Source organism: Carica papaya, chromosome 8 (genome assembly GCF_054855325.1).
Source record: "Carica papaya isolate Zhongbai chromosome 8, ASM5485532v1, whole genome shotgun sequence".
Classification (NCBI taxonomy): domain Eukaryota; kingdom Viridiplantae; phylum Streptophyta; class Magnoliopsida; order Brassicales; family Caricaceae; genus Carica; species Carica papaya.
Window position 1 is genome coordinate 24433763 of NC_142316.1, and position 72089 is coordinate 24505851.

General features: G+C 34.1%; 2 protein-coding genes and 2 long non-coding RNA genes across 7 annotated transcripts in view; 2 read left to right on the top strand and 2 right to left on the bottom strand.

Annotated features, from left to right (window-relative positions):
• Nucleotides 1–5414: 5414 nt before the first annotated feature.
• On the bottom strand, nt 5415–7901 carry LOC148252742 (uncharacterized). The gene is made up of 2 exons (XR_015814073.1): nt 7762–7901; nt 5415–6995 (listed from the first exon to the last, which is right to left on the bottom strand). It is a non-coding gene; the product is annotated as an uncharacterized LOC148252742 (long non-coding RNA).
• TBL3 (trichome birefringence-like protein (DUF828)) lies at nt 5759–8042 on the top strand. The gene is made up of 6 exons (XM_022050628.2): nt 5759–5957; nt 6078–6303; nt 6501–6672; nt 7147–7346; nt 7443–7601; nt 7709–8042. The coding sequence occupies exons 1-6, from the start codon at nt 5759–5761 to the stop codon at nt 8040–8042; spliced, it is 1290 nt and encodes a 429-aa protein (XP_021906320.1).
• Nucleotides 8043–9131: 1089 nt separating this feature from the next.
• On the bottom strand, nt 9132–22241 carry LOC148252743 (uncharacterized). Its single transcript, XR_015814096.1, has 3 exons — nt 21843–22241; nt 15997–16085; nt 9132–15713 (listed from the first exon to the last, which is right to left on the bottom strand). It is a non-coding gene; the product is annotated as an uncharacterized LOC148252743 (long non-coding RNA).
• A 46525-nt stretch (nt 22242–68766) lies between these two features.
• LOC148252744 (uncharacterized) overlaps nt 68767–72089 on the top strand; it is a 10698-nt gene continuing 7375 nt past the window's right edge. The window contains exons 1-3 of one of the 4 annotated variants that reach the window (XM_088209286.1): nt 68767–69032; nt 69868–69964; nt 70114–70209. In XM_088209286.1, the coding sequence (XP_088065412.1) occupies nt 69888–69964; nt 70114–70209 (173 nt within the window). In that variant the 5' untranslated portion in view covers nt 68767–69032; nt 69868–69887. Of the gene's footprint in view, nt 69033–69489; nt 69561–69867; nt 69965–70113; nt 70210–72089 lie in introns of those variants that run through there. The other 3 variants (XM_088209287.1, XM_088209288.1, XM_088209289.1) reach the window with 3 other exon arrangements.

The following is a 72089-nucleotide window of genomic DNA, read 5'->3' on the forward strand; positions in this document are numbered from 1 at the left end:
TTCCGCTTATATTTCTCATTGATTCATAATGACATTGCATGTTTATATTTACAGATCTATTGATTTTAAAAAAATATATTTTTTTTAATCTAACATTAAGGAACCAATGAGATAAATGACTGATTTTTCCTAGTAAATAAGTAGCATAAAGGCAAAGGAAAAAGCATCTAATAGAGTTGTTTGTAAGGTAGTTTGAATCATATGTTATATAGTTTCTTGAGTGATGTTCAAATTGCTACTAGAGGAACCACCAATCTTATCATGTTCTTCACCCAAACCATTAGGGAAAAATGCAGATTGATTTTGTTTGTTTTTTTGCAAGAGTCGATGATCAAGAATCATGTCCCTTTTTTTTATAATAGTTACATTTATTCCTCTTCTTGCAATGGGATTATATGCGCCCAATGCTGTTATAAAATCAAATTTGAACTTTACTATAATCTCCACCTGATTGCTTCATTTGAGGCCTATCACGAGAAATTAAAAAGAAGTATAAAGAGAATTAGTTTTAGTATCCAAAACAGGTTGAGTGCATAGTCTGATTTTCTCACGAAGAAGATCACCTAAAACTGAATCAATATCTGTTATTCATTGAACTATTATATTCGCTCTAGCATTCTCACACTTAGCCTTGAGTTTCATGAGAAATTGTAGTACTCTACTCTTATCTCTTTCTTTTTTTAGCTTTTAAAAGGTTGACTTTTCAACAAAGTTCAAAACATCATATCTAACTCAGTCCATAATCCTAACACTTCAGCATAAAAAGTTCTTATATCCCGATCATCTTGATTGAGTTTAGCAATAGCACATTCAATTTCAAATTATCTAGTTTGGTTTGTTTAGGAATACACTTTCTAGGTAGTCATATATTGAATTAGCAGTACAAAAGGATCTCAAACTCAAAGTAATATCTTTTTCAAAAGAATTCAAAATCCAAGTAATAATTTTAGCATTATTTACTTTCCAATTTGTCTTTTCTTTATTGTCAACAAGTTTTGTCAATGATCCATCTAAAATTCCAGATAATTCTTTCCCTTCTATGAACATTTGAAAATAAAACTCTCAATGATGATAGTTTTTTTCCATTAAACTTAATAAAGATAATATCATATTTTTTAAAAATTCATGAGGTGGCAAAAAACAAAGGATAGATTGCACCTAAAAAATGGTTAAAGTCGAAGACAAACATTGAAGAACACTGTATGATTGCCTGTAATAGCCGAGAAACCAAACAAAAAAATATTTCTGACAAAATAAAGAAATTTCATAGTATCATAGCTCTTATACATAATAGTAAAAGACATAAATTAATGGTACAACAAAAGTGATCTACCTTTATTGATACAATCTCTTTATATATACAAAGAATGAAACTATACAAAGAGACTAACTAGTAAATAAGACTAACTAAAAAATATACAAATTAAGTACATGATTACAAGAGCTTATTAAGTAATATAATCTGCCAAAATTATAGAATTAACATCACCACAATTATAGCTAATTATGTTGACATTTACAAGGTCATATCTCTAAAGATATTTTCATAATACAACCACCAGGTTTTCTTGATCACGATGATCCTACACATGTCTGTAACAAGGCTATATATGGCCTTAAACAAGCACCACATGCTTGGTACAATGAGCTAAGATAATTTTTTATAGCTTTGAGGTTTACAAACTCTCATGCAGACACATCACTCTTTATCCTCAACACCAATCATGCTCTACTCTATTTTCTTGTGTATGTTGACGACATAATCATTACTGGAAGCAATACCATTGTAGTTCAACAATTTATTGATCTTTTTGGCAAAAGATTTTCCATCAAACTTGTATTTAGTGACACTTAATTATCATCATAATTTTCTAACACGATATACATAATAACCAGTTACAAATAGATTTTTTTTAAAAATACTAAATTTACATAGAATATTTTCAATATGAAGGGAAAAATCATGAAATCGAAATTTAGATTATAAATCTATTATATCAAATTAATGAGTACTAAAGGTTGTCTTTAGTAAAAGTTAGAGTCAAGTTCAACAAATTACACCAACTAAACTATATTCTTTCAACAACCACATAAGTACTCAATTGTCCAATAGAAAAGAGTTTTGAATAATTTGATGATGAGAACTGAATTTGTTTTGAACAAACTGTTTTTAACAATTCGATGATGAAAATAAAAAATTCAATGGTCAAAGTTAAGAGTTAAATGTCTACTACAATTCTATAAAAATCAACTCAATCCAACAATAGGTGACTTCAGAATCATTTCTACAAAATTAAAACTTCAAATTATCTTTCATTTTTTTTCCTCTTTTCTCAATAAAATGGTTGTTGTAGACTCAGTTTTTAAAATTACATAGAGGTGTCTTTTAAACTCTAAAGTCAAATCTTGATAATTACCAAAATTTCATTAATGAAATTGTATTTAGCTTCTAACTTTAAACTATAATAAAAAAAAAACTAAAAAAAAAAATCACATACTAAAACACATAAATCATCATCCATACAGGAGTGATATCCCCCAACAAAGTGTACCTAATACTTTTGATCTTTTTATTTTATAATTTTTTAATAAAAATTAAATTAAGCCAAACAAATTTTTTAAAAAAAATTAACTCATTTTTACTCCAAAACATCTAAGAATTACTATGCCTACATGGAGCTTAGCTCAAATATTTACTATGAACAAGTTATCTGGTAGAAATCTTTAATAATGTCCTTCTTTGAGACACCAAAAGGAAATGATTTTGTATTAAATATGTTATCTACTATTTTAAAATAAGAGAATAAATAAATGTTATCAATTCAAAATGATCACAGTAGCAAGTTGTCTGCTAACATGTTCCTATCCACTACGTTCGAAGGAGATAATTGGATAAGATTAAAATGTTGTACGCAAGTATGAGTCAAAAAACTACATATGCAACATGTATAAATTAGTTATAGGTAAATACTATGTTTGTCAAATATTCGTTTTGTAGCTACATTTATTCTATTTCGTTTAGATACATTTTTTAATATTTAGTAGCAGGTTGTCTGCTAACATGTTCCTATCCATTACGTTTGGATAAGATTAAAATGTTGTACCGCAAGTATGAGTCAAAAAACTACATATGCAACATGTATAAATTAGGTATAGGTAAATACTATGTTTGTCAAATATTCATTTTGTAGCTACATTTATTCTGTTTTGTTTAGATACATTTTTTAATATATATATATATATATATATTAGAGTGCTAGGATTAAATGATGACTTAAATATTTTTTTATTAAATTTTCTTTGACTTTTAAATTTATGCCATTATTTTACTTTATGTTAATTTAGTTTATTTATTAAATATTAAATGAATAGTCCTTAATTTTTTCTGAATAAACTTGTAAATGAGGTAAGTAATAGGGATAAATAGAGACGGATATAAATTGGGTGTCTTTGCTCTGTTTGAAAATGTATGTACCCTTTTCCACCTCGTATTAGGAGGGGTTAACAAATTCTGTAACCATTACCTACCTTATGGGTACTTATTTTTATTTGCTATCTGCCCCAATTACACGCAGTCACTTATTTATCATTTCTTCAACCCACCTGCTATTAACATATTTTTTTATTTCAAATGATATTATAAAAATATCAAATAAATAATTAAAGCTAAATAAAAATATTAAACATTAATAAAAATAAAATATAATTTACAATAATATTCCGACATAGTGAAAATTAAAAGAACAAACGTAAAACAACATTGTAAAAATAAAATATTTATATATTTAAACTAATTATTATTTATATAAAATAAAAGTTAATAATATAAATTTAACATTACTATGTAACTACATGTAGATAAGGATGGAAACAGAGAGTATACCATTTAAACTTGTATTCGTTTTGTATTTATTTTAGATTTTTGACTTTTTTTTTTATTTTTTTATTTTATGTTACCTATTAAATGTAAATTTTTATTCACTGTATCCAAAATTAGCAGGTAACTCAATCTCGTGCCAAATTTACCCGCATATGGAGTGGAGTACTCACTATAGAAGGGATACAAATATCAATTTTATTAGACTATAAAAGTGAGGTGGATATAAACATAAATTTTTATTGAAGGAGACAAATATGAGGTAGGCTTGACCGCGGGTTGGCTGTAACTAACATACACCATTATTAAATTCTAAATTAATTTTTTCAAGTGTAAGCATCCCTCAACCTGCACTTCCATTTCTCAAGCTACGTCTCACTCTAATCTCTTCTTTCTCATTCGTTAGTTGTTGATAGGAGATTATTAATCAATCATTCGTTATGAAACCACCTCATAGAATCATTCTCATCAAGTCGGTTGGTTATTTTCAATTATTTTTATAATAAAATTAGTTCAATTTAAACTATACTCTAAATAATATACGAAAAAAATAAATAAATAAATAAAATTTATCTCTTAAAATAAATATCATAAATTCAAATCTCTTTTTGTGCATGAATATATATTATATATTATATTTATATCAATTCTATTAATATATTAATAAATTAAATTTTTATTTATATTAAATGAAATATTATATTTCAGTATTGTCAATTTATAAAATAAATTTTACATATTTAGTGAGATTTAAATTCTTGATCTTGACCTTAAAGTAGAATACGAGAATCTTAACAATTAAGAAAAGAAAAAAATTATTCCTTTGTTTGTTTTTTCACAAATTATATTAACTTCTGCCCTACTTTGTAATCTTTACAACATTCCCATAATGGATGAATTTCTGCATGTGGATAAGCGTAGTGTACCGAAATTGTGTAGTCTCTTTCCCCCTTTTTTAACCTAAACAACAATATTTAACTATATGATCCAATGACCATTAATCCCTGCTAATTTAGTGCCCTAGTATGTTAATTAAGCTGTGACCCTTCGCCATTACAAGTCAATATCCATCATCTATAAATGCAAAAAAAATAAACTACCTCGTTTAAGAGATTTTTCTTTTATTATAATTAATTCCAGCTAAAAATTACTCCTACATATGTATACACTTGGTGGATCAATTAATAGCAAGTACAAGTCCATAGAATCATATCCATACAAATTGAAAATTTACCTTGTCAACACATTTTGGTTGGTTGATTTATACAATATATGCTTAAGACTACTAGATTTACCTGTTAGAGAATTAAAAGAAAGATTTTGTACATACTCAGGAATTAAAGCAACAAGAAGAGGGACCTTAATTCTCATACATATTTATCTACTCCAAGAACTGCAAGTTTGCTTAAGCAAGATTAGGTTATTATGGCTAAACATATATTCGTTATGACCCAGAATGAATGTCTTGATCTATTTCCTGATTTAGCTCATGATTACATTGTCGGTTTGATGGCTAAACATGGTTACATTTACACAATGATGTAGAGAAAGTATTTTATATAATAGATACATAAATGCTAATGTTCAAAATTGTTAGCAATATGATTGCAACAGCAGAAAGATAATTAATTGATCATAGGGATTTAGGCAGAGACACGAGGAGCCCAAGATGTTAGCCTTCCAACTTACCCATCCTAACTTCAATTTATATACTTATTAAAAATATATATATGTAAAAGAAACACAAGCATACATGGCTTTAACTTTACTCCTACTCAATCATCCATAAAAAAATCACTCAACATCTCACATACTTCTCTCATAATTCTTAGTCTTTAATCCTAAGGTCATCAAGCTGATCATCCTCTTCTACCTCCAACCATGAGCTTAGCACCATCTGCTTTACCCTCCATGAAACCTTACAGAGCAAAGCTACCCCTCTCTATCATGACTCTTCTCATCTGCAGCTTTGCATTCGTTGCTCTCTTTTATACAGAGAGAATTAGCCCGCTTTCTTCCAACTCCATTTTCAAGATCAAATCCTGTTCTAAAAAAGATGCTTTCGCAAAATCTACCAAACGTATGTATACATTCTTTTCCTATTTCAATCTAATTAGCAATATATATGTATATATATGATTTTAATGATGAATATTGGTTAGTTGTCATTCTCTCACAAAAGATTATTAAAAACTTGCAGAGGATAACATGGAAAACTCCAAAGTAGTAGACGATAGGTTCGATTTTGACCCTGAAGAGTGCAATGTTGCTAATGGGAAGTGGGTCTTTAATAGGTCCATTAAGCCTCTGTACTCAGACAGAAGTTGTCCTTATCTAGATAGGCAAGTTGCTTGTGTCAAAAATGGAAGGCAAGATTCTGATTACCGTCACTGGGAATGGCAGCCAGAGGACTGCACCTTACCAAGGTTTTGATACAAATGCATGTTCTAAAATAGTATAGGTGTATATATATGTATAAATATTTATCAAACAGTTCCATGCAATATACGTTTCATATGCAGATTTAATCTAGAAATTGCTTTTTAGAGGGAAATTACTACAGTACAAGCGTATGTGTAAAGTATTTATCAAAAAGTTGCATGTAATGTATGTTTCTATGCAGATTTAATCCAGAAGTTGCTTTGAAGAAACTTAGGGGGAAGAGACTAATGTTTGTGGGTGATTCGCTACAAAGAGGTCAATGGCAATCTTTTGTTTGTTTAGTTGAATTCATTATACCTAAAGAAGGGAAATCTATGAAAAGAGGACGCTTCCATTCAGTCTTCAAAGCCAAGGTATAAAGACTGAACTTCCGAATAACTTATTTAGGCAAAAGAGAGCTAGTTATACCTTACAACTTTACCTTGAAAAGACTTGTTGAATTACCAAGAGAGCTAATTGTTTAATATTTTAGAGTAGTAATTACCAAAACATTGTGTTATCGAATTGCTAAAATATATCCTATGGTCCCTAACATTATCCTGTTATTTATTTAGTACTGATTACTATACAAGTTACTAATAAATTACTGCAAAGTGTATGCAATATTAGTAAATTACCATGTCTCTAAAACTAGCATACCGGTGATTTTTGTGCTCATCATTCTTTGCTGTGCCTCCTGTAGAAAACAATATAACACACAGTAAGATTTACTACAAAGAAAGTTAATTCACAAAATGGAATGCAAAAATATAACAGCATAAATAAGAGAAATAAATAAACTAGAATTAGTGATCAATCATCATCATCATCATCTTCTTCTTCCTCAGGAATACAATACGAGTATTGAATTTTACTGGGCTCCATTTCTAGTGGAATCAAATTCTGATCAACCCATAATAGCAGATCCAAAGAAGAGAATATTGAAAGTGGATTCAGTAGCCAGGCATGCCAAAAACTGGATAGGAGTGGATATTCTTATCTTCAATACTTATGTCTGGTGGATGAGTGGCCTTAGAATCAACTCACTGTAAGTTCCCTATTCTAATACTTCAAACAAAACACATCTTCACTTGTATATATAATTAAGGATTAATCGGTAACAATTATTTAAAATTAAGAGCAGATGGGGTTCTTTTGCAAATGGGAACGAAGGGTTCGAGGAACTAGATACACCTGTAGCTTATAGAATAGGATTGAAGACGTGGGCCAACTGGGTCGACTCAACTATAAATCCCAACAAAACCAGAGTCTTGTTCACTACCATGTCCCCTACACACACAAGGTTCATCTCTCTCTCTCTCTCTCTCATTATTCTCATTTTCTCAGAGGAAAAAACACAAACAGTTGGTGGGCAACCATTAGTAACTCAACTTTGGTACCAAATTGCAGAAGCCAGGATTGGGGGAACAAGGAAGGAATCAAATGTTTCAATGAAACAATACCAGTGATGAAGAAGAAGCACTGGGGAAGCGGTTCAAATAAGCAAATGATGAGCGTAGTGGCAAGTGTAGTTGGGAAGATGAAAGTTCCCGTTACGTTTATCAACATAACACAGATTTCAGAGTACCGAATTGATGCTCACACATCGGTTTATACAGAGACTGGGGGAGAACTGTTGACGGAAGAGCAAAAGAATGATCCATTGAGGCATGCAGATTGTATTCATTGGTGTTTGCCGGGAGTACCAGACACCTGGAACCAGATATTCTTTGCTCATTTGTAGCCATCAAGAAAAACAATCCAACTCCGTCATCAATTTTTTTGGAGAAAACTCTGTCATCAACTATACATAGTTTTGTTTTTGTTTTCGTTTCTGTTTTTTGTTTTTTTTTTATTGCAAGGTAATTTTTTTTTTTGGTTCATTTTATATATGTAAACTTGACTTGAAATCATAAAGCAAAAAAAGAAATTCATTTGTTAACAATTTTTTCAAATATTTATTGCTTTATTTTATAAAATAAGAGTTAAAATGTCAATTAAATAGGGTGTATATATATAAAGCAAAGACAAGGACAAAATTGAATTGGGTTCAAATAAGTAAATTTGGATTTTTAGATCAAACTATTGGAATAATCAGAAGATAATACTGAGTTCTTGTTGAATTAGTTATAGATAAATTGATATGTAGGAATTCAAATTAATATAATTGTAGTTAATTACAATGTAATTAAATGATTGATATGCTCATTTTTTTATAAAAGATTATAAATTTAAATTAGATTGTATCCTTATGTATCTTTTTGTTTGAAATTATTTTAATTGTATTAAGATTAATATTTATATATGTGAAGGCCCAAAACTTTAAGAAAATAAATATATATTGTAATGGCAGAAGTGATTAAGAGTTTAAAGTTTATATTTCTTACACAGTAAATCACGATATCCAATAGGGTTTAGGGAGTTCAAATAACTTAAATAAAAAAATATAACTAAAAATCTTATGGTTTAACTTTCGCTAGACAACTCTGATGGAATGCGGGAGCCAACTTTTACTCACAACCTTCTTGCAGTTCACGATCTAAATTTTAGTTTTCTTAATTTGAAATTGTTAAATATGGGTGATGAGCTACATTAGTTCAATAAGAATATCAATGTTTAACACTGATATGAAAAATCAAAAGTTAGTAAAAAATCTTAAAACAACCAATGAAGTTATTATCTTTTTTTAATAAATTTATTTAACATAAACTTTATTTTTATACTCATCTTTATGAATTTTCAAAGTCGATATATGAAAATAATAATCAGGATAACACTTTATTACACATTTAAACGAACAACAATAATAAACTTACTTTCTTACTAACTTCCTAATACCTTTGGGGGTCTATAAGAGTTCTCCTTACACATGGACCTAATATCTAATTTTTCAATTAATTGGTCGTCCCATACCCTATCCGATAATGGACACCAAATATACCACCGCCTTAATATCATGTCCGGTATGAGGTGACCTAATACTTCTCAACCCCTTCTGGTATGGGACTTCTCAGCTCCGTCCGATTGATGTAATATCCACAGTAGGGTTTGCCCTATGTACCGGGTCCGTACACACCTTTTCATGATACCTGGTAAGTCCTTTTCTTATACGCATATTTATACCATCAACCAACCACCAATTACACACAAATATTTAATATTTGTAGATCTATGGAACGTCATCTAAACAGATAATAGGAATTGACACTATAACAATTAAGGAAAACGTAAGTAGGGCCTTTATTTCAATCAATCAACAAATGAGAAAAATAGTTAAGCAATCAATAACGGGAGGATAATAAATCTCAAAATAAAAGTACACGCGGCAAGCAAACAAATATATCATAGCAATAGATAAATAGTAAAAGTAAAATAAATAATTTGTACTGACCGATTACCGGCTCCATTGGTGATTTGTATTTAATCAATTAGGGATTTCTAATATTTATAAATTATACCATTATTAATTATTAAAATTTAATTTACCATAATGAAAAAAAGGTAGAGAATTCTTACCCTAAGTCAGTGTTCAAGACATTGTTTTTTTCACTGCGTTTTTTGGCTGTTCTCAAGTTTTTTGAATTTTTTCTGAAATAAAAAACACTCGTTATGTAATCCAAAATTCTCCCAAAACACAAAAATTAGCATTTTTAGATTTTTTTTCAGCCGATTTAGGGTTCTGGCACGCCGCCGCCACTACTATGCTTCAACGCCGGCTCCATCGCCCACGGTGGCGTCTCTTCTCGACCTAGTCATTTTCGGTAAGTTTTGGCCGATTTAAATTGATTTTGCATGAAAACCTACAAAAAACGGGGTTAGGCAGCCCCTATCAGCTAGAAAAGGGAAAAACTGAGGCCTTACAAGTGGAGGAGTTTCCAATGCAGCGGCTCCATCATTCCTCTCTCGCGGTTGGGGCTTCTCTTCGGCGAACCTACACCAGAAGGAGATGAGCAACACAAAGGTCAAAGAACCGAAGGAAACGAGAAACGAGAAAGGGCTTATCAGAGGGGTTTTGGGCCACAACCGCGGTGGCTTGGACGAGCTCTGCTCACGATTTTCGGCTTACCCTTTGGTCTTTTGGCTTCGATATAAGTGTGGGATGTTTGAAATTCAATTTCAATTAGAAGGGGGGAAAAATTTTACCTTTTCGGCGTCGGCAGTGCCTGCAATACAGCGGCGCCAGCAATCGGTTTTCTTTTTGACTGCTCCTCTTTTTCTTATTAAGTGAGCTCAGGTGCGGCTAAGGTTAAGATTTTAGGGATACGATGCTTTTATACCTTCTCTGCATTGATCTGGGGTATCTGTGCAGGGACACGTGGCCTACTCTCCACCGTTGGATCGCTCTCATTTGGAGAATTAATTTGGACCGCATGATCTGATCAAATCTAGTCATTTGATTGCATCTGAAGTGAAAATGGATCTAGGTCGTCCGTGCGTAGGGGAGGCAATCTAGACCGTTGGATCCGCTGACACGCAGATCACCCGTATGGCTTCCTGCGTGGATGCGTATCCACGTGTCTGTCAAACGGCGCACGAAGACTGGTCACGTTGCTGATGTGAAGGTCCACGTGGCTAAAGTTTTATAAATTTTATTTTTACCCTAGTTTTTCAGATTTCTTTTTAAATAGGTCATCCATTATTTCTATTTTGACTCTGATTTTTGAAAAGATTTTCAAATGCATTCAGAATACAATTTTCTTCAAAAAATTCAACAAAAATTAAAATTAAATATTTTTAATTTATTTTTTTATTATTATTAAATTATCTTAGACTAAATTTTTAGGCTCGGGCATTACAACTCTCTCCCCCTTAAGAAAAAATTTGGTCCCTCAAATTTGTCGCTCTCTCACTAGTCAAACAGTTGGGGGGTACTAGGCCCTGAAATCTGATTCTAGCTCCCAAGTGGTCTCGTCGTTCGAGTGATTCTGCCATAAGACATTGACGAATGAAATTTCTCTATTGCGAAACACTCTATTCTTCCGGTCTAAAATACCTACTGGTACCTCATCGTATAATAGATCCTCCTGGAGTGGAAGTGACTCATAAGATAAGATATGTGAGGGGTCCGGGTTGTACTTGTGTAATATAGACACATGGAATACATTATGGACTCTAGATAGCTCTAGAGATAGTTTTAGTCTATAGGCGGATGTACCAACCCTGTCCAATATCTCAAACGGTTCGAAGAATTGGGGGGTTTAACTCTCCCTTCTTTTTAAACATGTTGATACCCTTAAAAATGGTGACCTTAAGGAACACTCGATCTCCCTTCTTAAATTCTAAATCTCTCATTCGAGTGTCCGCATAGCTCTTCTGCCTACTCTGAGCTATCTAGATGTTCTTCTTTATTTTAACTATCTTCGCTGTAGTCTCATCTATAAAGTTTGGACCAATCAATTTTCTATCACCCATCTCTTCTCAATAGATCGACGATCTACAAGGTTAGCTGTACAATACCTCATACGGAGTTATATCGATACTTACTTGATAACTGTTATTGTATGCGAACTCTGGTAGATGATCGTTCCCATGTTCTCTGAAGTCTAGAACACAAGCCCTGAGCATATCCTCCAGTATACGAATGGTTAGTTCTTATTGTCAATCTATTTAAGGGTGGAATGCTGTGCTAAGGGATAGTTTCGTTTCCATTGCTTGTTGAAAACTTGACCAAAATCGAGAGGTAAACTTGGGGTCCCTGTCTAATACCATTATCACCGTAACTCTATGTAGTTTGACTATCTCTCGGATATAAATTCTTGCTAGATTGTCTAAGGGATCGGCCATTCTAATGGCTAAGAAGTGAGAGAACTTAATAAGTTGGTCAATAATTACCTAAATTGCATCATGCCCTGAGCATGTCTTAGGCAACCTTGTTATAAAATCCATAGTGATATGTTCCCATTTCCACTGTAGAATTGGTAATAGCTGAAGTAGTCTACCTGAGCATTGATGTTCTACCTTAACCTGCTGACATACAAAGCACTTGGAGATGAAATCGATAATGTTTCTTTTCATCCTGCTCCACCAGAATCGAGGTCGCATGCTTTGATACATCTTAATAATTTCGGGATGCATGGTGAATTTTAAACTATGAGCCTCTGTCATGATAATCCTTTTTGGTTCTCTGTCATTTGGAACACACTCTATCCTAGGACCTAAGCAACCCATTGACAGAGACTTAGAATTCTAGATTTACGTCTTGTTTTGTATCTTTTCTAAGAGTTGCTAGAGTGGAATCAGTTATTTGAGCTTCTTTTATTCTCTGAACCAATTCGGGTTGAACAACTGAATAGGCTAGAGATGTGACCTTTTTTAAATCCTAAAGTTGTCTTTATTGCGCAGCCTTCATTACCTTACATTCAGAAACTATTATGTGAGCCAATATGCCTGCACTTTTCCTGCTGAGTGTGTCAGCTACCACATTTCCCTTGCCTAAGTGGTATAAGATCTTATAGTCGTAGTTCTTGAGGAGCTTCATCCAATGCCTCTTATACATGTTGAGATCCTTCTGAGTAAATATATGCTTTAAGCTCTTATGATGTATATAAATCTCAAAAATGTCCCCATACAAGTAGTGGTGCCAAATCTTCAAGGCATGGATACTAGCGGCAAGTTCCAAATCGTAGCTGGGGTAATTCCTTTCATGACTTTTCAACTGTCTGCACCTATTGGCTATGACATTTTCGTGCTGTATCAGAATACAGCGCAACCCTAGGTAGAAAGCATCACTGTACATTGTATATCCACCTATCCCACTCGGCAGAACTGAAACTGGCACGGTAATCAATCACTCCTTGAGTTCTGTAAAGCTTCTTTCACAGTCATCATTCCACTCAAACTTGACATTTTTCTTTATAAGCTGATCAAGGAGTGAATAGGCTTGAAAACTCTTCTATAAACCTTTGGTAATAATCTGTCATACCCAAAAAGCTACAAATTTTCTTAACAGAAGTCAATTTCTCCCAACCCATTCCTACCTCGACCTTCTTGGGATTCACTGACATTCCATCCTCTGATATTATGTGTCTTATAAATGTAGTCAGCTCAAGCCAAAACTCATATTTGCTCAATTTTGCATATGGCTTCTTTTTCCTAAGAACCTATAAAACCTAAGTTAGGTGTTGAACGTATTCCTCTATGCTCTTAGAATAGGCTATGATGTCATCAATAAACACTAGTATGAACTTATCTAAGAACTGCCTGAAGAGCATGTTCATCAAATCCATAAAGATAGCAGATGCATTGGTTAACCCAAATGGCATAATCAGGAACTCATAGTGCCCGTACCGGGTTCTGAAGGTCGTCTTGGGGATGTCCTTTACCATAATCTTTACTTGATGTTAACCCGAACGTAAGTCAATCTTGGAGAAAACTTTAGCACCCTGTAATGATCGAAAAGATCATCAATCCTGGGGAAGGAGTATTTGTTCATAATTGTGACCCTGTTAAATCCTCTGTAGTCAATATACAACCTCAGGGACCCATCTCTTTTTCTTACAAACGTGACTCTAGCACCCCAAGGAGATATACTGTGTTGGATGAACCCACTATCCTGTAATTCTTTTATCTATCTTGTCAGTTATTCTATCTCAATATGACTCATATAGTAAGGGGCAAGAAAAATGAGTGGGGTGTCAGGCTAAAAATCTATGGTAAATTCAACTTTCTTATCCACCGACAGTTCTGGTAGTTCATCAGGAAATATATTCAAAAATTCTCGAACTATGAGAATCTCTTGAATGCAAATTTCTTTCTTAGACTTGCCTAATGTAGAAAAGAACAACTGAGCTAAAACATCATATAAACAATGCAGGTACTATAAGGGAATAATATCTAGAACTTTTATTAATTCATGAAGGACTCTTCATTAGGAAGATTGACTACAAGTTTCTTATGAAAACAATCCATAATGACGTGATACGCCGCTAACTAGTTCATTCCCATAATTACATCAAAATCCCTCGTGTCTACCGCTATCAAGTCTACATTTAATTTTTTATCTGTTATTTCTACAATACAAGCTTTTTATATGACACTCCCTAATAGTGTCCCATTCCCAAGTGTAGATACAAACAGCACAGATTTAAGACTTTCAAGTAACACATTCAAATTTTTTGTGAAAGTATATGAAATGAAAGAATGTGAAGCACTAGTATCAATTAAAACATGTGCAAGGTGATTATGGATAGTTTACATACCCTGTATCACTTCTGAGTTAGCTTCAGCATCCTGTTGGGTGAGGGTATAGGTTCTATCCTATATTGGAGGTCTGGCTTGATTCTGATTCCACAGGCATTCTTTCACATAGTGATGGGCACTTCCACATATGTGGCAGGTATTATTGAGGTGCTAACAAAGTCAGTCCCCATGATCCCTGCCACAGTGCTAGTAAGCCCTGTTGCATCCTATTGTCGGGGCTTGAGGAGGAGTTTGAGTTTTGAGTTGCAAGCCTAAGCCTCTTGTTCTTCTGAATTGGTGCAGTGGGTGCTAGCCTCAATGTGAAACTGGGGCCTTGGGATTTTCCACTGTTGGAAGAAAGATGCGGAGGTTCCTCCCTATCAACTGTGCATTGGTCAGAATTATTGAGTAAGTGCTGAGCTCGAATCCATACAGTTGCTGTCTAATCTCCAGACGGAGGCTCCACTCAAACTTCCTTGCCTTTCTACCTTCATCCATCATGCTATCAGAAGAGTATCATCCCAACTCCATGAATTTTTGAGCGTACTCAGGCACTAACATATCACCTTAAACCAGATGTGCAAACTCCATCTCCTTCAGATGCCGAGGGTGCTCTCTGAGGTACTCTGCATTAAAAGCTACCATGAACTATTTTCAGGTGACTGAAATTGGCAAGGTGGCCTGCTTCAGTTTCCACTAACGACCTGTCTCACCTATGAGTATGTAGGTAGCAAGTATGACCTTCTGTTCAAAAATCACCCCAAGAGTCGCGAAGGTCTTCTCCGTCTCTGTCAACCAGTACTCTACTTCTTTGAAAGTGGATGCCCCTGCAAAAGTAAATGGGTTAGGTCTCTTGTACCTTTCAATGTAGCCTGGGTCCATCACGGGTGAAATTGGGTCCTGTGGAAGAAGGACTGAATTACACTAGGGAGGGACGGGGTGACCCTATGGCGGCACCTGGTTGTATAGTGGGGGCACCAGATTGTACTGTGGCAGTGTTGGATGATACTATAGGGGAGCATGGTTATACCAAGGTGGCACTAGATCTTCCCATTGTAGGGGTAAGTCATACTGTGGCAGTGGTGGAGGGTCAGACAACTCCATCTTTTCTTCTCTGGCCTGCTGGTTAGAGATGAGTTTCTCCAACATCTCGAAGAGTCAGTCGACATCCTCTCTAAGTGACCCATCCCGGGCTGCTCTATTCAGTGGGGGCCTTCCTCTTCTCATGTCTTTGTACCTACATTTCACAAGGAAGGATTGAGTGTCGGGTTGGATTAAATGATTTTAATCTTTTATGCAATAAATAGTTACTAGGAACGTAGCTCTGATACCAACTGTGAAGATCCAAAATTTTAAGAAAATGAAGATATATTGTAATGGCAAAAGTGATTAAGAGTTTAGAGTTTACATTCCGTACATAGTAAATAAAGATGCCCAATAGAGATACATGAATATTCCTTTAGGGAGTTCAAATAATGAAAATAAAAAAAAAACATAACTAAAAGTCTTATAGGTTTAACCTCCACTGAATAACTCTGATGGGATGTGAGAGACAGCCTCTACTAACAACTTTCTTACTGTTCAGAATCTAGATCTTGATCTTCCTTATCTGAAATGATTAAATAAGGGGATGAGCTACATTAACCCAGTAAAAATATCAATGCTTGACACTGATACAGAAAACTAAATGTTAATAAAAAATTATAAAACAACCAATGAAGCCATTATCTTTTATTTAATAAATTCATTTAACATAAAAATACTCACTTTTATAAGTTTCCAAAACCGACCTATGAAGACAATAATCAGGATAACACTTTATTACATATTTAAACGAAAAATAACAGTAAACTTACCTTCTTACCCACTTACTAGTACATTTGGGGATCTATAGGGGTTCTCCCTATGCGTGGATCCAATATCCAATTTCTCAATGAACCGACCGTCCCTATAACCCGTCCAGTAATGGGCACCAAATATACCACCACCTCAATACCATATCCGGTATGAGGGTGAATCAATACTTTCCAACCCCTTATGGTATAGGACTTCTTAGTCCCGCCCGACTACGATAATGTCCACAGTAGGGTTTGCCCTATGTACCAGGTCCATACACAATTTCCCATGATACCCGATAGGCCCTTTTCTTATACACACATTTACACCATCAACTAACCACCATTACACACAAATATTTAATATTTACATATCTATGGAACATCATCTGAACAGATAATACGAATTGGCACTATAACAATTAAGCAAAACGTGATTAGGGCCTTTATTTCAATAAATCAACAAATGAGAAAAATGATTAAGCAATCAATAACAGGAGGGCCACGCAGCAAGCAAACAAATAAATCCTAGCAATAGATAAACAGTAAAGGTAAAATAAACAATTTGTACTGACTAATTATCAACTCCATTGGTGACTTGTATTTAATCAATTAGGGATTTCTAATATTTATAAATTACACCGTTATTAATTATTAAACTTTAATTTACCGTAACGGAAAAAATGGTGAGGGATTCTTATCCCAGGTCGGTGTTTGAGACACTGTCATTTTCACTATGTTTTCTAGTAATTTTCAGATTTCTTGAATTTTTTCTACAGAAATTAAAAATACACGTTACATATTTTAAAATACTCCAAAAAGGCCAAAAGGAGCATTTTTAGATTTTTTCAGCCAGTTAAGGGTTCCGGCATTGCAATATCGTCGTGCTCCAATGCTGGCTCCGCCTCCCACAGTGACATGTCCTCTCAGCCTTGCTATTTTCAGCTAGTTTTGGTCGGTTCAGTTTTGGCCGGTTTTGGCCGGTTTTGCATGAAAACCTTAAACAAATAGGGTTAGGCAACCTATGTCGACTGAAAAAGGGAAAAACTGAGGCCTTACCGGTGGAGGAATTTTTCAGTGTGGCTTCTTCGCTGTTCCTCTCTCGCGGTCGGGGCTTCTCTTTGGCTAACCCGCACCATAAGGAGATGAAGAACACAAAGGTCAATGAATCGAAGGAAACAGGAAACAGAAAAGGGCTCATCGGAGGGATTTTGGATTGTGGCCGCGGTGGCTCAGCCGAGCTCCACTCATGGTTTTTGGCTTACCCTCTGGCCTTTTGGCTCCAATATGAGTGTGGGGAGGTTTGAAATTCAATTTCGAATAGAATGAGGGAAAAATTTTTCCTTTCCAGCATCGGCGGTGGCTGCAGTGCGGCGGCGACGGCTGTCGGTTTTCTTTCCGACCATCTCTCTTCTTCTTCTCTAGCAAGCTCAGGCGCGGCTAGGGGTAAGCTTTTGGGGATGTGATGCTTTTATACGTTCTCCGCATCAATCTGGGTTGTCCGTGCAGGGATACGTGGTCCAGTCTCCACCATTGGATCGCTCTTATTTGAAAAATTAATTTAGGTCGTACGATATGATCAAATCTAGCTGTTCGATGCAGCTCAATTAGGTTATATATATATATATATAACACCTAATTGTTCAGCTGCCTTTTATTATTATTATTATTATTATTTTATTTTTTTAATTAATAAAATATTTTATAAATTAATCCAATTCCAGATTAAATTTTATAATTATCTTCATTATTATAATATCCACACATATTATATTACTATACTAATAATATAATAACAAAAAAATATAAATATTAATTTTTTATTTATAAAATAAAAAATTCAATTTATCTCTAATATTAATTATATTATATGTACTAGTAAGGATTAAAATAATATTTTATTTAGATAAAAAAAAAATTATTTATTTAATTAAATTAAATTTTTTAATTTAATTATTAAATAATTAAAACAATTAATCTATTTAGCAAAAGACATAACACTTGTTATTATGCGACTCCATAGGTTTAATACTAAACTGCTAGCAAATTGATAAAATCAATTTACTAATCAAGATTAGTGTTTAGTAACACTTCTTAATGAGCGGATATCATGATGTGTATAATTATTTTAAAAACTTGCTAATTAATAATATAATATTTTTTTATGTCATTATTTCATCATATTAACCCTAAGATATGATTTAACTATTAAATTTCAATAGGTAACCAAATATGTTTCATGTCAATTATAACTAACTAATGAATAACATACGAAACTCTTTTTTTCTTTCATTTAATTACTCTGACCAAGTTTTTAATGTAGTTGTTATAATAAATGACAACATAAAGATTAAATTTATTATTAAAGTTGACAGATTCTATCTTGATCAATCACTAAGTCTATAAGTATTTAATTACACCCAATATCTTTTCAACTATAGTTCTATAATTATAAATATTCAAAATTAAAATATGATAAATAACTTATTAATTATTATGATGATCTCATATCAAAGAAAATTTTTACATATCATTCTTTTAAGAGAATATCCTATTGACAGTTTAAGGTAATATTAACTATTAAAAATTCTCAATTGGGATGGTTCAATGATCATATCTCCATATGCATCATTTATATATGTAATTTAGTTAATGAGATCAACTAGTCTTTATCTTATAGAGATCATCACATATATATTGGTCTTACTGAATCATTAATATCATATTTTGATGATCCAACGACCAATAACATTTTAGATTAAATTATAAAAGATTTTACCCTCATTATCAAGATCATCATCTTAATGTAACGTTTTTAAATTTAATCAAGAATATTATCATATAAATTAAACAATAAGATAATAAATATGATAATAAAAATATTATTGACATATATTAAAATAAATTATCAAACAAAAAAGTATTCAGTATATTACATGAATAATTGGATCTTTGGCATAACAATTATATCCATAACATATTAAGTATCAAAACTCACTTCTCAAGCATTTTTCTTGATATTTAATCAATAAGAAGAATATTTACTCATCTTTTGACAATACCTACAAGAAAATAAGATGAAATTTGTATATTTTTTTCTCTTAAAAGTGATTTGACAATTCAATTAGGGCTTAATTAAGGCTTAAGAGAGAATGATAAAGATTTTGGTTAACAACTCATACTCTAGATAGAGTCACGAGTGTATATGCAAACCAACCCTACTAGATATTATGTCAAATTTTTATAAAAGTGCAGATAATTAAGTTTGATTAAAATCTCAACCTTGTAACATTAGTGGAATTTAAAAATGAAACAAATAGTTACCCAACAATGGGAAACTTAAAAAATCCTGAAAATTTAGAAAGAAGTTCAACGTTCGAAAAACTAAATCAATTCTAACTGAAGCTAATTCAAGTCATGTACATTTCATTGGTCTTCTCACTATTATGGCTAGTCTTGGGCTTGTTCTTTGTTTTAATGGAGAGGAATGAGCCACACATGTTCAGTAACAATAATTTAGTAACCTAACTTCCAAGAAATGGAAATAGTACACCAACATCCCTTTTAGTTCTATTATCCATTTTAGTCACTAATTATTTTATCATTATTATCATTATTACTATTATTATTATTATTATTATTATTATTATTTTATACTTACACTTATTTGCACGTTCACTTACACTATTACGATTTACATTCATACTTATGTAATTTCACTTATAATTTAACGATTACATTTATATATTTACAATTACACTTGTACTTTATCAATTACACTTATACTTCAATGATTATACTTACACTTTATCGATTACACTTACACTTTATCGATCATACTTATACTTAACACTTAGACTCTGCTATTTCATTGTAGGATATTGTTTTCATCAATATCAAAGAGAGTAATAGAGTTTCTCATTATTAACATGGACACAGTCACAATAATAGTGAATGCATCTATACTAGATACACAATAGGTACAATGCACACTAATAATAATCGTAACTATACTAAATCACACAATAAGTACAATATGTAGTAATAGTAATCGTAACTCCAAACCACACAACAGGTACATTATATAATAACAGTAATTGCCTTTGTATCGGATTACACAATAGATACAATGGTCAGTAGACAATAATCACATTTGCACTATATAACATAATAGGTATAGTGTGTAATATTATATTTTCTGTCCACGTGATACCCATACATGCACCTCCTAGATATATGACCAAACATGTTTAATGGTTTTAACACATCACATAGACTCTTGACATTTACATCTCCCTTGTTACATTACTTCATTTACTCGTTAATTTATTTTTATGATTTTCTCTAAATTTATTGTCATATATTGCCTTTGTGAATGTGACTTACTTACTCTTCAAATTTATTTCTAATGATTTACATTCGTTGTGTCTTTTCATATTACTTAACCATTTACTAACAAATTTATTTAATTCAATTTATATTAATATTTTACATTTTCATATTTTAGCGTGTAAATTTTTGCTCTTACTAAGACCTTTATGCTCGTACTCTTATTCCATTATATTTTGCTCTTATAATTTTCTTAACATTTTTGCTTATCATTATTTCGATTATTAATAACTCGAGTAGTTTGTGCTTTCTATATAATGTACTTTAACTTAATAAGTTTATAAATACTTTTAAATAAACTTATTAGATTTATAAAGTACTATTTAATTTAATCATGCATGATCGTAACATCTTTCTCCTCTTTACTTCTTTGAATCTCTTAATAATCTTATGAATCCCATTCCTAATTTTATACCTAATTTGTGGTTTAAATTTAATTATTATTAAGCTCATCTTTTATTTGGAGCAGTGGCCCAACATTCTTCATAAGCCCATTTCCTAATTTGTTTTTATTCTATTTAGACCCATTTAGTAATTTCTCTTAAAAATAATTAATTCATACCATTTTTCTCCTTTTAATCATTTTAAGTTGGGTTCCTAAAAATTTAAATAAAGTGGTTTCAGCCAATAAGTGATTCTGGTTTGACCCATAAAGGATTTTGGGTTTAGCCCACTAACCATTCTATTTTTTTTTGCCTCATTTAAGGATATGGGATTTTTGCCCCGTTTCTAATAAGATCTCGGCCGATTATCGAAATTGGGCTTTCCTCATTAACACATATTATACGTGTGTGCGTGTGAGTAAGTTTCAATCAGGACTCAGCCCATCTAGTAGTGGTGGGGTCGACCCACTCCAAGGTTTGAGTTCAACCCATTACAAGCATAAACCACCAACATCCTAAGTAATCTTTCTAACCCAATTTTTTTCAAGTTATTTTTTTCTTTTGAGTATTCATCAACTTCATCACTACATAAACCTTAATTAAAAACTACACATATATTAACTCTTATATGAAATTTTTGTGTTAATAAATGAATTAATATGTTTAATATTTTTAAATCTAAATAGTAAATGTAGTGAAATGGAAAAGATCTAAATGTATTACTGCAGATTTGGGATTAACAAATTAAATCTTTCTTACCCCCGACGATTTCATGGCAGCTTCGAAGACTCTTTCACCTAACATGCAAAACCCACCACCATACACGTCTACTCTTACGAAAACTGTAGAAGAAAAGGAATAGTGATGGGAGTGTGGTTTGGTTTACCTTCGAAGGGCAAAAACTCACAGCAAGCTTATCTTAGTCGCTAGAGTGCGTGCGATGTTCAGAACATGTTCTCCTTCTTCCTCTTTTGCAAGCTCGGGCCACCCTCCCATTTCTCTTGCTCTTCTGACTGCTATGACTGTAGGGTTTTTACTTACTTTTTTTGAACCGAATGGTCGTCGAATGAGATGGTGCAATCCAAGCCATTCAAATCTGGGTATTCCCTCTCAACCATTCGATTTGCCACGTGATGTTCATATGGTACGATCAGGTTCATCCAATGAGATTTTTACGTGGTTCACCGCATGTCTTCCTTTGGTTGGCTCCTCAGGACACCTTAACTACTGAGGTATCGAAAGTTTTAAAATTTATGATTTTACCCCAAATTGCAAGTTCCTTTCATTTTGGTCCTTTTTAATTTACAATATTTTCCTATTTTTCTCAAAATGTTCTTAGGTTAACCCTTATGAGATGCTTTTCTTAATTTTTATAATTTTTATTTATTTATTTATTCATATTATATTTATTATAGATATGCCTTATTTTTAATTATATGTATTATTCTTACAAAATAAAATTTGTGTATATATAAAAAATTACAATTTACTACTTTTTTAATCTTGGTTGTTATAACTTTTCTCCCTTAAAAAAAATTTGGTCCTCAAATTTATTAGACCTTCTCAAATAATTGAGGATACTTGAGCCTCATCATTTTCTCTAGCTCCCATTTGCCTCCTCTTGAGAGTGATGTTGCTACAAGACTTTAACTAAGGGTATTACTTTATTTCTTAGTGTTTTCTCCCTTCGATGCGGTATATATATAGGTCTTTCTTCATATGTTAGTTTCTTTTCAAGTGGAAGTGATTCATATTGTAGAATATGGGTGGGATCAGGATGGTACTTACATAGTATTGATACATGAAATATATTATGAACTCCTAATAATTCTGATGGAAGCATTATCTTGTGAGCAATTGCACCAATTTGTTTGAGCACTTCGAAAGACCTAATAAAATTGGGGCCTATTTTTTGTTTTTTTTTTCAAATCTCAGGAGGCCCTTTATTAGTGATACCTTTAAAAACACATGGTCACTTATCTCGAAAGTGAGGTCCTTCCTCCAATTGTCTGTGTAACTCTTATGTTTATTCTATATAGTATAGAGGTTTTTCCTAATCACGAATACTTTTGAAGTGATCACTTCTATTAAGTTATGCCCAATTATTTTCTTTTCTCCAACCTTATCCCAACAAGTCATCAAGCTGTATGGTCTGCTGTAAAGTGCCTCATAGAGGATTATTCCAATGCTAGCTTGATAACTATTGTTATAAAAAAATTCCATTAATGGTAAGTGGTCATCTTAGTTTCCCCTAATCTCTAATGTGCATGCCCGTAGCATGTCTTCTGATATCTAAATGGTCATTTATGATTGTCCATTTGTCTATGGTTGGAAGGTTATACTGAAAAATAGTTTCGTGTCTAATGTCTGTTGGAAACTTTCCCAAAATCTGAATATAAATTGATGGTCTATGTGAGACACAATTGAGACTAGAATTCCATGGAGTCTGACTATTTTTTTCATATAAAGTCCTACAAGTTTATCTAAAGGGTTCGAAATCTTAATTATAAGGAAGTGGGAGGACTTTGTCAGTCTGTCTACTATCACCCAAATGGTATCATGATTCGACTGGGTCCTTGGTAGACCTACTATAAAATTCGTAAAAATATGCGCTCTTATTTAAAGGTTGAAGTAGTCCACTTGATCGTTGGTGTTTCGCCTTAACTTATTGGCACATAAGACATCCGACTACAAACTCTATAATATTTCACTTCATTTCATCCCACCAATAATAGGGTCGCATATTTTAGTAGATCTTAGTATTACTCAGATGCATGGTGAACGAAGTTGTGTGCTTCCTCTAGGATTTCTCTTTTTAAGTCACTGTCAATGAGGACACATAATATGTTCCTGAGTAGGCCATCGCTATGTACTTTAAAATATGGCTTCAGATTTTGTTCAGTATCCTTTCTGATAGACTATAGTGTAGGGTTGGATATGTAGGCTTCTTTAATTTTTGAATCAAAATCAACTCAGCCTTTACACTAGCTAGATACATTCCCTTTTTTTTTATCCCTGATTTCCAACTTCTGGGTAGATTCTAACAGTTGCCATTCAAAGACCATTATGTGTGTCAGTAATTCTATGTTTTTTCCTATTGAGAGGATCCACCACCATTTTTCCCTTACCTAGATGGTATCAAATTTTATAATTATAATTCTTTAGTAAATCCATCCACCTCCTCTAGTGCATATTAAATTATTTATGAGAGAATAGATATTATAAACTCTTATGGTCTATGTAAATTTTGAAGGTTTCACTATATAAATAGTGACACTAAATCTTGAGAGTGAACACCACCACCACTATTTCCAGATCATAGGTTAGGTAGTTTTTCTCAGGAGTTTTCAACTGTTGGGATCCATAAGCTATCACTTTTCTATGTTACATTAATAAACAACTCAACCTTGGTGAGAAACATCAGTATATATTGCATAACCACCAATGCCACAGGGAATTGTTAACACTAGGGCAGTGGTGAGCCAATGTTTAAACTTGATAAAGCTCTTCTTACAGTCATTGCCCACTCAAATTTCATGTTCTTAGTTAGTCGGGTGAGTGGGGTCGCGATGCTTGAAAACTTTCCACAATTTGGTGATAATATCCTACTAGTATTAGGAATTTCAGTGACAATTGTTGGTTTCTTCCAACTCATTACAGCTTTGATCTTTGAGGGATCTATGAATACACCATCTTTGGATATAATATGATCTACAAAAAAAAATTTAAGCCAAAACTCGCTCTAAGTCAATTTGTTATACAACTATGATTTTATGAGAATTTCTAACACATGAGTCAAATGTTCACATGTTCTTCATGACCAGAAATTCATAGTGACCATATCAAGTTCGAAATACTATTTTAACGATATCTGCTCTGATCTTCAACTAATGATACCTAGAACGCATATATATTTTCAAGAACACTCATTCTCCTTGTAATTGATTAAAAAGATTGCCTATTTTTGGAAGTGGGTATTTATTTTTAATGGTTACCTACTTCAAATCTCTATAGTCTATCTATAATCACATTGTTCATCATTTTTTTAACAAATAAAACTAGTGCACCCCATGGCGATACACTCGTCTGATTGAAACTTTTATCTAACAGTTTTGTAGTTATTTTTTTTCATTCTTTTAATTTGATCCTTGCCATTTTGTACGGGGCCTTATAAATTGGTTAGATTCTGAGTTAGAGTTCGATGGAGAATTCAACCTCTCTATTAGGCAGTAGTCTTAAAAGGTCTTGAGGTAATACATTAGGAAAATTTTTTACTACTGGTATCTCCTGAAGTGTTACCTTTTATTTTGGTTCCCTAACACATAAGTTACAACAATTTATGTAAAAGAAGAGAGTACTTATAGTAAATTTATTTTTTTGAAACTCTTCTATTATCATATTTAATGTTCTTGTAATATTGGATGAGCATTTGCTTAATTTCTTTATCAGGGATTTTGACGCGAGTCCAAGCACACAAAATACTCAAACTAATGAAGATTACGCACCATCTCACATAAGGAAGGATGATAGTGTTCAAGACGAGGTAGGACTAACAGAGAAACAAGTACAATTGCCTCTAGGATCAATTATGTGAAGTGGGCTAGGAATTCTAAGATATTTTTAACCTTTTAATGTAGAGATGGTTAAGTGACGAGATCACCAATGAAGCCTAAGAAAAGGCTCAAAGGATACATTTTAGCTTAAGGAGCCAATGGACGTCACGAGTGGCACGCATGACTTGCCTTCAGCACGTGTGCAAAGCTTCTCAAGTGCAGATGAGATCACTCGCACATGCAGATACACTGCCTGCGTGACACAGCACATCGAGTGTGTGGACGGACAGCTCTTCATGCCCCACACCTGCGCTAGCATGCGTGCAAATAGTGGATCCATGCACGCAACATGTGTGAATACGCAGCAAGTCAGGCGACTAATGCCCCACACTCGCCTGAGCCATCCAGCACAGTCGTGCGCTCAGCACATCCCTGCACTAGTGCACGCCTAGGCCCCACAGGCCCAGCGCATGCTCGTACCTACGTATGCCTAAGCTTGGCAGGCCAAGTGCATGCCAGCGCCCAGCTCGTGCAGTAAACCTACTTGTGCGACCTGCACGGGTGCTTGATGATAAATTAATATTTTATTATTATTTTAGGATAGAATTTTATCTTTCAATAATTTTGTTAATTTCTTAAATATTTGTAACCATTTAGAACTAACATGAGAAAAGTTTATACAAAGGTCTTTGCCCATAGCTTGTAAACATACATTAAGAAGAATAAAATTGAAAGTTTTGCTTTCTTCAAGAATTAGCTTTACTAATTTCTTTAGCATCTTCAAGTTCTTCAGAAATTAGGGAGCTTTCAGAAGTCTTGTTGAGCTAAGGAGTGGAGATTGATTTATCGGGTTAAGTCCATGGTGTCTTTCTCTTTCTTGTTTTAATTCCCTAGTTATTATTTTTGTACGCCTTTTGGTGTTGTGGATTCACATAGAGGGATGGATAATTTAGGCGGTTAAATTTTTATATTGCATGCCTTAGTGAAGGTTATAGGAGTTGATTTGATTATACCCATACTCTCTCGTATCATTTGGTATCAGAGTTTAGTCTCCTAATGATATAGTTGAGTTTTTTAGATATTTTTCTATTTCATTTAAGTTCATGTTGATTGATTTTTGCCACATGGATTGTCTTTGGCACTTTTCAGGAGTGATTTTGGGACTTGAAAGCAAATTAGAGTGGATTGGAGGTAGATTTGGATAAAAAAAGTTGAAACATGGAGATATGGAAGACATTTCCATAACACACGATAATGTGTTAAGAAGCTAACATTTCTATTTTTGAGGAGGAGTGAGACACAGTCATGTGCCTAGAAGACACATTTCTGTGTTTTATTCTGAGTTAACATACAACCATTTGTTAAGAAACTAGTGTTTCTATTTTGTTCAGTAAAAAAGATACGGTTGTGTGCCTGGGAGACACGATTGAGTCATGTCTACAAGATGGAAACTGATGTGATTTCGAGGAAGACATAGTTGTTTGTCAATTCAACACGGCCGTGGGATTTGTTAGATCAGATTTGGACTCTGTCAAAATATTAGGGTTTTAAATAGATAAAGGGGGAGAGAGCAGAGAAAAAAAAAAGAAAAAATAGCTGTAGATATCAAGAGCTTCTTCTAGTGGGTTTGTTTTAAATTGTTTTTTGTTTTTTTTAGATTTGTTTCTTGCAATTTTCTTTAGGATGAGTAGTTAAACTCTTCTGTTAGGATCTTTGATGAAACTCTAAGGGATACTTTGCTATTTCTTTATTTAATCTATAACAGTTTTTTTTCCAATTCTTATGTGTTATATTATGGCTTAATGCATAAATTGATTGATCACTTATTTATTGATTTATGATGAATGATTGAATAAAGAGATTAATTATTCATTAAAATATCAAGTTAGCTCAATACATTGAATTTGAATTGAGATACTTGGCATGATCTATATATTTAATGATTGAATATTAATGCACCAATTCATAGTAATCCATAGGGATATGTGTTATTATAAATTAGGTAGGGTAATTGATCTTGAGAAAGAGATTACTACATGATTGAATGAAAATGGGTAAAAGTTTCTTGTTTTAGATTGAATTAAGAAAATTTGCGATTGAACTTAGAGTGGTGGATTCTAAGATCTTAGCAGTTATTATATCTCGATTGTTAATCAGTTTTAATTCATTGCTTTCTTAGTTAATCATTAGTTTATATTTATTCTCTTAATCGTTAACCAAATAATATAAATAAGTTAGGATTCTAAGTTGTTATATCAGTCTTCATCGGACGATATATGAATTCACTACTATAGTACATGTTTGAACTAGTGCACTTGTTAGATGAGTTCATATCATAACAAGTTTTTGGCACTGTTATCGGGGACATGGTCGTGTCTCTTTCATTAAATGAAATATAAACGTCGATTTCTTAACACATGGTCATATGCTAACCTAGTATAAGGCACACGACCATGTCTTCCAGGCACGTGGCCGTGTCTCACTCCTCCTCAGAAACAAAAATGCTAGCTTCTTAACACATGGTCATATGTTATGGTAGTGTCTTCCATATCTTTATGTTTTAACTCTTTTTCGCCCAAAGCTTGCTACAATCCACTCTAATTTGATTCAAAATCTCAAAATTATTCCTGAAAAGTGTCAAAAACAATCCAATAATATATGTGGTAAAAATCAATCAAAATCAACTCAAATAAAATAGGAAAATATTTATAAAATCCAATTATATCACCTAATAACCCATTATCTTTATTGTTTTAGCATTATTGTTCATAAATTAATATTCAAATAATTTTGAATTGTTAATCGTTCAGCATATTGATTGAATTTATTTTATCAGTTTGATTCAAGTAATTTTGTGTTTATTTCATTATTAAAATAAATCAAAACTCAAATATATCTCAATTGTACCCTAAAAGATGATTGACACGTTTTACATTTTTGCATGACAAAAGTAGAGTAACCACTTATTAGTATGATTGGAAAACCTTTGAGGTGTCCAAAACAAAGTACATCACCTAACAGGTGTAGTGAAAACTTTTGTTATAGCCTTCCATTAACGTTTAAATTTTGAATTGTATGCTATAGCCTTCCATTAATGTTGCACGAAGAAACTTGACCGTTCGTAGAGCATAGTCGACATTGGAGGTAGTATAATTCAATACACTTTCCGGTTATATCCATCAGGATTGATCGAATCCCTATGCATCAATCTGCATTGTCATTCTTTATGATCTATGTTTCTAACATTTTATTGTGTTTTTGTTCTAATTTAAAATCAAGTGACTAATCGTTACTAGCTACTTAATACGTAAGTCAAGACACACCATCTCTTCTTCTATGTGTTTACTATATGAGCTTTAGTAGAAATCAGATTTATTTTGGGTTCCTTGTTATATTGTAAAGACTAATGTGCAGACCCCGATCTAAATGATTTCGATTTCGATTGTTCAACTCAATAGAAGAAACTATAGATTGAGAGACTGTGAGATAAATACTAGTGAAGGTAAGGGACCCCGTTAATTGCTTTCACTAACCTTTTCTTGCAAGTACTTCAATATGCCTCAGATTATTGTAGGAACTTTTAGCTGAAGCAGTACTCTTGTTCTGCGAAGAGCCCTCAACTTACAAATCAAGGTCGAGAACCACAGAAAATAAGAGAACATATTCTATACCTGATGTCTAGTCAATAACAAGGTGTGTAGTATGATCATCGATCGAGGTAGTTGCACCAATTTCACAAGTCCCTTGCTCATGGAAAGATTGGGATTGACATGCACGATCCATCCTAACCCCTACCGATTGCAATGGTTGAACTGTGTGGTGAAGTGAAGGTAATAGAGCAGGCCGTGGTACCCTTCTCTATCAGTACGTACAAAGAAGAGGTATGTTGTGATGTTGTACCCATGCACGCCAACTATGTTATACTTGGCAGGCCTTAGCAATTAGATAGGTAAGTCCAACACCATGGCTGGACCAACCGCTATTCATTACAAAAGGACAACCTCACTCATGTCCTTACACCTCTCTCACTACGAGAGGTACACAAGGATCAAGTAAAAGTCAAAAGGGCTTTTGAGGAATACTTAGAGAGGGAGAAAAAAAAAGGAGAGTCAAGAGGCCTCTGAAGAAAGTAAACTAGGCCCAGTAAAGGCTAGAGAGAGAGAGGAAAAAATAAAGAAAGCTTTTATGTGAGAGGAAGGCAGGTGAAACAAACAATTTATGAGAAGAAAAGCCTTACAATATTGCAGTATAAAGAGGTTTATTTAAATTTATCTAACCTTGACCCATCCCTGCCTAGTAGTATTGTATCCCTCTTACAAGAGTCCGAAGACATCTTATTGGAGAAAATTCTGGACGGATTTACCACGTGGAGGGATCAAACACCATATTGATTTTTCCCCTAACCGACCTGCTTATAGGAGTAACCCGGAGGAAACCAACAAACTCCAATGCCAAGTAAAAGAGTTATTGGAGAAGAGATATATAAGGGAAAGTTTGAGCCTTTTCACTATCCCAATCCTATTAGTTCCAAAAAAAGATGATTCCTGGAGAATGTGTGTCGATTGTCGAGCAGTCAACAATATCAAGGTAAAGCATGGACACCCTATTCTCTAATTAGATGACATGCTAGATGAGTTTAATGGGGCAACTATTTTCACCAAAATTGATCTCAAAAGTGGGTATCACTAAATGAGAATGAATCTCGTAGATGAGTGAAAAACAGCTTTCAAAACCAAGTAGGGCCTGTACGAATGGCTCGTAATGTCCTTTGGCCTTTTAAATGCCCCAAATACTTTCATGAGACTTATGAACCATGTCCTGATCTATAGTAAAAGTTTAGATGACCACGTCTAACATATTCGTTTAGTCCTTGAGGTCCTTAAAAGGAACGGTTATATGCTAATACTAAAGAGTGCACCTTCTGCAGTAATAAGCTGATCTTCTTAGGATTTGCAATAAGTGCTCATGGCATTGAGGTTGATGAGGAGAAGGTAAAAGCCATTAGGGAATGGCCTACATTGATAACTATGAGCGAGGTGAGAAGCTTTCATGGGTTAGCCAGCTTCTACCGCAGGTTTGTCAAGGATTTTAATTCCATTGCAACACCCTTGAATGTGTTGGTTAAAAAAGATGTCAACTTCGTATGGACTAAGAAACAAGAATTTGCCTTTATCTTATTAAAAGAAAAATATTGTTCTGCATCTATATTTGTTTTACCTAATTTTAGCAAAATGTTTAAGCTTACATTTGATGCTTCAGGAATATGTATAGGAGCTGTGCTAGTGCAAGAAGGGTGCCCAATAGCCTATTTAAGTGAAAAGCTATGATGTACCACTTAATTACTTAACCTATAATAAAGAGTTATACGTCTTGGTAAGGTCCTTGGAAGTATAACAACACTACCTACTGCCAAAGAAATTTGTGATTCACACCGAACATGAGTCCCTTAAGCACCTAAAGGATCAAGATAAGCTCAACTATAGACACGGTAAGTGGGTAGATCATAGAATCATTCCCATATGTGATGAAGTAATAAGGGAAATATAATATCGTTGTTGATGCATTATCTTGAATGTATGTTTTACTCTCTATCTTAAGCTTTAAGTTCTTAAATCTTGAACACATTAAAGAGATGTATGCAAATGATAAGGATTTTTCCTCTGTTTACCATGCTTGTGAACATTATACGTTCTAAAAGTACCATAGGAGCGATGAGTCCCTTCTCAAAGAAAACATGCTATGTGTACCAAGTTGTTCCATTAAGGATTTACTAGTATGAAAAACACATAGTGGGGGACTCAGTGGATATTTCAGGGTAGCTAAAACCTTAAACATGTTACAAGCACATTTCTACTGCCCCAATGTGAAAAGGGATGTCAAGCACATATGTGCTCACTATATTATATGTAGGTATGCCAATTCTATAGTGTTGCATCATGGCCTTTATACCCCTTTACCTATACCTACGGGTTCGTGGGTAGATATCTATTGGATTTTGTGCTAGGATTACCTAGAAGTAGAGGGGTCATGATAACATATTTGTGTAGTGGATCGATTTAGCAAGATGACCCATTTCATTACACGTCATAAGATAGATGATGCAATAAATATTGCGAACCTATTTTTTAGAGGTCTTAAAACTTCACAGCACCTAAAGATTATCATGAGCGATAGGCATGTCAAGTTTTTTAGCTATTTTTTTGTGAGTTTTTGGGTTATGTTAGAGACAAAGTTATTATTCTCTACTACATGTCACCCCCAGACCGGTGGTCAAATTGAGATGGTATATATGACCTCTGGGTCCCTATTAAGAGCAGTGATTGGTTGAAACTTGGAAGACTTGGGAGGATTTTTTACTTATGGTCGAAATTGCTTAGAACCGTAGTATTCATACTTCCACTGGGTTATCACCCTTCGAGTTAGTTTATGGTTTTAATCATTCGAATATGTTAGATCTAAAACCTAATCCTATGCAGAAAATTAAGAGTATAGATGGTCAGCAGTGAGCTGAGCTTATCAAAACCATACATGAGAAGACATGACAACACATAAAAAAGTGAAATGAATCGTACGCTCACAATAAAGGGAGGAAACGAGTTGTATTCCAACCAGGAGATTGGGTATGGGTTCATCTAAAAAAAAAGGTTTTCCAAGTAATGAAAATCTTAGCTGGATCCCTGAGGAGATGACAACGCATACAAAATCGACTTGTCAAGTGAGTATGAAGTGTTTACCACCTTTAATGTTTCTGATCTCTCTCCTTTTGATGTAGGTGAAGATTTGATGATGAATATTTTCTAATAAGGGGGGATGATGCAAGTCCAAACACATAAAATACTCAAATAGATGAAGATGACACACTGTCTCACATTAGGAAGGATGATAGTGTTCAAGATGAGCTAGGACCAATGGGGAAACAAGTACAATTACACTTAGGACCAATTACGTGAAGCCAGACCAAAAAATTCCAAGCAACATTTTAATGTAGAGATGGGTAAGTGATGAGATCACCAATAAAGCTGTGATATCTCAAATGCTAATTAAAGCAGAAGAGTGTTAGATACAGATACAGATTATTAGTGTATATAAGATAAATATATGCAGTGGAATAAATAATTACAATCCCTCACAAAATATTAATAGAGTTTCATACGACACTGAGGTAGAAACAAAATTAATTACAAGCCTCTACAAAAGATGGACTTATTAGAGTGCGAAACAACTATGCACTAATTACGGTTCATGGATCCATAGGATCCTCAAAGGCTTCAAGGGGTAGATCAGCGATCGGTTCTTCACTATCTTCCTCATCTAGAGGGGGGCATAGAAATAGGTGAGTTCTATATATTCAGTAAAAAAATATTATTTAAATAACATCTCTAAGATTTCAAAGATAATTAAAAGTATCATCATTACTTACCATCAGGAATCATGTCAGGAGTTCTTTATTAATTGAAAACATTTTATTTTTAAAGGAAACATCAAATTTATTATATCAAAGACATATTATATCAATTAATTTAATTATATTGAAAATAAAGAAAATCAAATAAATAATGTCATGCTCTTTATTTCATTTTATTTTTCATGCAAAGTCGTTCCGACTTCTATCTACTGAGGGCAATATGAATTTTCAACTAACCATGTGGAATTATCAGTTCAATTCATACAGCTTCCTAAATCAACAGAATATTTACAATTTACCAAATCATAACACAATCAATGATCAAGGCCATGCAAACCATAGTGGTCCTACATGTTAACTATGACTATAGTCGTACTTCGCTAAAGGTGACCCCTACAATCATATCGAGTCACCACTCTCATTAAAGGATATGTCTTCATCCACAGGGAGCGATCTTTTCGCATCTTTTCAAATTAGATGGGGGAGAAATAAAAATTCCTCATAGATAAAAAGCCTAACAAAATATTTTATGAATCATATATTCTAATACCAATACATATTTCTCATGTTTAAACATCACTTCTTACTTTATTACTTGACCATCGTGCAATGTATCATGCATCGACATTTATCCCAAGCATTTAATCATTTTAAAATCAAACATGCAAATAATCAGTTTATATAGGTTCATAAAAACATGCATTAACACGAATTTGTTTTATTCAAGCATATAAGATTAAGCATGCAACCATCAAATTTAAAACTTTGTTAATCTAATTTAAAAATATTTCTTAAAATGTTTAAAAGTAAATATTATATTTCTTACCGAAACCTTGGTATTTCCTACACATTTTCTTCTTCTTTTCCTCTCATTCTCTCTCTAGATCACTCTCTCTCTAAAACCCTTTAGTGGATGGAAGAATAAAGTGGAAGTGGTGAGGAAATGGTGAAGTGGGGGTCCCTATTTATAAAAAAATGAGGATCGTTTGATTTGCACCAAGTGGTAAAATCTGGTGAAGAGATAGAAAGACAATGTGAAATGATGAGATGAGATGACCAACGGATGGATGACATGATGTGATGGCAGTGCAAAAACCAAAGGCATGCCACCCAAACGACGGTGGCACACTGCCTAAGTCGGTTGTGGCCTATCATCAGTGCATGCTGCCCCAGCCTACTGTGCATTGCAGACCTAGTCTACCACGCACGTAAACCTATCCTACTATGTGGATAGTGCGCACAGACTGCGCCTCGCACCCTGCGCGGATGGGACGTGCACACAGGTGCACATCTTGTGCTAGTCATGTGCACGCATGCGCGGGCGAGGTCTTTACCCGCAGGATTTTCTGCCATTTCTCCTTTGTTTTTTCCTGAAATATTTTTAATTAAGTTTAAATACTAATTATCTACAAATAAATTAAATAAAATAATTTTAATAATTATTTAACTAAATAAATACGAAATTAAAATATAAAATTGATTTAAAAATTCAAAATACGAAATTCAAAGAGTTTAAACGACCTTAGGGTCTGAATAAATAGGGATTCATATTACAAATTAAGCACAAAAGTTTTCGGGGTGTTATATTCCTCCAACCTTAGAAAATTTGGTCCCCCAAATTTTTCATGAATAGGTCAGGAAACTTCTCTCCCATTTCACTCTCCAATTCCCATGTCACATCCTCCGAAGTATGGTATTGCCACTAAACTTTTACCATAGGGATCCTCTTGTTACGTAAAACTTTGTCGGTTCAATCAAGAATTTTTTCAGGCAGCTCTTCATAAGTCATATCTGCTTGAACCTGCATTTCTTAGTGAGGAATGATGTGAGAAGGGTCAAGGTAGTACCTTTTGAGTATGAAGACATAGAAAACATCATACAGACCCACAAACTCTAAGGGTAGAACAAAGTGGTACGCCATGGGTCTGACACGTTTCACGATTTAAAAAGGTCCTACGTAACGGCGGCTTAACTTACCCTTCTTACCAAACTGCATTTTTTTCTTGTAAGGAAGATCTTAAGGAAGACTTGATCGCTAACAGCAAACTCTAGAGGTCTTCTACGGTGGGGTTGTTTTTTTGCTGACTCTGGGCAGTGTCTAAGTTTTTTGGAATGATGATGACTTTCTCGATAGTCTCTTGAATGAAATTTAATCCTAAATGATGCTGGTTCCTAACTTCATTTCAGTAAGTGAGAGAATGCCAGGGCCTGCCATACAGAGCTTCATACAGAGTCATGTTGATTTTGGAATAATAACTGTTATTATAAGCAAATTCATACAAAGGAATGTACTCATACCATTTATCTATAAAGTTGAGAACATAAGTGTGTAACATGTCTTTTAGTGTCTGAATAGTACATTCAATCTTGAACCAATTACTTCTTGAAAGTTATCCCATAAATGGGAGGTGAATTGAGGATCTTTGTCTGATACAATGGATGAAGGGACACCATGTGGTCAAACAATCTCATCGATGTACAGGCAGACTAATTTGCTGGTAGAATATGTGGTTCTGATTGGTAGAAAATGGACGGTCTTAGTCAATTTGTCAATGATGACCCATATTATATTGCGACTGGAATAGGTTCTGGGCAAACTGGTGACAAAGTTCATGGCCACATGCTCCCACTTCCATTCCAGAATAGGGTGGCCTTGCAACAAACCGTCGGGTCCCTAGTGTTCAGCCTTAACTCATTGACACGTAAAGCACTGGGAGACATAGTCGAATATGTCTTTCTTCATTCCAAGCCACCAATATTGATGCCTCAGGTTCTGATAAATCTTAGTACTTCCGGAGTGGATGGACAATTTGGAGACATGGGTAGCCTTGAGAACATCCGTCCTAACAATGGTGAGGACCCAAATACAATCTCCAAATCTGTATAATCCATCATCTGTGAGCTTTAAATTAAGAAATTTATCAGAAGTAAACTTACTCAAATTTTTTATTATTTTTGGGTTAATTGATTGAGCTTCTCAAATCTTCATGAAAAAATCAAGCAAAACTCATATTTGGGCGAGGTAGGCACCATTACTATAATGGTTAAGGCAGAGTGCCTGCATAGCATCAACCAATTTCCAACTAGAAGTCATAGTTCGGGCCAACAAAGTAAATTCCTTTTGGCTTAGAGCATCAACAACCACATTACCTCTATTGGGGTGGTAGATAATCTTGCAGTCGTAGTCCTTTAGGAGGTCCATCTAATATCTCTATCTCATCTTCAATTCTCTCTGTGAAAATATATATTTCAAACTTTTATAGTTAGTATAGATTTCAAATGTCTAACCATACAAATAATGGCGTAATATCTTCAAGGCAAATACTATGGCCACCAACTTTAGGTCATGAGTGGGGTAGTTACGCTCATGGAGCTTTAATTGTCTGGATCTATAAGCAACTACCCAAATGTATTACATTAAAACACATCTCAAACATATGTGAGATGCATCATAATAAACTTAAAATCTTCCACTATTGTCGGGGAAGATCAATACTGGAGCAAAGGTGGGACGATACTTTAACTTAACAAAACTTTCATCACATTCATAGTCCCAAATAAAAGGTACACATTTCCTAGTGAAACAAGACAACGAAGCTGAAATCTTAAATAATCCATCAATGAATCGCCGGTAATAACTTGTCAAACCAAGGAAACTATATACCCCCGCAACATTTGTTAGTGGGTTCTAATTTATCACTATTTCAATCTTGGATGGATCCATCGACACTCCTTCATCAGAAATTATGTGGCCAAGAAAGGACATTCGGTCAAACTAAAAAGAGCATTTGTTGAACTTTGTATATAGATGGTTTCGACAGAGGATTTTCAATACCTGAGACAAGTGAGCTGCATGTTCTTCATGGCTCTTAGAATACATTAGAATGTCATCAATGAAAATGATAATGTATTGATCTAATGCATGCTGAAAAACTATGTTCATAAGATCTATGAAAGCAACAGGAGTATTAGTCAGTCCAAAAGGCATAACATTTGAACTTGTACTGACCGTATCGACATCAAAAGGCCATTTTTGGAATATCTTCTTCTTTAACTCTCAATTATTAGTACCCCGATCAAAGATCAATCTTTGAAAAAATTGTAACACCTTGCAACTAATTGAAGAGATTACCAATAAGAGGTAAAGGATACTTACTTTTTAACTGTTACATGGTTGAGCTCTTTGTAGTCTATGCACAATCGGAGGGAGTCGTCGTTCTTCTTCACGAATAACACCGGGGCACCCAAAGAGGAATGACTGGGGCGGATGAATTTTGGTTCAAGAAGTTGAGAGAGCTAGTTTTCAAGTTCTGTGAGTTCAGTGCGACCATGCGATAAGCGGGTTTTGAGATAGGTTGTGTTCTGGGAAGCAAATTGATAGAAAATTCTATCTCACGTAGGTCATTCCTGCAAAAGAAAATAAAGACACAAGCTGGTGATCTAGTTTTTGAAAGAAGACATATCCTAAGTATCTTAGAAGGTTTTCCTAACTGCAACCTCAGTTGTAAGGGATTATTCTACGTAACTGCTCTGATACCATTTGTGACATCCCAAATGCTAATTAAAGCATAATATGCTAGATATGAAAATAGAGTACGAGTGCATATAAGATAAATGTATCCAACAGAATAAATAATTACAATCCCTTATAAAATATCAATAGAGTTCCGTACGACACTAAGGCATAAACAAAATTAATTATAAACCTCTACAAAAGATGGACTCATCAGAGTGCAGAACAACTATGCATTCATAACGGTTCATAGATCCACGAGATCCTCAAAGGCTTCAAATGATAGATCGGCGATTGATTCCTCACTATTTTCCTCATTTAGAGGGAGCATGGAAAGGGGTGAGTTCCATATACTCAGTAAGAAAAATAATATTTAAATAATATCTCTAAGATTTTAAAAGTAATTAAAAGTATGATCATTACTTACCATCATGAGTTATGTCAAAGGTTCTTTATTAATTATGAAAACATTTTATTTTTAAAGGAAACATTAAATCTATCATGTTAATGGCTTATCATATGAATTAATTTAATCATACTGAAAATAGAAAAAATCAAACGAATCATGTCATGCTCTTTATTTCATTTTATTTTTTGAGTGAAATCATTCCAACTTCCATCTACTAAAGGCAATACAAATTTTTGACTACCCATATGAAATGACCAATTCAATTCATATTATAACAGTAATTTGTGGCTTGCTAAACCAACAACACATTTACAACTTGTCAAACCATGACATGATTATGACCACGGTCGTGCCAACCACAGTAGTTCTATATGTAAACTATGATCATGTTGTATTTCGCTAGAGGTGACCCCTAAAATCATATTGCGTCAGCACTCTCGTCAAAGGGTATGTCGTCATCCACAGGGAGTGATCTTCTCATGTCTTTTCAGATTAAATGTGGGAGAAACAGAAACTATTCAGGGATAAAAAACCTAATGAAACATTTTATGAATTATATATACTGATTGGTACGAATACATATTTCTCATGTTTAAACATCACTTCTTGCTTTATTACTTGACCATCATACAATGTATCATGAATCAACATTTATACCAAGCATTTAATCATTTTAAAATCAAACATTTAAATAATCAGTTTATATACGTTCATAAAAACATGCATTAACATGAGTTTACCAAGCTCTTCCAAGCTATCTAGGGTCTAACCATAGTCGTAGGACAAAACCATACCAACCCTTGCCAATGTCCTCATGCCCCTGATTACCGACCAGCCGAGAGGTCTATCTTCTACAATATAGCAGAATTTAGCAAACGTAACCCATCCCACTTAGAAGGAGACCCCGACCACTTAGTAGCTGAAGCCTAGATCCTGTAGCTAGAGAAACTTTTAGATAGAGAAACTTTTCTCTATCTTAAATCTCAAAGTCTCCCTAACAGACTTATACTAACCAGTGACGTTGAACATTGGTGGTGGCTTAAAAAGAAAGTCTTACCTACCCCTACCACTTGAGAGATTTTCATGGATGCATTCTTTGAAAACTTCTTTCCAGTCTATGTCTGAGAGAAGAAGGAGGAATTTTAGGACCTCTCTGCGAGGGAAACTGGACAGTTTCCCAATATGTAGCCCGATTCGTCCAACTGTCTAGGTTTGTCCCATTAAAGGTCACCCCTGAGAATTGTAAAATTAGGAAATTTCTAAAAGGCATTTGTCCTTATATCTACGATTGGATAGTGATGCTGAGGCTCAGTTCGTATGCCGAGGTGCTAGAACATGCTTAATTGACCGAAGACCTTATCTCAGCCAGACACCAACACATCACCCGAGTCCGTACCCAACAACAACAACACCAACCCTAACAACACAAAAAAAGATTTTTTGACCCAGTTAGTAGCCATCCTGATAAACAACCTCAAGTTGCCCCTCCCCCTGCTCTACCTCAAAGCTACCCACTATTTCATTTCTTGTTCATTTACTTATAAATTAGATATTAGGCTCGAACACTTAGGTGAAATATTAGCAGTAGAAACTCCTTTTAAGAGTTTATTAGATGCTCATTGTGTGTACAAAAATTATAAAATAAAGGCTTCAAGAGTAGAGTTATTAGTAGATCTAATACTTTTAGATTTTTTAGGATTTAACATTATTTTAAGAATAGATTAGTTAGAGAAATATAGGACAATTATTAATTAAGAAAGTAAAGTTGTAACCTTGTGATCACTGAAAATAAAATAAAATTATACTTTTGTTATTTTCTAACCTTTGAATAAACAGGAATATGGATGTTGATCCCACTGTGTACACCATTCCTACTGTTTGTAAATTTCTAAAAGTATTTCTGGAAGATCTACCTAGTCGACTTCCCTACAGGAGGTGGAGTTTTTTATTGACCTATTTTTTGGAACACAACCTATCTCAAAATCTATCTATCGCATAGGTCAAAACTAAGCTCACAGAATTAGAGAACCAGCTTTCTGAACTTCTTGGTCAAAAATTCATCTGCCCCAGTCATTCCCCTTGGGGTGCCTTGGTGTTATTCGTGAAGAAAAAAAGACGGCTTCCTCAGACTATATATAGATTATAGAGAACTCAACTGAATAACAGTAAATAGTAAATATCCTTTACCTCAGATCGATGACCTTTTTGATTAGTTGCAAAGAGTTACAGTCTTCTCAAAAATCAATCTCAAATCAGGATACTACCAGTTGTGAGTCAAAAAAGAAGATATTTTGAAAATCATCTTCCGATGCCGATATGGTCTATATGAGTTCAAGGTTATGTTTTTCAGACTAACTAATGCTCATGCTACTTTCATGGATCTTATGAATAGGGTTTTCCGACATGCACTTGATAAATATGTCATCGTATTCATTGATGACATCCTGGTATATTCTAAGAGTTCGAAGGAGCATGCAGTCCACTTATCTTAGGTATTAAACCCTTCATCGAAAACAGCTGTATGCTAAGTTGGCAAGTGCTCTTTTTAGTTGGATCAAGTCTCATTCTTTGGCCATGTAATTTTAAGCGAAGGAGTTTCTGTGGATCCCTCCAAAGTTGAATCATTAATTAACTGGAACCCCCCAACCAACGTGGTCGAGGTACGTAGTTTCCTTGATTTAATAGGTTATTACCGAAGATTCATTGATAGATTCTCCAAGATTGCTACTCAGATGACCCGACTCACTAGAAAATGTGTACCTTTTATTTGGGACTATGAATGTAGTGAAATTTTTGCTGAATTGAAGTATCGTCTCACCTCTATCCTGGTGTTGATCCTCCCCGACAATATTGGAAGATTTCAAGTTTACTGTGATGTATCTCACGTAGGTTTGGGTTATGTTTTGATGCAGGGTTGCTTATAGATCCAGACAATTGAAGTCCCTATAAGCACAACTACCCTACTCACGATCTGAAGTTGGCGGCCATAATCTTTGCCTTGAAAATATGGCGTCATTACTTGTATTGTCATATATTTGAAATCTATACTGACCATAAAAATTTGAAATATATATATTTTTGCATAGGGAACTAAATATGAGAAAAAGATGTTGGATGGACCTCTTGAAGGACTATGACTACAAGATCATTTACCACCTTGGTAAAGGTAATGTAGTCGCCGATGGGCTGAGCCAGAAGGAGTGCGCATTGTTGGCTCAAACGATGGCCTCCAGTTAGAAATTTGTTGATGCTATGCAGGCACTCTACCTTAACAACTATGGCAATGGTGTATACCTCGCCTAGATCTAAGCTTTGCTTGATCTTTTCATGAAGATTTGGGAAGCTCAGTCTACAGATCCAAAAATTACCAAAAATTTGAGTAAGTTTACTTCTGACGAGTTTCCTAATTTCAGGCTCACAGATGGTGGATTGGGCAAATTTTGGGATCATATTTGAGTCCTTGTCACTGTCCAAACGAATTTTCTCAAGGCTGTCCACGCCTTCAAACTGTCTATCCACTCAATAAGTACCAAGATGTACCAAGACCTAAAACGTCAAGATTGGTGACCTGGAATGAAGAAGGACATTGCTGACTATGTCTCTTAGTACCTTACTTACCAATTAGTTAAGATAGAATACTAGAGACTAGTGATTTGTTCCAAGACCTCTCTATTCTGGAATGGAAATGGGAGCATATAACCATAGACTTTGTCATCAGACTGCCTAGGACTTGTTCCAGTCGTAATGCTAGATGGGTCATCATTGAAAGAGTGACCAAAACTGCTCACTTCTTACCCATTAAAACCACAGATTCTATCAACGAATTAGCCTGCCTGTACATCAATGAAATTATTTGACTCCATGGTGTCCCCTTGTCCATTGTGTCTGATCGAGATCCTTGATTTACCTCTCATTTTTTGGATAGTTTTTAAAAGCACTTGGTTATGGATTGTACTTCAGCACTGCATATCATTCCTAGACTGATGGTCAGTCTGAATGTACTATCCAAACATTGGAAGACATGTTATGCGTTTTCATCCTTGACTTTGGTGATAACTAGTATGAGTATCTTCATCTGTGTGAATTTGTTTAATAATATCAGTCATCATTGCAGCATCGACATGGCTCCGTATGAAGCCCTGTACAATAGGCGCTGTCGTTCTCCAACTTGTAAGAATGAAGTCAGGAACCAACATCGTTTAGGACCTAATTCCATCCAGGACACTATCAAAAAAGTTGTTATCGCTCAAAAGAACTTGGCCACCACCCAAAGTCACTAGAAAAGTTTCACTAACAACCACAGAAAACCCGTGAAATTTATAGTTAGCGATCAAGTCTTCTGTGACATCTCAAATACTAATTAAGGCATGTGGGTATCAGATACAAAAATAGAGTTATGAGTGCATAATAAAAATTATATGCAGCAAAGCAAATTAATACAAATCTCTTACAAATATATGAGTTCTAATTACATACATATAATTAAGGACAGAAGTGGCTACAAAATCTAAAGTCAAAATACAAAAGAAGACCACTTCTTTCACTATGCTATTGGACTCATCACAGTGCAAGAACGATCTTGCACTCAAGTTTTACGGATCCATGAGATCCTCATAAACTTCAATGGGTACGTCAGCAAACGATTCCTCATTTTCTTCCTCATCTTGGGGGAGCATGGAAAGAGTGGGTTCTATATACTCAGTAAGAAAAATAGTATTTAAATAACATCATAAGATTTTAAATGTAAATTATTCTAACATACATACTTACCATTTGGTTACTTCATAGACTTATATTACCTTATGAAAATAATTTATTTATTAAAGAAAACATCACTTTAATATAATCAAACAATCACACATCATATCAGTAATAGAGAAAATTAAATAAATCATGAAGTACTCAGATTTTTGTATCATGCTTTGCGAAGTCGTTACGACTTTCACTTCTGAAGGCAAATACAGATTTCTGACAATCCATGTCGAATGACTAGATCAGATACAGATAACAATAATTTACTCAGACACATTTTTGGATTGTTAAACCATGATACATATATGACTACGGTCGCACCAACTATAGTGGTCCTATCAGATATTCTATAATCACGACAGTACTTAGCCAAAGGTGACCCCTAATAGATATTTGCATCACCACTCTCATTAGAGGGTACACCGTCATCCATAGGGAACTGTCATCTTACGTTTTTCTAGACTAAATGAGGGAAAGAAAAATAGATACCTTGGATGGGGTTAGGGGAATAGATACCTCTCAGAGACAAAAAACCTAACGAGACACTTGATGCATTATGCATGTCAATACAGATACATATTTGGACCATTCATGCTTCATTCCACATTTCTCTTTTTTTTTTTCTTTGTTTCTTTTATTTTTCAATTGATCTTACTGGTTTCATATTATTTTAATTATATAAAAATAATCAAGTGTTTATAAATCACATAACATGCCTGAAATCAAGAAAAAATCAACTTATTAAACCTATAAACATAAAAGTATGCAAAAAAGGCAAAATTACAAATTATCAATTTAATTTTTTTTTTGTCTAAAAATATCTCTTAAGACGTTTAAAGAAATAGTAGATTCTTACCGAAACCTTGATAATTTTTTTTACACCATTCTTCTTTTCTTCCTTTCCTTCTCTCTCTATATAACTTTTTCTCTCTCTCTCTCTAATTCTTGAAATGTAGAAGAATAGAAGTGTGGAAAAAATGGGAAGCAATGGCCCCTATTTATAGAAATTGGGAGCACTTGGATTTGTGTCAAGTGGTGAAATTCGGTGAAGAGAGAGAAAAAGATGTTCAGCACAAAAAATGGAGGAGGAAGATCTCCTCCACTGATGGCAGTGATGCCCTGCCCGAGGTGGCAGTGGCCTGCCTGGTGTACTGCAGGCACATGGCCCACCATGTCCCGTGTGCAAGGGTTTTTTCGCGTGCGAGGTGACATGCAGACAGCCCGCCTGCGCGATAAGACTCAACCAGGGTTGTGACGTACGCGCAAATGGGATGTGTGCGTTGTGCACACGTCCCGTGCCTGCGCAGGCAACCCTTTCATGCGAGATTTTCTCATGTTTTTCTATTTTACCAAAATTCGTTTTAAAAAATAATTTCACTAAAATAAAATAAAATAAATTAAAATTAACTAAAATTAAATAAAATCAAAATAAATAAAAATTGGCACAATTCACAAATTACGATAATAATTTACAAAGTAAATTAAATGAGTTTAAGATGGCCTAAAGGCCCGAATAAATGGGGTTTTCCAAATAAATTAAGCACAATGATGGGTAGGGTGTTACATCCCCCCCACACCAGAGAAAACTTTGGTCCCCAAATTTGTCTCGAACAGGTCCAGAAACTTCTCCCTCATTTTGTTTTCCAACTCCCACGTTGCTTCTTCTGGAGTATGATGTTGCCATTGTACCTTCACTATGGGAATCGTCTTATTGCGTAAGATCTTGTCGGTCCATCCAAGAATCTCCACGAAAATTTTTTCATACGTCATATCAGCTTGTATCTGTGTTTCATTGTGAGGAATGATATGAAAAGGGTTAGGGTGGTAAACTTTCGGGGTAGAGTAAGGCGGTAGGCCATGTGTCCAATTCACTCAATAATCCGAAAAGGTCCCATATAACAAGGGTTTAACTTTTCTCTTTTCCCTTGTAGGGGAAACCTTAAGGAAAACCTGGTCTCCAATGATGAACTTCAAGGGTCACCTATGATTATCGGCATAACTCTTCTGACGACTCTAGGCAGTAGCCAAGTTCTTGCGGATGATCGCGATATTCTCAATAGTCTCTTGGATGAAGTCCAGCCCCAAATGATGCTGGTTTTTGACTTCACTCCAACAAGTGGGAGAACAGTAAGGCCTATCGTACAATGCTTCATGTGGAGTCATGTTGATGCTAGAGTGATAATTGTTATTATAAGTAAATTCATATAGGAGAAGATACTCATACCAGTTATCGCAAAGTCAATGACGCAAGAACGCAACATATCCTCCAATATTTGGATCGTACATTTTGACTGACCATATATTTGGAGATGATAAGCGGTGCTAAAATATAATCCAAACACCAGAGCTTCCTGAAAGCTATTCCAAAAGTGGGAGGTAAATTGAGGATCTCGATTAGACACAATGGATGAGGGAACACCATGAAGTCGAATAATCTCATCAACATAAAGGTGGGCTAATTTACTAGTAGAGTCAGTGGTCTTGATAGGCAAGAAATAAGAGGTCTTGGTTAATCTATCAACGATGACCTAAATAGTGTTCTGACCAGAATAGGTCCTGGACAATCTTGTGATAAAATTCATGATTATATCTCCTACTTCCATTTAGGAATCGGAAGACCTTATAACAAATTATTGGGTCTCTGATGTTCTGTCTTAATTCTCTGAAAGATAAGGCATCGGGAGACGTAGTTGACTATGTCATTCTTCATACACGGCTACCAGTATTGACCCTTCAAGTTTCGGTATATCTTGGTGCTCTCGGGATGAACGGATAGCTTAAAAACACGGGCAGTCTTGAGAACATCTGCCCTTCCAGTGACGAGAACCCAAATTAGGTTATGAAATCTAAACTGTCCATCATCTGAAATCCTGAAATTAGGAAATTTATCAGAAGAGAACTTACCAATTCTTGGTGAGTTCTGGGTTCGTAGACTGAGCTTCCTAAATTTTCATAAAAAGATTCGATAGGGCTCATATCTGAGTGAGATAGGTGCCTTTGCCATAGTAGCTAAGGCAGAGCGACTGCATAGTATCCATCAGATTCCAATTAAAGGCCATGGTTTGGGCTAACACTGCAGACTTCTTTCGGCTTAGTGCATCGACGACTATATTTCCTCTACTGGGGTGGTAGATAATCTTGCAGTCGTAGTCTTTTAGGAGATCCATCCAGCATCTCTATCTCATATTTAACTCCCTTTGCGAGAAGATATAATTCAAACTCTTGTGATCAGCATAAATCTCAAAAATCTGATCAAACAGGTAATAACGCTGTATCTTCAAGGCAAAGATAATGGCCGCCAACTCCAGATCAGGGTAGGAAAGTTTCACTCATGAGGTTTTAACTATTGGGACCCATAAGTGACTACTCTACCATGTTGCATCAAAACATACCCCAAAGCCAATATGAGATGCATCGCAGTAGATCTAAAATCTTCTAATAGTATAAGGGAGGATCAACACAGGAGCAGAGGTAAAACGACACTTCAATTCCATGAAGCTCTTATTGCAATCGTAATTCCAAATAAATAGTATGCCCTTTCAGATGAGTCAGGTCAATGGAGCAGCAATCTTAGCAAATCTGTTGACGAATCGCCGATAGTAACTTGCCAAGCTAAAAAAACAACGTACCTTGGCCATATTGGTGGGCAGATTCCAATTGACTATTGTTTCAACCTTAGATGGATCCATAAAAACTCCTTTACTCGAAATTACATGACCGATAAAGGAAACTCGATCCAACTAGAAGGAGCATTTGCTAAGTTTAGCATACAATTAGTTTCGGTGAAGGGTCTCCAACACTTCAGTCAAGTGTACTACATGTTCCTCCAAGCTCTTGGAGTACACTAAAATGTCATCAATAAATACAATAATATACTAATCTAGTGCGTGCTAGAAAACTCTGTTCATGAGGTCTATGAAGGTTGTTGGGGCATTGGTTAATCTGAACTCATACAAACCATACCCGCACCGAAAAGTGGTTTTTGAAATATCTTCTTCTTTGACTCTCAGTTGGTGATATCCCATCCTGAGGTCCATCTTAGAGAAGACCATGACTCCTTGCAATTGAACAAAGAGGTCGTCGATCTGAGCTAAGGGATACTTACTTTTAACTGTTACTAAGTTGAGTTCTTGGTAATCCTCGCAGAGTCTGAAGGAACCATCCTTCTTTTTCATAAATAATATTAGAGCGCCCCAAGGAGAATGACTATGGTAGATAAACTTCTAGGTAATTAGTTAATAAAATTAATTTTCTAGCTCTGTAAGCTCAGCATGACTCATACCATAGGCGGGCTTCAAGATTGGTTGGGTTCCAAACAGCAATTCAATTAGGAACTCTACTTTTCGCGGGGGAGGCAGACCAGGAAGTTCGATGGAAAAGACATTCGAAAAGTTGTAAATAATCGGTATGGAACACACAGTAGGATCAGCACCAACATTTCTGTTTATTCAATTGTTAGGAAAAAACAATAACAATAGATTTTATTCCTTTTTCGAGGATCGCAAGGTTATAATTTTACTTTCACAATCAATTATTGCTCTATAGTTTTCTAACCAGTCCATTTCTAATATCACATCAAATCCTGAAAAATCTAAAAATATTGATTCACAAATACTTCTATCCCCGAAGCCTTTATCTTACAATCTTTATATACACAGTGAGTTTCTAATAATCTCATAGAGGGAGTTTTTACCGTTAATATTTTTACTAAATGTTCTGGCCTAATGTCAAACTTATAAGTAAATGCACATAAAATAAAAGAGTGAGTAGTACCTGTATCAATCAAAGTATTGGCAGAAGTATCATGAATAGAAAGCATATCCTAAATGAGAACAATAGTGAGGAGCGTACTGGATTCATCTAGGTGGTACACACGACCCTGTGCTACAGGCCCAGCCACGTCCTTCGGCCATTGGGGGCAGTGTTTGAGAAGATGTTGGGTGCTTCCGCACCGATAACAGGCATGATTGATACGCCGACAGGGTAGGTCCCCATGCGAGCGATCACAATGCTGACAGGGTTGGGTAGGTCGAGCAGGCTAACCTATAGGTGGAGGTAAAGCATGGATAAGGGCAACTCTGGTTCGTTTATCAGGGTGGCTACCTACTAGGTCAAGCAATCCCCTTCTAAGCTGCTGGGGTTATTATTGTTGCGTACAGACTCGAGCAATGCGTTGGTGCTCGGCCGAGATGAGGTCTTTGGCTAACTGGGCATGTTCTAGCACCTCTACTTATGAGCTGGGTCTCAGCATCATAACCCGATCATAGATATCGGCATGAAGACCCTTTAGAAACTTTCTACTTTTTCGACTTTCGGGGGTGACCATTAATGGGGTGAACCTAGATAGTTGGATAAAACGGGCTGCATATTGGGCGACCATTAGATTTTCTTAGTGCAGGTCCTGAAACTCCTCTTCCTTCTTTTCTCGGACATATGCAGGAAAAAATTTATCAAAGAATGCATCCATGAAAACTTCCCAAGTGGTAGGGGTTGGTAGAACTTTCTTCTTAAGTTGCCACCAATGTTCAACTTTACCGTTTAGCATAAAGGCTGCTAGAGGAACCTTTTGTTCCTCTATCAAGTCTAGGACAAAAAAAAGGTTCTCTATCTATAGGGTCCAAGCTTCGGCTACTAAGGGGTCAGGGCCACCTTCAAAATATGGTGAGTTAAGCTTCCTAAACTCTGCTATGTTATGAGAAATAGACCTCTCACATGTTCGGTATTTTGGGGTGGAGGTGGGTAAGGGTTGACTTGATTTTATCTTACGGCTGCAGTCAATCCTTGGATGGCTCGGAAGAGTTCAATAAATCCAGCCCTGGTCGGGTGATTCAGGGCTTCATATCACTCGGTACGCTCTATGAATGGTCTTCCTCGTGTCATTCCTATAAAAGAAAGGAAGATACAAGTTAGTGCTCTAATTTTTGAAAAATAGGACTTACTCTTGCTAGGTACTCTAAAGGTCTTTTTATCTAAGGCTTCAGTGTAAGGGATTTTATTTGCGTAATTCTACTCTGATACCATCTGTGACATCCCAAATGCTAATTAAGACATGTGGGTATCAAATACAGAAATAGACTTACTAGTGCATGATAAAAATTATATACAGTTGAGCAAATTAATACAAATCCATTACAAATATATGAGTTCCAATTACATACATATATTTGAGGCCAAAAGTGGCTGCAAAATACAAAGTCAAAATACAAAAGAGGGCTACTTCTTTCACTATGCTATTGGACTCATCAGAGTGCAGGAACGATCATGCACCCAAGTTTTGTAGATCTATGAGATCCTCATAAATTTCAATGGGTAGGTCAACTGGCGGTTCCTCATTTTCTTCATCATATGGGGAGCATTAAAAGAGTGAGTTCCATGTACTCAATAAGAAAAATAATATTTAAATAACATCGCAAGGTTTTAAAGGTAAATTATTCTAATATACATTGTAACATCCCACTCATCACTGCGCTTAATTAATTTAAAAAATCTTATTTATTTGGATCTTTAAGCTACATTGAACTCATTTAATTTACTCCATATATTATTTATCGTAATTCATAAATTTTGTTAATTTTTAATTATTTCTATTTAATTCTAATTTAATTGCGTTAATTTTGTTTATTTTATTTCAATACAAAAAAATAAAATTTCAAAAAAATGGCAAAACGAAAAAAATCCTGTGGAAAAATCTTGTGGGGAAGGGGAGCTGCCCAGACAGGATGCCTGTGCACAGTGCGCACGTTCCATCCTCGTGTGCGGCACAGGGTCAAACCCTACACACATCATGTCGCGCGCAGGCAGGTCATCTACGTGTCACCTTGCACATGGATAGGTGCCGCGCATTATGCGTGCGCCATCCGTGCAGCAAGCCTACGTGGATCAGCCCCTGTGCACTTGGGGCTTGCGCGCGGCAGGAAGCCTATGCGCCTGTAGGCTGCTAGCTTGCAATACGTCGGGCGAGCCACTGTCGCTTCGGGCAGTGCGCCTTTGCTGCATCGGGCAGTGCGCCGCCATCATCAGTGGAGGAGACTTTCCTCCCTCATTTTTTTGTGTCGAGCATCTTTTTCCTCTCTTTTAACCAGATTTTGCCACTTGGCGCGAATCTGACAGTTCTCAATTTCTATAAACAGGTTTTCCCTTCCCATTCTTTTCCACACTTCAATTCTTCTATTTTTCAAGAATTAGAGAGAGAAAGAGAGAGTGAGTGATCTAGAGAAAGAATGAGGGAAAGAAAAGAAGAACAGTGAAGGAGAAAATATTAAGGTTTCGGTAAGAAATTTAGTATTTCTTTCGACGTCTTGAGTATTTTTAGATTAAAAAAATATTAAATATGATAATTGTGATTTTAGTTGTTTTGCATGTTTTTGTGTTTGTAGATATAATAAGCTGAATTGTTCTTGTTTTCAAGCATGTTATGTGATTTACAAACACTTGATAATTTGCATGTAATAAAAATAATATCAAACCGGTATTGTTACCTAGAAAAATAAAAGAACACAAAAAAAAGATAAAAGTAAAATGAGGCATGAACGGTTCAAAATATGTATCTATATTGACATGCATAATACATCAAGTGTCTTGTTAGGTTTTTTATCTCTGAGGGTTATATATTCCCCTAACCCCATCCGGGGTATTTGTTTTCTCGTCTCCCATTTGATCTAGAAAGACGTGAGTGGACCGCTTCATGTAAATGACGGCGTACTTTCTGACGAGAGTGGTGACGTAAATATCTATTAGGGGTCACATTTGGTTAAATACTGTCGTGATTGTAGATATATGATAGGACCACTATGATTGGTACGACCATGGTCATAGGTCGTACAATGGTTTGGCTAGCCAGAATTGTGTTTGAGCAAATTGTCGTTATTTGTATCTGATATGGTCATTCCACATGGGTAGTTGGAAATCTGTATCTGCCTTCAGAGATAGAAGTTGTAACGACTTCATGAAGTATGACACAAAAATCTGAGTATTTCATGATTTATTTAATTTTCTTTATTATCTAGCATGATGTATGTTTGTTTGATTATATTAACGAACTATTTTTTTAATAAATAAATTATTTTCATAATGTAAGATAGGACTACAAAGTAGCCAAATAGTAAGTATTCATGTTAGAATAATTCACCTTTAAAACTTTATAATGTTATTTAAATACTGTTTTCCTTACTGAGTATATGAAACTCACTCTTTCCATGACTCTTCCCCCCTCCCCCCCCTAGATGAAGAAGAGAATGAGGAACTACTAACTGACCTACCCATTGAAGTCTATGAAGATCCCGTGGATTCACAAAACTTGAGTGCATAAATGTCTCCGCACTCTGATGAGTCCAATAGCATAGTGAAAGAAGTGGTCTTCTTTTATATTTTGATTTTTTATTTTATAGCCACTTTTGGCCTCAATTATATATATGTAATTGGAACTCATGTATATTTGTAAGGGATTTGTATTAATTTATTCTGCTTCATAAAATTTTATCATGCACTCATTATGTTGTTTCTATATCTGACACTAATTTGCCTTAATTAGTATTTGCGATGTCACATACATACTTACCATTTGGTTACTTTATAAACTTATCTTACCTTATAAAAATAATTTATTTATTAGAGAAAATATCCCGTTAATATAATCAAACAATCACACATCATACCAGATAATAGAGAAAATTAAATAAATCATTAAATGCTCAGATTTTCGTATCATGCTTCGCAAAGTCATTATGATTTCCATCTCTAAAGGTAGATACAGATTTTCAACTACTCATGTAGAATGACTAGATCAGATACAGATAACGACAATTTACCCATGCACGTTTTCGGCTTATTAAATCATGGTATGATCTATAACCACGGTTGTACCAATAATAGTGGTCCTATTAGATATTCTATATTCACGATAGTACTTAGCCAAAGGTGACCCCTGAAAAATATTTGCATCACTACTCTCGTCAGAGGATACACCATCATCCACAGAGAGTGGTCCTCTTACGTCTTTCCAGACCATATGGGAGAAGGAAAAATAGATACCTGGATGGAGTTAGGGGAACAGATACCCCTCAGAGATAAAAATCCTAACAATACACTTGATGCATTATGCATGTCAATACAAATACATACTCAGATCATTCATGCTTCATTCCATATTTCTCTTTTTTTTTGTTTATTTTATTTTTCAGGTGATCTTATTGGTTTCATATTATTTTAATTACATGCACATCATCAAGTGCCTACAAATCACATAGCATGCCTGAAATCAAGAACAATTCAACTTATTAAACCTATAAACACAAAAGCATGCAAAACAGACGAAATCACAAATTATCAATTTAATCTTTTTTTTTGTCTAAAAATTTAATCTTTTTTTTGTCTTTTATTTTGTCTGTAAACACATAGTGGTCCTATCATATATTCTATAGTCACGACAGTACTTAGTCAAAGGTGACCCCTAACAGATATTTGCATCACCACTTTCGTCAGAGGGTACACTGTCATCCACAAGGAGCGGTGCTCTTATGTCTTTCCAGACCAGATGGGGGATGATGAAACAAATACCCTGGATGGGGTTAGGAGAACAGATACCCCTTAGAGATAAAAAATCTAACGAGACACTTGATGCATTATACATGTCAATACATATGCATACTCGGATCATTCATGCTTTATTCCACATTTCTCTTTTTTTTTTCTTTGTTTCTTTTATTTTCCAGGTGACCTTACCGGTTTCATATTATTTTAATTAAATGTAAATCATCAAGTATCTATAAATCACATAATATGTAAGAAATCAAGAACAATTCAATTTATTAAACCTATAAACATAAAAGCATACAAAATAGACAAAATCACAAATTATCAATTTAATCTTTTTTTTGTCTGAAAATATCCCTTAAGAAGTTTAAAGAAATACTAGATTCAGTATCGAAACTTTGATAATTTCTTCTACAATGTTATCCTTTTCTTTATTTTCTTTTCTCTCTATAACACTTTCTCACTCTCTCTCTCTAATTCTTGAAAGGTAGAAGAATTAAAGTGTGGGAAAAAGGGGAAGGAATGGCCCCTATTTATAAAAATTGTTAGCAGTTGGATTTGCGCCAAGTGGCAAAATCCAGTGAAGAGATGAAAAAAATTCTCGATACGAAAGACAAAGGAGAAAGATCTCCTCCACTGGCGACAGTGGAGCGTTGCCCAAGGTGGCGGCGACACACTGCCCAAGGTGGCAGTGGCCCGCCCGGTGCACTAGGCGTCGTGTGTGCAGGTCTACTGCGCACGGGCCCTAGGTGCACAGGGGCCTGTCCGCAGGCGAGGTGACGTGCGGACGACCCGCCTGCATGCGACAAGATGCGTGCATAATTAACCCCGTGCCGCGCTCGCGAAGGGGACATGCACGCATGTGTGTGCACAGTGCACGGGCGCCCGTGCGAACAGCCTTTTTACCCTGGGATTTTCTCCTATTTTTCTGTTTTTTTAAAAATTCGTTTTACAAAAAATAATAATTAGACTAAAATTAAATAAAATTGACTAAAATCAAATAAAATTAAATAAATAAAAATCGACATAATTCATAAATTACGATAATAATTCGCAGAGTAAATTAAATGAGTTCAAGATGGTCTAAAGGCTCGAATAAATAGAGTTTTTCAAGTAAATTAAGCACAATAATGGATGGAGTGTTACATATTCCTTAAGATCTTCCTTTACAGGAAAAAAACATGATTCGATACGAAGAAAAAGTTGAGCCCCTGTTATGTGGGACCTTTTTAGATCGTGGAACGTGTTGAAACCATGATGTACTGTCTCTACCCCAAGAGTTTGCAGGTATACATGATGTTATCCATGTCTCCATGTTCAAAAGGTACCACTCTGGCCCTTCTCACATCATTCATCACCAAGAGATGCATGTTCAAGCCGATATGTCGCACGATGAGCTCCTCGTGGAAATCCTTTGTTGAACCGACAAGATTTTGCACAATAAGAGGATCCCCATAGTGAAGGTACAGTGGCAACACCACACTTCAAAAAGGCGACATGGGAGTTGGAGAACGAGATGGAAGAGAAGTTTCCAAATCTATTCATGACAAATTTAGGGGACCAAATTTTCTAAGGTGAGGAGAATGTAACACCCCGAAAATCTTCGTGTTTAATTTGTAATGTGAACCTCTATTTATTCGGGCCCTAAGGCCATTTAAAACTCCTAACACCTTGTTTAAATAAATTTTAGTGAAGGATAATTAATGTATAGCAATGACAGTGATTTGATGACAATGACACAGGATGAGAACGACAAAATTTTTTTTATGTTTGAATGATTGTGTATTAATGTATGTTAATAACAACTTTTGTTTGGATGATAGAATTATATGATTGTATTTTCAGTCAAATTACAAATTTATCTATACTTATTATATGTAATAGTAAATAGTATACGAGAAGTATGTAATGAAAAATAAATAAATTATATATGAATATTATTAAATTTGTATTTAAATAAATAATTATTACACATAATTAAATTAAATTTTTAAATTTGATAAAATAAATAATTATTATTTATATTATCACATTAATTTAATTTTAATAAAAATAAAATTATTTATATATTAGAAATAAATAGTTGTAATTATATATTATTGTATTAAATCTAAAATTATTTCAACAAATAAAAAATTAAAATGTGTTTGAAATAATCACATACTATGAGTTAATTTATTAATTAATATTGTCCAAAAAATTAATCATCAATGGAATTCTATATATGCAATTATATTTTTTTTTTTAGTTTCAAACTTTTAAATTTATTTTTTTAATGAAAATGTACAGTATATATATACATATGTAGATATCTCATATTTATATTCAATAATTGAAAAATATTTATATTTTACTACCAAATTACTTGATAATTAAATAAATACCATATTAAACCAAAACTGCTTCAAAAATATAAATAGTAAAAAATATTGTGCATAAACAAGCAAAGAAAGATAGAATAAATTAGTCCATTTAATATAAATTAATCAATCCAAAATAACAAATTAGTCCATCTGAATAATAAAATTCATCCATTTTCCTAGTTATATATTAAACATCCAATATAGTTTGACAAATGTTCCTAAAACCATAATATAGTCTTGTATTTTGGCAAGAACAACCTTTATTTTTAATTATCTGAAAATTCAAAGAAAGTAAAAAATCAAAACCAGCAAAATAACAAATAGAAAATATTCGAAATTGAGATGTAATATTAGTCATTACCTGGTAAATTAAGCAGATTGGTCATGAAAAAACTACGCCGATCAGGAGGGCAAGTCATTAAAGCTTTAGTCATGTTTGGTTTATCCATAAGTAGCATAAAAGCTTTTGTTTTTATAAGGGGATGTAATCTCATACAAGAAACCTCTTGATATAGCTCTTCTGCTAAAACATACACTTTTAAATTGTTAATATTTCCTTCACTAAATTTGAAATAGTTTGAACTTCAGCCAGATATTCTCTTCATAGACCGTTGTCAAACATCTCGCTTTCTTTCGCATGGAAGACTCTTGCACCTCAGGTTTGAATTTTGAAGTAGGAGTTTCAAGCATTGGAGCCTCACATAAAGTATCCAGACCACTTAAAATTACCACTTAAATCTTGGGTAAGTGGTGTCTCACTTGCAGCATAAAAGCTTTAGCCATGTTTGATTTATCTATAAGTAGCATAAAAACTTTTATTTCTAGAAGGGGATCTAATTTTATACGAGAAACCTCTTGATGTAGTTCTTCTGCTGAAACAGGAACTTTTAAAATTGTTAATATTTTCTTCACTGAATTTGAAGTAGTTCGAACTTCAGCCAGATATTCTTCTTCATAGATTGTTGTCAAATGTCTCACTTTCTTCTGTATGGAAGACTCTCGCACCTCAGGCTCAAATTTCGAAGTAGGACTTGTAGGCGTTAGAGCCTCACATGAAGTATCCAAACCATGAAAATTAAAATTACCACTTAAATCTTGTGTAATGTGAATGTCTCACCCAATCTATGACCACACAAATGTTGATCGTAAAATGAGTTTCTTAGGACATCATCCATAAAATCTGACCACTGAATAATTTTACTTCCTTCATCTGCATGTCTGTTCCTCTTAGCCATTTTCTAAAACTCATATAAAAACACAAAATATAATCATATGCAAAAAAAATATAATATGATCACAACAAAATAAATTTCAAATTATAGCATTCAATTAAAATATTTAAGTTACATAAACATCAAAAGTCATACAAATGTTATACACCATACAAACATCATAAACTATACAAATGTCATAAATTACACAAAATGTAATCAACCCACATATCAGCTGTTATTGTATCTCTAATTGTTTCGCCTTTTCTCATTTCCTTAATACTGTCCCTAAAGTTACATGCACTTCGTTCATCTAGAGAAATGTTTCGAAGTTCTTCATTAACCTCTAGAAGAAGTTCATCAGTTTGATCCTCTCCCTGTAAATAATTATGTAAAATGCAACAAGCAAATATAATGGTATTAATAGTCTTAATTTGATAATGAGGTTTAGTTGATGTTTGGATAATTGAAAATATTTCTTTAGAACTCCGAAGGCATGTTCAATTGCATTACACAAAGAAGCATGTCGTAGATTAAATAGGTCACAAGCATTGCGTGGTGGATTCCTAGAGTATTCACTCAAATGGTAACGTTCTCCTCTATATGGTGTAATTAGTTCACCCCACAACATGAATCCAACATCCACAAGGTAAAACTTACCTATAAGCAATAAATAAATTAAATTATAACATTTTTCTTCAAATGTATACATTACATATTGAAGTTAAATATATTTTAATTACCTTCGGGAATTACTAGAGGATCATCAACTCTGTTTAACACATATTTTATTATTCTTGAATCTGATGTGGTCCTCTCCCACCCAGCTAAGACGTATGAAAATTTCAAATCAAATGTACAAGTTGCCAACAGGTTTTGGGTGGGGAAATTTTTTTTCCCACGAAACCGTGGAACATCTTTTCTAAACACTTTAACACGTATATGTGTTCTGTTAATCGCACAAACACAATCCTAAAATTAATTGTTTACTAATTAATTAAACATACACTTATGTTAAAAGAATTAATTAAACATATATAACTTATATATACACCTTAAAAAATGAAAAGAATATAAGATTGTTGGCTATTTTCGAAGGCATTTGTGATCCATTTGACTGACTAATAAATTATCGGCCATATGTACTATACATCGTAGCACATTATGAAAATGGTGACTTGTTGTCTCTCTGGATCATCGAAAAATTCAAGATATGACTCGATTTCTCTCATTGTGTCTTAATAGGTAAAGTGTCTTAAGTATTTGTTCCTCTACAGTTATACGAATGGTATGTCTAAGTCCACCATTTATAACTAGTAAACAACATAAATTCATAAAAGCTGAAGCTCTCATCCTAATTATATGCCGACAAAACTCACTTGATACCAAATTTTGTATAAACACAACTCAAGCTTTCTCTCCCTCTAATCTTAATTCATGAGTAAGCCTATTACTTATCTCACACCTTCTACGAACTGCTAGCCCATGAAGTATGATAAACTAGTATACTAAAATAACTACACGTCTCAAAATATCCATCTTTCTTACCTAATGTGTAACGGCCCCGGAAATTAAAAAGGAAATGTATATGAAAATTTTGAGTGCGGAAGTGAAATAAAAAGTTCTGATTAATATCCCTTACACAATAACAGAAACGTACTAACAATATGAAAGAATAAGTTAACTAAAGAAAATACTAGAAATGAAATACTATTAGGAAAACTATAAAATATTTAGGCATTTACTCGCCGTCTTCCTGCGGAATGGGCTCGGGAACCAAGTTCTCCTGATATGAAATTGTTAAGTAAGGAATGAGCTACACTAGCCCAGTAAAGACGTCACATTATATCACTGTCACAGAAGTAAAGGTTGATAGAAAAACAAAAAGACCAATGGAGCACAATTTTTAACAAATTCATTAATCAATAATAAAACTCTTTACTGTCCACTTACCTCGGTGAGATTTATAAAAACGAACTATAGAAACAATAACATCAAAAATATCATGAATTCATACATACTCTGTAACATAGCACATGTCATACTTTTATATTTCAATCATCAAACAATAATTTTCCTCTTTTATTAGCCTACCAGTATCCATGGGGATCCATAGGGGTCCCCGCTACACGTGACTCATTAACTTTAACAACTTAATTCCAGGGCCGTCTCCATATCCCGTCTGGTATGGGCGCAAAAACAATAAACCTCAATACCCCGTCCGGTATGAGGGTGAAGCAGGCCGTCCCCATACCCTATCCAGTATGAGATAACGTTCCCGGTTGGGTTTCCTATGGACCCGGTCCGTCCATCATCTCCCAGGATATCTAATGAGGCTGTCAACTTATCCATTTATCAATTCACATATCTTTTCTATTTTTCCTTAGTTTTCTGTTTCTTACATACTCATGAATACTTAAACAAGTAACGAGCATCCAACAAGGCAAGCAAATCATCGGGTTCACAAAATCAAGTCGTAATGAAGTAAACAGTGATTCATGCATTCAAAATCATAGAATAAATAATTCAGATACTATACTACATTTAGACTGTAAAATAAATCAAATAGAAACTAACAGAGGAATATATCCGATTCGGGGCTCCATTAGCAACCGTAATAATTATGTATATCTATTTAATTCATAAAATACAGTTTTATCATTTATTAAACTTTAATCCCGTGATAGGAAATAAGGTGAGGGGTCCTTACCTGATTCGAAATCTAAAATCAATTTTTTTTTTCACTGCGCCTACGGGCAGTCCCTAAATTCCCTGAATTTTTTTTCTTGGGAACTGAAATGCACTCACGGTACCTGCACATGTCCCTAAATAACTCAAAATCAGACCCAGGGCCTACTCGACCAATTTCAAAATTCTGGCACGGCGACTCTGCCGTGATCCAGCGACGACGTCGCCGCCCACGGCAGCGATCCACCTCGGGTTGGCTATTTTCGGCCGTTTCCCGCTGAATTCAGCCAAACTAGCACCAGTTCCTGCGAGAAAATACATGTAAGGCCCTCGGTGCGCTAAAAAAACACAAAAAATCAAGACTTACGGGCGGCGGGGCTCTCCAGTGCGGCGACTCCTCCGGCTCGAGTCGCGATTTGGTGTTTTACTCCGGTCAACCTGTAGAGGAAGGAACGATGGTCACAATGGTGAAAAAATTACATCGAACGGGAATCGAGAAGGGCCTCAACGGAGGCAAAAATTGGAAAGACTTGCGGCGGCACTGCTGTGCTTCGACGGCATTTTCTGGCCAATTGACCGATGTTTTGGCTCTGATTTGGCCACAGGTGGCTCTGACGTTGTGTAATTTTTCTAAATTACATTTTGATCTCCGATTTTTTATTTTCTTTTCAAAAACACCCCCAGAACCCAAATTTTCACCCCTTTTTCCCAAAATTATTTTCAATTAAATCCTAAAAATAATTTTATCCTTTTTTTTATTATTATTATTTTTATTTCTCTTTAATTAAATTAAACTAAATTAAAACCATATATTATTACATAATAAATCATTATATTCATATAAAAATTACAAAAAATTAAAATAAAATAAAATAATATTAATAAAAATAATAATAATTTGGGGTGTTACATAATGTGTGAATAGAACTAATACCAAATACCTGAAACAAAACCAAACAATGAGTATAATCATTCCAAATCAAAGCAAGTCAACGAATATATTTTTATTAACATACAGGATAACCCTACTCAAACCCCTGTTTAGGGCTACTTTAAACCAACAACGATGTGAGGAGTTAAAAAACTTGGCAGATTATCACCCTTATATCCAACAACCATAGCCTCCTACTATGACAAGTATTTCCTTATCATCATCCTTCTAACATTAAGAGGGAGACTAATTCAAGGTTCAACAGCATGTTTTTCAAGCAGCTAGATTTTATACTTAACAAAGGAAAGTGATCGAAACATACTATTCTAAAAGAACAGACGGAACTAGATTATAACAGGCCAGAAATTCCATCAAGGTGGGCACCCTGGCAGAATATTCATAAGCAGGTTCTCTCAGCCAATTGTCATCATTCTCGCATTTGGAAGTTTAAAAGAAATCGACTACCAATCATTGTTAATCCATGTCATTAACAAAAACCGACCCCTGCGTGCATTAGTAATTCACTCTATAACATTCAACAGGGCCATATACATTTCACTTTCCTCTTCAGTGGCATGAGCAGATTATAGGCCAAAGAGAGAAAAAAAAATCTCTAAAACATAAATACTAGTTTTATCATTGAACATCAGATTTAATATATTGATATGAAGCTGAATAGGCAAAATACTATAAGTGAAGCAGACTCATCCCGCCCTTCACATTTTATTTCAATAATCCAAAGACGCACAATATGAAGACACTAATTAAAGTATCATCGTGTTAATTTAAAACTCTCATTTAACTCAAATCCATAAAAAATTCGATCAGAAACATTCTATTCAACACCCGTTTCAAAATTCACTCCCTAGTTACTTCATTTTCCACACAAATAACAAAATATTGATAACAAAATATGATTACTTCCCATTTACTTATGTTCTATGCATTTGCATAACTCAAAGGGCTTAGTTGTATTTATATGCTAAGTTCCCCACTATAATGCCAATGTTAAACATATACCAAACTTTTGGTAATAGAAAAAATTTACTCTCAAATTCAAAAGAACACAATGCATATCACAAAGATAATGAAAAGAACCATGTAATCCTTTTAAACACCAGCTCAAGGAAATGAAAAAATTCATAAAATTGCCTCCATATAATAAGGGACTTGGTGAGCTATACCAATTTGAAAAACAAAAATGCACATCTCAATAGCAGAACCCAACAATTTGCCATTTTAAATGAAACTAGGCTAATGCCCACGTTGGAGAGACAAACAAGCATAACACAAATTCAATAGAATTTCTGAAAGTAAACACCATAATATTGTCTGGAGAAAATAAAAAAGAAACACCTAAATAAGCACAAAATCAAACTTCAAACTCACCAAAATTATACAACCCAACTAAATACTCAATGATACCCAATCAAATAATGAAAAATAAATAAGTTAACCCAAGTGAAAATGAGTAGAACAGCCTAAATTAGTCACTAGAAACACTGAAAATAGAAGCGAATACAACATATACACTTGAAAACCAAACAAGTACGTAAAAAAGGCATAAATCAAATAAAAGGAAACACCATAATATTGACTGGAGAAAATAAAAAGGAAACACCTGAATAAGCACAAAACTGAACTTCTAGCTCACCAAAATTACATAACCCAACTGAATACAAGCAAGTAAAAACCCAAAAACTTAAGGATACCCAATCAGATAATGAAAAAAAAAATAAGTTAACACCAAGTAGAAAGGAGTAGAACAGCCTAAAAATCATTCACTGTTGTACACTGAAAATGGAAGTGAATACAACATAAAAAAGGCAAAAATCAAACAAAAGCTAGTAGAAAAAATAAAACACAAAATAAAACACATAAAAATAAAACAAAAAATTACTCTTTAATAAATTATGAGGCAAAAAAATCAAGTCATAGTGCTCACAAACATAAGTTTAAAGAGTATCAAATAGCCTTTGTTACCTTCTCTCCCCTCTTACTTCTCCCTCTTCAAATGAGTGAAAAGAGAGTTTGGCTACTATATTAGCCAAATATCATTTGATAAAAGTATAGCAGCAGCCAGCAGTAATAGCTCAATGGAAAGCATACACAACCTTAATGAACTTTATTGTTTGTCTCCATGAGATTTTATGGAAAAAGAGAGGAAAAGGAATTCAAGTGTTTTTCAGAAAATATTAATGTTTAAATGAAGGGAGTATGATATTCATTTATAGCTATGATTCATAAAGAAGTAAAAAAAAAAGAAATATTCCTAATTGAAATATTCGAATGAACTAACATCTTATCTAGTTGGGTCTCCCATTATCTTTACCCGCGTAATTCAGAAGAGTAATTGGCAGATATGCACAATGCCCTATGGAGATCAAAGCTCGACCTCATCATTTATTAGGTTTCACAAAGGATGGAGGAATGAGGATCGCATTTAAATAAGGTAATAGATATTGCTGGCAAGTAGAAAGATAAAAAATGTAGGACATCACCATCACTATCCTACTATTTTAGCAAAAAAAAAGAAAGAAGAACTTAAGAAAAGGATAAGGAAAGCTTGGGATTTAGCTTCCTCCAGTGAAATTACACTTAGAAACTAGATCCTCATTCCATTGGGGAAATCGCAAAGTGAAAGCAAAAGAAATAAAGCTGTTATTTGTCCTTTCTGGTAACTTCGTTAATAAAAGATGCTTTCCCAGAAAAAAAACTATGTCGAAAAACTCATTTTTTACCGCAACTTCCAAAGGAAAAAGAAAAAAACATTGTTTTTCAAGCCAAGTCACTCTTTATATCTTTCTAATTGCCCTACAAAAGATAACGCACAAGTTAACAACTCAACTTTCTTAAATTGATAAAGCAAGTGAACTTACATTTCCACTCATATTATAGAAAAATCGATCGAAAATGTGAAGAACACAAATTAAAGAAAAAACGATTAAACTTGATCCTGGAAAAATAAAAAAAAATACAAAAATATTTACTGATCGAGAAGGTGAAGAACGCAAATCAAAAGTAGAAGCAAGGACCTAATGTTTAAAAGCAATCGAAGAAGAAGAACAAATAAAGATCAATCGAACAAGAAGAAGATGCGAGTAGTCCGGTCCTTCTCCCTACGTGCAGCATGAATAAGGAAATGAAAAGAGAAATAGGGTATTTATTTGAGGGTATAACTGGACTTAAACATATTTTATGAGGGTATAACGAGAAAAAAATTACCTACCAGTCACATATCATAGATTCAGTGGTTTTAAAATTCATTCCAAATTTATTAGTTGAATACCATTTGCTGCCATATCATCATGTTTGAAGTTGAAACAAACATGATTTTCTCTCTAAACAATGTTTAAATATGTTATATTTTTAATTTTTCAGATGAATATCATATTTCGTATTTTTAAATTTCGTACTTTATTTGATTTAATAATTTTTAAAATTAATTTTATCATAGGAAGGAATCATATTTTTATATATTTAAATAAATTTCAGAAAAAATGGAGAAAAATACAGAAAATCCCACAGGAAGTGTCCCACTCGCAGGGGCTCCGCACGTCGCTCGCGCATGTGCGCGCGCGACCAGCGTAGGACATGCGCACTATGCGCACGTCCCGTCTATGCAAGGCACGAGGCACGGTCTACGCGTGTCCCCTATCACGCACAGATGGGCACGACTTCGTGTGCCTTATGTGAGCGTCGTCCACACAGTAGGCTTGTGTACACGAGCCTACGCACTTTGAGGCTAGGCCTGCAGTGTGCGACGCCCCCTTGGGCGCCTTATGCCGCTGCTAGTTTGGGCAGCGTGCCGTTGTCGCTTGGGCAATGTGCTACCGTCATTTGGGTGGCATGCCTTTATCTTTCGTGCTGCTGTCACATCGTGTCATCTATCCACCAGTCATCACATCACACCTTTCCCATTAACTTTCTCTCTCCTCACCATATTTTGCCACTTGACGCAAATCTAACGATCCCTATTTTTTATAAATAGGGACCCTCCCTTCACCATTTCCTCATCACTTTCATTTTCATTCTTCTATCCTCCAAGAGCTTTAAAGAGAGGGAGTGATCTAGAGAGAGAGGGAAAGGAGAAGAAGAAGAAAAGACGTAGGAAACATCGAGTTTTCGGTAAAAAATCTAGTATTTATTTTTAAACATCCTACGAAATATTTCTAGAGTAAAATTAATAAAGTTTAAATTAATGATTTCATGGTTGAGTTTTATGTTTAAACGAAGTAATTTCATGTGTTGATGCATGTCTTATGATCGTTTATGAACTTGTTAATTTGCATGTGTAATTCAAATGATTTAATGCTTGAAATAAATATTGATATGTGATGTAATTTACAGTGGAAAATGATTAAGCATGAAATGATGTATAGACATAAGAAATATGTATTAGCATTGGCTTGCATAGCTCATAAAGTATTTCGTTAGGTTTTTTATCTCTAAGGAATTTCTGTTTCTCCCTCATCTAGTCTGAAAAGATATGAGAGGACCGCTCCCTATGGATGACGGTGTACCCTCTGATGAGAGTGGTGACGTAATATGATTGTAGGAGTCACCTTTGGCGAAGTACGGATGTGGTCATAGTTAACATGTAAGACCACTGTAGTTGGGACGATCGTGGTCATATATCATGTCATTGTTTGGCAAGCTGTAAATGTGTTGGTTTGGCAAGCTGTAAATGTGATGGTGGTTTAGTAAGTCGCAAATTGTTGTTATAAATAAAATAAATTGGTCATTCTACATGAGTAGTCGGGAATCTATATTGCCCTTAGTATATGGAAGTCAGAATGACTTCGCGAAGAATGATACGAAAAATAGTGCATATCATGATTTGCTTATTTTTTTTCTATTTTTAGCATGATATATTTGATTGATATGATATGATGGGTTCAATGATTTCTTTAATAGAATAAATTATTTTTATAATTTAATGAAGGACTCTGATATGACTCTTGATGATAAGTAATGATGATACCTTTAATTACCTTTAAAATCTTATGATGTTATTTAAATATTATTTTTTACTGAGTATATGGAACTCACTCTTTTTCATGCCCCCTCTAGATGAGGAAGATAGTGAGGAACCGATCGCTAACCTACTCCTTGAAGTCTTTAAGGATCCCGTAGATCCCTAAACTTTTATGAGTGCATGATTTGTCCAACACTTTAATTAGTTCTTTTATATAATTATAGAAGTTACCTTTTTTGTATTTTGATCTTTTATATTTTGTTGCCACTTCTGGCCTCAAATATATATATGTAATTAGGAACTCATATATTTTGTAAGAGATTTGTAATAAATTATTCCGCTGCATACATTTAACTATTATGCACTCGTAATATGTTTCTGTATCTGACCCACTTATATCTTAATTAGTATCTAGGATGTCACATAAAACACACAGAATAATTTTCTAGCTTTTTTTAATATTATTTTAATATAAAATCCATCCCCTAAGATTATTTAATTATTTATTCGAATTCTAAATATGGATAGATTAATACTTTATTATTATTTTAGGCTATAATTTTATCTTTTAATTATTTAATTAATTTTTTAAGTATTTATAATTATTTAGAACTAACCTGAAAAAATTCTATATAAAGACTTTTGCCCATAAGTTATAAACACACATTAAGAAGAATAAAATTGAAGCTTTTGCTTTCTTTAAGACTTAGCTTTGTTAATTTCTTTACCATCTTTAAGTTCTTCAGAAGGTATGGAGCTTTCAGAATTCTTGTTGAGCCAAGGAACGGGGATCGACTTATCAGATAAGTCCGTAACTTTTTTTTTCCTTATTTTAATTCCATAGTTCTTGTTTTTGCATGTTTTTAGGTGTTATAGATTCAAACAGAGAGATGGGTAATTTAGGCGGTTAACTTTCTATATTACATGCATTTGTGAAAGTTATAAAAATTGATTTGATCCTTCCCTTACCCTCCCACATTAAATTTTAAATACACTTTTTTTATTAAAGTAATCTACGTTTGCATGATAGGTCGACTACCAGACCATCCTTAATTTTACACCAAAATCTCGAATGTTCACTAATATTAAGTCTAACCCTAATTCTCTTCTTATAATTTCATGAGACAAGATTTATATACCACATCAGCATATAATACATGATTTGCTAAGGTGGACACCATTAAAATACAATTCAAAGGAATTAGCTTGATTTTCAAACATTGTGTAAACATGTATAATATAAACGAGTGTATGGATCTTGGGTCAATTAAAACTTTAATAGAATGTTTAGAGATATAAAATATACCTTGGATCATGTCTAGTGTCGCCTCTGAATCTTGAGCGAGAATGGTGAATACTATACTCTACACCAATAATTTGCCTTGTTCTTTAAGTTCTAAGCACTCATGAATAATATATTGAGTACTGTCACACTTAAACAGTTGCGAGTCAAGAAGTGATAGGGTTAGTTACCATGATTTTTACCATAACATAAATCATTTTGCACATTCACTGCTGTTAAGTGTCCTTGGAGCTAAAACCTGAACTATTTTTAATTTCTTGTCCTGCTGGCTAGATCTTGGTAGTGGCCTATTGTTAGTGGTAAATCCCCTAGAGTTATGAGCTAGTTCTCTATGTAGTATCTCGATTAGTTGGGTTTTTCCTAAGACCCATTGAATGGTTGGTAGGGCGAATGCAACCATTTGAGTGTAAAGGTCAGACCTTAATTATTTCTCAAATCTTTAGGCTTTCTTCAGCTCATTCATTATTACATATGGTGCAAATCGACCTAATTCTATACATTTTTTTCACATATTCTACCACCAAAAGTTTACCTTCATGTAGTTTTAAAAATTCCATCTCCTTCTATTGTTTGATAAAGTTAGGAAAAAACTCGACTTTAAATGCCTCCAAGAAGGTTTCCCAAGTAATGGAAGAAATTAAGGCTCCCTTCTTCAGATTCCACCAACGTTCAATTGTTCCTTTGAATATGAAGGTGGGTAGTTGTACCTTCTACTCTGGGGTGGCCTCCATCACATCGAAGAGCTTTTCAATCTCTTTGACCCAAATCTTTTGCTACTAGGGGATCAGATCTGCCTGCGAATATGGGGAACCTAATCGCTTGAACTTCTTGATGTTGTTAGTGTCAACACACGTGTGGATAACATGTCGATACTGACAATGGGGTAGTTCAGGGTGCAGTTCCCTTTCTCGAATCACTATGGTGAGGCTCTCACTCGAAATAGTCTAGTGAAGTCTTTTTGGTTAGGGCCCTATTAAAGTGGCAATAAGTCTTGTGGGGCAAGGGGTAATCCTTGATGAACTATTATGGGAACCTCTTGAAGTAGGGACGAGCCTTGTTACTCTGGGGTGGCCCTCATTGAGGTCGACCTCTCCCTCTTCCTATTCCCCTTTCATTTTCTATCACTATTCCTGCATTTTAAAAATATCATAGTCTTAGATAATAGTGAATTCAATTTCCTCTACTTAATGTAATTTACTAAGCCTCAACATATGAGGAATGGCTCTATAAACGTTTGTTTTGATACCAATTATAACAATCTGTATTTTAGATAAAGTCATGAGTGTCTACACATGCCAACCCTGTTAGATATTATGTCAAATTTTTATAAAAATGCATATAATTAAGTTTTATTACAAACTCAAACTTGTAACATTAGTGGAATTTAGAAATGAAACAAATAGTTACTGAGCAGTAAAAAATATCACAAATCTAAAAAAATTAGATAGAAGTTTAAAGTTTGAAAAACTAAATCGATTCTAACTGAAGTTAATACAAGTCCCAGACACTTTATAGGTCTTCTAACTGTTCTAGTTGGTCTTAGGCTTGTTCTTGATTCTTTTATTCTGAAAAATAGAGAGGAATGAGCCATACATGTTCAATAAAAACAATTGAGTAACCTAATTTCCAAGAACTAGAAAATAGTACACCAACATTCCTTTTGTTTTTATTATCCTTTTTAATCGCTGATTATTATTATTATTGTTATTATTATTATTATTGTTGTTGTTGTTGTTGTTACCGTTGTTGTTATTATTATATACTTACACTTATGTGCATGTTCCCTTACCTATTATGATATGCATTCATACTTAAGTAATTTCACTTATACTTTAATGTAATCATTTACATGTTTATAATTATACTTGTACTTTAACGATTACACTTATACTTTAATGATTATACTTATACTTTAACAAGTATACTTACACTTTATCGATTACACTTATACTTTAGCGATCATACTTACATTGAACACTTAGACTTTGGTATTTCATCGTACAATGCCTTTTTAGTCACTATTTAAGAGGGAAATAGAATTTTCCACTATCAGCATGGACAAAATCACAATAACAATGAATGCATCTATATTAGATTACTTAATAGGTACAACGCATCGTAACAGTAATCACAACTGTACCATATCACAAAACAAATAGTACAGTAACAATAATCACAATTATACCAGATCATACAATTAAGTATAATGCATCATAACAGTAGTTGTATATGTACCAAATCACATGACATGTACAATGCATAGAAACAATAATTGCATCTGCACCGGATCATACAACAAGTATAGTGCATAACATTATATGCTCTATCCACGTGATACACATACATGCACCTCCTAGATATATGACCAAACAGGTTTATCAATTTTGACACATCGCAGAGACTCTTGACATTTACACTTCCCTCCTTACATTGCTTCCTTTCCTCATTAATTAATTTTCATAATTTCTCTAAATTTCTTGTCATATATTGCCTTTGCGAATGTGGCTTATTTACTCTTCAAATTTATTCCCAATGATTTACCTTCGTTGTGTCTTTTCATATTCCCTAATCATTTACTAGCGAATTTACTTAATTCCGTCCATATTAATATTTTACATTTTCGTGTTTTAATGTATAAATTTTTGCCTTCATTAAAATTTTTATGTTCGTACTCTTATTCTATTACATTTTACTCATATAATTTCTTTAACATTTTTGCTCATCACTATTTTGATTATCCGTAACTCATGTAGTCTATGCTTTCTTTATAACGTACTTTAACTTAATAAATTTATAAAGTACTTTTTAATTTAATCACGCATGATCATAATATCTTTCCCCTCTTTACTTCTTTGATCTCTTAATAATCATATGAAGCCCATTCCCAATTTTATACCCAATTTCCGGTTTAAATTTAATTATTACTCAGCTCATCTTTTATTTGGGGCAATGGCCCAACACTCCTCAAACGCCCATTTCCGAATTTGCTTTTATTATATTCCGGCCCAAGTAATTTCTAATAAAAATAATTGATTCATACCATTTTTCTCCTCTTAATCATTTTAAGTTGGGCCGCTCTTCAACCCTTTCCGTCATCTTCGTTCTCCTCGACGCTCCTTTTTATTTCAAGCTTCCTTCCCGCATTCTATCATACTGCCCGTCTTCCTTCTGCGAAGAAACACCCGAAAGCTGCGGCATCTCACGAGTCTGACCACTATTCAGCGAGTCCAGGAAACAGAATCTCGCCGAAATCACAATCGTATCGCAAGTTCATCTCTCCTTGAAGTTAGGGATTTTAGTTCCTTCCAGCAGGTAACGCCTTAATCATTCATTTATCCTTGTTTGTCTTCCTATTTCTGTTTATGCAAGGCTGTTTGAGGTGTATTTTCGAAAAAAAAAAAAGAAAAGGTAAAAGAGGCTTAGAACAGGACCCGTTTATGAATTTCCTCGTGTTATTTTTCCCTTTTTTCTTTTTTCTGTTTCCTTTTCATTATTCTTCTTATGATTGTTTGTTATCGGTTTGGATGTGTCGAGAATAGCACAGGGTTTATTTTTTATAAAAGATGGGCTCTGACGGGCCGGCAGATCAACTATTTCATAAATTGACATGAGATAACTTCATGGTTTTATTTGTGCATTTGATAAAAGGACATGATTAGATCAGTTTGGGTTAACTTACTTGGTTCTTTGTACAAGACACCATTTAATTTCTGTTTTAGCTGAAGCTCTTGATTAAAGATATAACTTCATGGTTTGTGATTGTAACTAAATGAAAGTTATAAACAATCAAGTTTGGTCATTTTTTGTTACTTTAAACTTTCATTACAATCTGATTCATCGGTATCATCTAGAGCATTTTCTTGAAACTTTTTCAGTTGCATAAAAGAAAAACACTGTTCACCTTTAAAAATTTGTGAAGTCAGTATAATTTCCAAAGAGAAAAACTCGTTTTATTCCCATTTCTAACCTTTATTGTCTCTTATTTTTCTCTTTAAATGTATTGTTTAGTAGAGCAATCAGTTGTTATTGAGAAGAGGGTATCATTTTTTAATTTAGTTTTTTTGGAGTTTGAGGCTTAGGGTTTTGTTGAATCTCTTCCATATTTTCCTTGATTTGCATACATTTGATTGTTTTCTCGTTTACCCAGGAATTTAGTGAAGGTACATCATGGCAGGAGGGAATTTCATGCACAGAGTTGTATCTTATCTCGTAAATGAGGTTCTTGTCAACAGCCTTTCTAATAGGTAACTGTTTTTCTTATCTCATCCCGTATATACATACTCAAACACACACATATATATATATATATAGATAAATATTTTAATTTAGCTGATGGAAGCTTCTTTCTTTGGCTGTTTAACAATTCATTTGTAATTGGCTCATTTCCTTTAAGCAAAAGTATCTCAAATCTTCAAACAGACTCTGGTTTGTGGCATAAATTGTATACCATGGCAATGGAAATTTTGAGAAGATGTTTCTCTTGCAAAAGGTTTTTTTTTTTTCATCTTTCTTTTTTATTTCTACTTTATTTTTATATGACTGTCGAGAATAGTATTCGGTCAAATCCATTTAGTGGCCACGTCTCTTTATAGGCAACTTAAAGGGCAGCTCTTGCAACTGTAGCAGCCAGAGCTTAATTGTTCAGTTGTAGTTGGATCCTCTTGATACGTGTTTAGAAATGTATCAAATTGTTGTTGAAGAGTGAGAAAATCTTCCATGCATAACGATTGGCTCTGCTGCCAAATTGTTAGAGGCTGTAGTAGGGATCAAGTTATGATCCGTCAACATATAACTCAAAAATTGGAAGTGAATGTTTACTTGCTTTTCTTCCTGTATATGACCTAGCTTGACCAGTTAGTAAGGGCTAATTGGAGAATTCTTTTATCTCTAAGTTTAGCAAGAAACTCACACTTTTTCTGGATAAAAACTCTCTTACTTTCATTCATCATGGGAAATGTCTTTAAGTACAGAATGTACAACAGCACTTTTCCTAGAAAGCGGATAACTGCCACCTAAAGAAACAGAACATAAAAATATCACATGATATCAAAGTAGGAACTGAAATAATATAAAATAACTGAACAGAAATTCAAAAACAATAAATATAGGTCAAACGGGCAGATTACCCAAATCAGTTGGGTAAAGCTGCTCCTCTTTTCTTGCAGCAGTTATAGACATGGCCACTAAACGGCCTTAGGTTGACTGAGTCCATGGCCATATTATTCTTGGCAGTAATAATAATTTTCTTCTTATACATGGATACTTTTGGTAGGATATGTATTTTTGAAATAAGTCTACTGGATTTTATAATGGTTTGGAAAAAATCATGGTTAATATTTTTATTACGATGGAGATGGACTATAAGTGACTAACAAATTATAAATTTGTGTTTATATGGATTACCCTTGATGGTTTTGAAGTTTTCTATTCTTTTCTTGAAACAGTATTAGTTGTTTTGACTATCCATTTAAGGTGGTTGAAACTGAAATCATGGAAAATAACTTTTTGAGATAAGAAATCATAGAAAATAACTGAGCAGAAATTAAAAGAAAACATGTTAATAAAGCTGTCAAATTTCCCAAATCAGTTTGTTAAAGCTGCTCTGCTTTTCTTGTGGCGGTAGTAGACATGGCAACTAATGGCTTTAGGTTGACTGAGTCTGTTGGCATGCTATTCTTGGCAGTAATAACAATTTTCTTCCTATATATGGATATCCATGTTTGATATGATATATTCGAAAAAAAATATGGATACGTTATATGATATACGTTTTCTGAAATTAGTCTGCTTGATTTTATGATGCTCTGGAACAATTGAGGTTAATATTTTACTAATAATTGGTGATGGAAAGTCAGTTGCAAGTTAATAATTTATATTTGTGGCTTACTACTTGATGGTTTTGAAGTTGAGCTATTCTTTTGTTGAAATGAGGATTAGTTGTTTTGAGCATCCTTTAAGGTGGTGGGAACTAAACAAATCATTTTGGTTTGCTATCCAAATCCAAAAATCTCAATTATGATTTTTTTTAACTTTTGGAAGAATATTCTTCAACTCTTGGATATTTTTGTTTGTGTTTTCTCTTCTCTCTGAAGAACAGTTATGTTTGTTACCTTAACAATTTATCCACCTGTTTCTTTGCAATCTATGTATGATTCCCTCAATAATTGTTTGCCTATTGCTGCTGTTACTTTGTTGTTATTTGATCAAGTAGGAGATCTCATGCTTTCTAGACGTGTTTCATGCCGACTTCAAATGAGTTATGAACTTGGATGATAGATTTTACATGTAGTCATTGTGAATAATTTATTTGTTAATGAATTGCTTGATGAAGAAAAATAAGCTCCAGATACCAACATTTTCAGGTCCAGT

Coding starts and splice junctions, on each gene's coding strand:
- TBL3 (XM_022050628.2), top strand. CDS start 5,759: ATGAGCTTAGCACCATCTGCTTTACCCTCCATGAAACCTTACAGAGCA. Junction 6,673..7,146: donor ATTCAGTCTTCAAAGCCAAG/GTATAAAGACTG, acceptor CTTCTTCCTCAG/GAATACAATACGAGTATTGA. Junction 7,347..7,442: donor GGCCTTAGAATCAACTCACT/GTAAGTTCCCTA, acceptor AATTAAGAGCAG/ATGGGGTTCTTTTGCAAATG.